Source organism: Monodon monoceros, unplaced genomic scaffold, assembly GCF_005190385.1.
Source record: "Monodon monoceros isolate NGI ecotype Baffin Bay Population unplaced genomic scaffold, NGI_Narwhal_1 Super_Scaffold_7, whole genome shotgun sequence".
Lineage (NCBI taxonomy): Eukaryota > Metazoa > Chordata > Mammalia > Artiodactyla > Monodontidae > Monodon > Monodon monoceros.
The window spans coordinates 56,941,951-57,012,364 of NW_021703784.1; the positions used below are offsets into that span (position 1 = coordinate 56,941,951).

The 70,414-nt window shown below is 52.9% G+C and overlaps 2 protein-coding genes across 6 annotated transcripts in view; both read right to left on the reverse strand.

The window, feature by feature from the left end:
- Positions 1–21,928, reverse strand: part of ARHGEF17 (Rho guanine nucleotide exchange factor 17) — a 57,934-nt gene extending 36,006 nt beyond the window's left edge. For 2 of the 3 annotated variants that reach the window (XM_029207441.1, XM_029207439.1), the window contains exon 1: positions 18,295–21,928. In XM_029207441.1, the coding sequence (XP_029063274.1) occupies positions 18,295–21,504 (3,210 nt within the window). In that variant the 5' untranslated portion in view covers positions 21,505–21,928. The remainder of the gene's footprint in view (positions 1–18,294) is intronic. The other variant, XM_029207440.1, reaches the window with a different exon arrangement.
- A 5,700-nt stretch (positions 21,929–27,628) lies between these two features.
- On the reverse strand, positions 27,629–55,623 carry P2RY6 (pyrimidinergic receptor P2Y6). 3 transcript variants are annotated; one of them, XM_029207442.1, is made up of 3 exons: positions 55,554–55,601; positions 30,912–31,099; positions 27,629–30,495 (listed from the first exon to the last, which is right to left on the reverse strand). In XM_029207442.1, the coding sequence occupies exon 3, from the start codon at positions 30,459–30,461 to the stop codon at positions 29,475–29,477; it is 987 nt and encodes a 328-aa protein (XP_029063275.1). In that variant the 5' UTR covers positions 30,462–30,495; positions 30,912–31,099; positions 55,554–55,601; the 3' UTR covers positions 27,629–29,474. The 3 variants fall into 3 exon arrangements, 2 of the variants coding, with proteins under 2 accessions (XP_029063275.1, XP_029063276.1); XM_029207443.1 differs by lacking the exon at positions 30,912–31,099 and having other exon boundaries at positions 55,554–55,623; XR_003791384.1 differs by lacking the exons at positions 27,629–30,495; positions 30,912–31,099 and adding an exon at positions 37,716–37,958 and having other exon boundaries at positions 55,554–55,623.
- Between the last annotated feature and the right edge of the window lie 14,791 nt (positions 55,624–70,414).

Consider the following 70,414-nt stretch of genomic DNA (forward strand, 5'->3'; position numbering starts at 1 on the left):
ACCCATGTCCCCTGCATCGGCAGGCGGACTCTCAACCACTGCGCCACCAGGGAAGCCCTGCAGTGGGTATTTTTAAATGGGTGCCTGCCCCTCTCCGCCTTCCCGCCTGACCACTCCAGGAACACAGTGAATTCTGCTGCCAGCCCCACTCCCTTTCAGCCAAGCCTGAGTAGGGGCTAGATCCATGGCCATCCTCTGTGTCCCTGCCTTCAGACAGCCCTCTCTTGCTGCCTCCTTCCTCACAGTCAATCCTGGGATCAGGGTGATCTCCAGGGCCCCTTCAGCCATGATAGTTTAGGCCCAGAGAGGGATGGGACTTGTCCAAAGTCACACAGCACAGATGAGGATTTGGGAATGCTATGCCACCAGCCTGTGCCCCACCTCTAACTGTCCATCAAGTTATACTGGTGCTGCCCCAAGGCTTCCTCACCCTCACCTCTCTGACATTGATCCTCAACAGCCACAGCCTTGCTCCCCCAGGGGGTCCTCACACCTACCTCAGAAAGATGCTCCCATTCTGACCAAGTCACTCCTGAGCTTAAAATGCCAGCCGTCTGGGAGAAAAATAGAGTTGGAACCGTAACTCACACTGCACACCAGGGTAAATTCCAACTGGAGCGAAGATTTAAATGTAAAACAAAACAAGAAAACATAAAATACCAGAAGAAAGCATGGGAAAATTGCTTTATAAGCTTGGAGAGGGATAGGCCTTCCTAACCATGACTCCCAATCCAGAAGCCATAAAATAGAAACTTGATAAATTAGACCACATAAAAATAAAAACTTCTGCATGGCAAAAATACACTATAAACAAAGTCAAAAGTCAAGTGACAAGTCAGGAAAAAATATTTGCAATTCATAACCCAGACAAAGAACTAACCTCCTTACTATTTTAAATGTTCTTAGAAATTGGTAAAACAAAAGGCCAACAACCCAACAGGAAAATGGGCAAAGGATGCAAACAGTTCACAGAAAAGAGAATCCAAATGTCTCTTGGATAAGATGCTCAGCCTTACTCATTATAAAATAAATGCAAATTAAATACACTGAGATACCATTTCACCCATCAGATTGGGAAAACACCCAAAGGTCTGACTTGGTAAGGCTGTGAGGAAGAGGTCTCTTTCTCAGGTGGTGGACCCCCATGGAGAGCATCAAAATTAGAATCACACATACCCTCTGTCCCAGCAATTCCATTACCAAGAAACTGCCCTAAACGTACACCAGCCCCCATACAAAATAACCTATGAAAAAGCTCATTCACTGCAGCACTATTTGTAACAGCAAAAGACTGAAAATGACCGAAATGTCTTTTAAAATGTGGTTAAATACAGTTCGGTAATCTGTGCCATGAGACACCACGCAGTACAAGAAGGAATATGGAAGCTCTCAGGACACTGAAAAGGCAGATCTGCAAGCAATACTCAGCGGAGAGCAGTGTGGACCGTGTGCCATCATCTGTGTGGCAAGTGGGGAAAGATGGTGCATTTGCTGGTGTTTGCACATAAAAGGATTCACAAGAACTAATAACCGAGTGTCCCGAGGTACGCCAGGGTGGCTACTGGCGGGAAGGAGACTTTTTACCCGTTCTAATTTTTCCTAACCATGTGAATAAATTATCTATTCAAAATTTTATATATATAGACTGAATTTTTTAAAAACTTCACCTCACAGTCTGGCCTTTAAGCTTGCTCCAGGCTCACATCTCAGCTGTGAACAGCCTTTGCAGCCCTCATCCTCCTTCTCTCCCATCAAAGGCTTTGCTGCAGCCTCTTCCTCATGAACCATCCCTTCTTTATGCCCCCTCCTGGGTAGGAACCCTCTGGGCTCCCCCGGCCACCGTGCATCTCTGTCCCAGCCCTGATCACCCCTGGGATCCCTGTCTGTTTATGTGTCTGCACACTGCCCTGTGTTCCTGCCTATATACAGGACCGAGTCCTGAGGGGCTCTGGGTGAATGAAGACCGAATGGAAGAACGGGGGCTGCTCTGGAACACTGAGTTTAAAGCCTTTGTTTCTGCTTTCTCTCTCCATTCTAACTGGTCTCCTCTTGGACAATTCCAGTCCCATCTGTGAGCTCCTCCAAGACGCTCTCCCTGCCCACCCTGCAGTCATAGAAGGGCTCGGCACTCCAGCCCTTTCTGCAGAGAATTGCTAAAGTCCTCCTTCACAGGCCACCTCCCCACCCACCCACTCCTTAGGTTGAGCGACCTCAGGGCTGGGCTTTGACTCAACCAGAGTGTGGACATGAGTCCCCAGCCTTGAAGGCCCAGAGGCTAGAACTCACTGGGCAACCCTGGCAATCCTGCTCCTCTCTGGGCCACAGATACCGTCTGTAAAGTGAGGTGGGCAACAGGCAGCTTTACAGCAGGGTGAGGATTTCTGCCAGTGAGAATCCAGCAGAGCCCCAAGCCCACAGAATCCCACCCCATATCTGTGTATCCCCTTAGCTCTGTTCCTAGGGCAGTTGCCTGGTGGGGCGGGGAGAATTTTGAGCCTCCCCTGGGAAACTCAGCTTATCCCTCCTCCCACAAAGATGACTATCTAGACTATTCTTGGTAATTCCATCCACTCTCTCCACCCCTGGGACCCCACCTCAGCCAGGCCAGGCCACCACCCTCCCTTCTACTTCCAACTTGCTGTATGATTTCCCACTGATCCCCACTGGTCAGTGGTCCAGCCCAGCTACCAGAGGCATTATCATGTTTGATTTTCACCAAAACCCTATAATAGGTGCCATCACAATTATCCCCATTTTACAGGTGCATAAACTGAGCCACAGAAGGACTAAGTACTTGCTCATGGTCACACAGCTAAGAGGAAGAGCAGGATTTGAACCTCAGCCACCTGGGTCCAATCTGTTCTAATCATTACACCGACACAGCTGGATACAGGATCAAGTGCAAGCACTCAGGCTGACCCCGACACCCTGGGTGACCTGGCCCTTGCTGACCCACCAGTATCAAATTTCCCCACCTGTATCATACTCTGGCTGCATCGTGCTCTGGCCACAGTAGTTCCTCCAACCCATCACACACTTTTTTTTTTTTTTTTTTTTTTTGCAGTATGTGGGCCTCTCGCTGTTGTGGCCTCAAGGAAGCCCCCATCACACTCTCTTACACCCTAGGCTTTGGCACATTGCTGGTCTCTGCCAGGTGCACCCTCCACTATCTTTATGCTCGGCAACTTCCTACTCATCCCACTTTTTTTAACATCTTTATTGGAGTATAATCGCTTTACAAATGGTGTGTTAGTTTCTGCTTTATAACAAAGTGAAACAGCTATACATATACATATATCCCCATCATCCCATGTTTTTGGTGGCCAAAGAAGTGGGAGCGTAGGCTGCGTGGTGGGCCAGGTTAGGCTAGTGCCCAAGGTGGGCAAAGCCTGGTTCCTGAGGCCTTGGACTTACCAGGCTCAGAGCTCAGGCTTTCTCCTGCCAACACCTGTTCACACTTCCTTTTACTCACTCTCAATTCTGGGCAAGTCTTCCTGATTCTAACCTAAATTGCCTCACCCCAGAGGAGCCAGTGGGTCTCCTGGACCTCTAGAGAATTTGCCTCCACCTGTCTCCAGGTGACTGAGTGAGCTGCGCCGGACAGCATGCCCTCTGGGAGCATGCCTGGCTACTAGCTCCTACCTTCCACAAAGGGCCTGCACTTGCCCAGGCAGCAGCACTTGGCAATCAGGGTCTTCCCACCATTCTGACAGGTCATCCTCCTAGTCACGTGGGGCCCAGCCCAGCGCTGGAGGCCCCTGGTGGGGACACTGCTTGCTCATAGGAGCCCCAAGGTAGGGTGCTCCATCAGCCTGGCTCCCTCTGGAGACCTGGTCCCCAACAGAGTCTGTCCCTGCCCAGGGAGGCTGGCTGGGCTGAACTTTTTTTTTCTTTTTTGGCTGAACTTCTGAGCCTGCAGAGAAACTGAAGGGAGAGGCTTATCCAGCTCTAAATCCTCCACCAGAGCCCCTCTGCCCCAAACAGAAATTCTCTGCCTGAGTCTCAGGTGGCTTCATGGAAGTACATGGTGGGGAGATGTGGTCAAGGGGGCAGACACGCTCCCCCACCTTCACTTAAATCAACGAGGTTCCAAGTTGACCTAGTTTATAGCTCAATGTCAAGATTCCTCTACAAGAAAGGGTTCTACTATTTTTAAAAGCTTGGAAATTACTGCCCTGGGATCAAATCCAGACTTTCAGTGCTGGCCTTCCAGACTCCCCAGGAACCATCCAACTTCTTCAGAACCAGGGAGCTTTCATGGTAACCTAGACGCACCAGAGCTTTTCCGTCATAGGCCTCTGCCTTCCTGGTTCTTTCTGCCTGAAGGCCCTTGGCCCCATTTCTGTCTGCCAGGGCCTTGCTCGTTCTCCAAGGCTCTAGCCACTGCCCCACATTAGCCTCCCTCACCCTCCTTCTGATTCTCAGTTCTCAGATGGGGCTTCCTAGGGCAGGAACTCCTTCCTGTTTCTCCTATAGCCCATGTGCTCACCCTGCACGTACAGGCACTAGCGGATGGCAGTGGAATTGAATTTTATAGGTTACCCTGAGCTCTCCAAATGCATTACCAGGCTGATCCCAGAGTTAATTACCCAGGGCTAACTATAAAAGCTAGAGGCAGCTGTGCAGTCAGCTCAGTTATTCCACCAGCGACAATGAGCACCCCGGCCCTCAGACAAATTGCCAGGCTTCCCCCTGGCAGTGAGGTCCTGCTCCAGGCAGAAAGCAGGCTGAGGCCCTCTCCCCCGTCACCTGGTTCTGGTGTCCGCTGCCCAGCCCAGCCCCATGTTGGACACGCAGGGGTTTCAGCAGCGAGGAACTGCTCTGTTCACATCTCCCCAGATGGAAAACGCCACTTATATCACCTGTTGACATCTGGCCGCCCATATCTACTACCACTTCACTGTCATCAAACCTTGCTCCAGGCCAGGTATGAGGGGGTTCTCAGGCTAGGTCCTCACTTTTGATTATCTGCCCAGATGTCTTCGTCAGTATAGAAGTCTGCTGGGTAGTGTGTGCGTGTGTGTGTGTGCGCGCGCGTGTGCGCGCACGCCTACCTGTTGTGGACCTCAGGCATTGCTCTTGTGGGGGTGTATGGGAGTCTGCAGGCTCTGCCAGGGCTCCTGTGCATCTCCAGCTGGAGCTCAGAGACCAGCACTGGCTGTTTCTTCCTCAGCGCCCACGGCCCAGGTCTGGCCACACAGACGGTGACCTGATGACTGAGGGGAGGGGGCCACAGTGCTGCCTGATGACCAAGAATTAAGCTCGTGCAACAGGGCTCGGGGCTAGGGGCCCAGAAGGAGACAGGGCAGGAGGCCGGGGATGGGGGAGGCAGTCTGGGCTGGCTGTGGGTCCGGGCCTCTCTGGGCTCTTTGTCCAAATATGGAAGGATTTTTTGTCTCCATTTGAGTCACGCCGGCCATGGCCCAAGAGATCTGCTTTCCAGATACTGCAGGCGGGACTGCGCCAGCACTGCCTGGCCTGCACCCCCGCCCCCAACCCTCCTTTTCCTGCCTGTGGCTCAGCTCAGCACCCTTCCAACCTCCTGGGCCAGAGCTTTCTCCACCGGCCGAGAGCCCAGCACCTACCTCAGCAGCTCTCCAGCACCAAGAGAAAGGTCCCTGGGTCCACAACGGGAGGAAACATTCCCTCTGTCTGCTCACCACCTACTCTCACTCCCCAAGGGCACCTCCTATTCAACTGAGCCACTCAACTAATATTTACTGAGCAACTACTATGTGCTAGTTCCAGGGACTAGGACTGTGGACTGTGAATCCTGCGGGCTCCCCATGTCCACTCTCTCCTCCTACGTGCCCACCTTGGTGATGGCACCACCCCTCACCCCGGCAGTCCTGAAATCCAGGAGCCTGAGTAACATTCATGGATTCTGGAACCAGACCGTCTGGACTTGGATTCCAACTCTTGGTTACCCTTCCTAACCTGTGCAAACTACTTCACCATGCTGTGCCTCGGGTTCCTCATCTGTGAAACAGGGAAACAGTCCCTCCCCAAGGCTGGTTGCGAGGATTAAATGAGTGAACATGTGCATAGGGCTCAGACTAATGCCAGGCACACAGGAAGGGCTTTACAAGCTTTGCTACCGTGACTGGTGACTCTCCACCCGCTGCACTATATTCACGCAGGTGCTGTGGACTTTCCATCAGCTCCCTCCCTGTTCTCTCTGCATTAGACAAGGTTCTCTCCTGCAACCCTGGAGGGAGGCCGGCCTCGGTTCCAATACCACCTCACTCCTGAGCTCAGTTGTCTGAGCTTGGCACCTCACCCTCTCTGGGCCTCAGTGTCTAGGTCCCACCCCCACCCTCAATTGCTACTGGCTTGGAAAGTACCCTTTGCTCATCTGCCTGGTTGCTCGGGCCTGTGATTGCCCAGGGCAGAGCCCGCAAAGGGCTGGGCACGGGTGGTGGGAAGAGCTCAGAGTAGCCTGGGAACTCCCCAGGGCCACTGCCCGTGTGCCAGGAACAAGAGGGCTTGGCACAGGTGACGTCACCTGACCAGAACCAAGCACTGGGTCACAGGGTTAGCTGCAGGACACACCCACATCTCCACAGCCCAGACTTCTTGAGGTCTGTCCACCTCCACAAGCAGAGAGGAGCTGAAATAGCTGTTGAGTCCTGCGTAGCGGAGGGGTCCTGACACTCAGGCGAGGATGCTGAGGAGACACCGCCCTATGCAGGGCCCTCTTCCTGAGGCCTGGTTCTGGCCAGGGGCCTCCGTCTGCCTCTGTAGGAGGCCGAAAGATACAGGGGGTCAGAGGAGACAAGAGACAGAAGGAGCAAGACAGGGAGGAGCACAGGGTGAACAACAGAGGAAGGAGGAGAAAAGAAAGCAAGGCGCCCCCAGTGATGGAAAGGTCTGCTATGAGTAGAGGAAAGAGGTGGAGGAGGGAGGAGGCCCTCCCAGCCCAGGCCCAGGGTCCAGGTGACGAGGTGGGGCAGGCAGAGGAACAGCTCACCCTGCCCTCCTGCCCTCCTCCTCTTCCAACCGCTGGGCCAGGCCAGGCCCAGGACTATTTTTAGCCGGGGCTGAATTTAGCTGTTCCCTCGGAAATTCCTCACCCGCCCCAGGCAACGCCCCCGCTGGCCTTGGGGAGAAGCCTGGAAGCTCTGGTCCAGGCAGGAGGGGAGAGGAGGGCCCAGAAGCAGCAAGAAGCTAGAAGGATACTTAGGCCTCTGACGAGAAAACCAAAGCTCAGGAGCAGGCCCCAAATCTGAATCACTCCTCTCCCTACAGCCTCTGCCCTACTCTCCTCCAGGAAGGCCTCCAAGATTGCAGGGCCACACAACAGCACTTGTCTTGGGGTCTATGGTACAAATATTATGAGGATACTTTGTGTTCAATTACAAACTACTCTGAGCACTGCTAGCAAGGCTGCCTGCCTGTCCACCTACCACTCTTCCCCCAATTCCTGAGAACCTGCAGAATCCAGAGCTCTCCTGGGCTCTGCCACATCTGGGACTCCCACTGTACAGATGTGGAAACTGAGGCCAAGTGCCGTGCCTTGGGTCATAGCCAGCCAGGCAGCATGGGCCTGCTCCTTCTCTCTCCCACATGCTCCCTACCCAGGCTGGTCCCAGAAGGGCTGGATTGGGGGTGCAGCCTGGAGCTCTGCTGTTCTCTGGTGACCCCTGACCCCACTGAGAAGCAGGGCACTTCCGCTGGAGCAGAAGGAAATGGAAGTTAGACAAAAAGCATATGGGGCACAGAGGCAGGGTCCTGAGCTGGCTGAGAGGTCCCTCATCCTTCCAGAAATGCAGAGGAAAGTTCTGCCCGGAGGCAGGGGGATGACTCAGATGACCCTGCATCTTGTCCACTGCCTCATTCTCTAACTCCAATAAGAGAGGTCAGCCCTACTCCCCCTACCCCCGTTTTGAATAGGGCCTCTGAGCCTAAATTTTACCTACAAATTATCTCCCTAGGAAGTTCTTTTCCCTCCATCCCTCCATCACGTGGCTCCCCTAAGCTCAGGCTTCTTCTCTCCCTGCTCCCTCCAGTCCAATCATCCCCCCTGACCAGAGAATGCTTTTTCATGTGCCCACCGCGCACTATTCCTCCTCAGCTCTTTACCTTCCACGGCTCCCCACAGCACAAAGCCTCGGCAGTTTAACTAGGACTTGAGCCAGTTTAACCTGGCTCCTGTACACACAGCCCCTCCCTGTGTTGTCTGGTCCAACAAGAGACCTCCTGTCCTCTTGGCCCCAGACATACATCGAGGCTTCTCTTTCCTGGCTGGCTCAGCCCAGTTCTCTAAAATGCCGAGTGACCCATGTCCCCTCTCCTCTCAAGAACTCCCAGTGGCCCCTTAAACCCGGCTCTGAGGTGCACGGGCAGATTGCTGGGCCTGGTCCACTACTGCGCGGCCTCGGGCTAGACCTCTTCCCTCCCTGGGCCTTCATTTCCCCTCTGAATAATGAAGGGGTGAGGGGTGGTTAGAAGACACACTGGTTTCTAAGGGTCTTTTCGGGTGGACCATCCCGGCATTCAAGGCCCTGCCCCTCTTCTTCCTTCTCCTGCCTCCTGGCCTGCCAAGAAGTTGGACGTCTCACCACCAGGACCCACCCCAGGGAGACAAGGAGAGACAGAGGTGGGCAGTGAGGAACCAGGAGCAAGACTTCAGTGACACAGGCAGCCAAGAAAGATGGAGCCAGTAGGATTTTTTGGGGGGGAGGGGGGTCCCTTCCCATCCTTCTGCCCCTTCCCTTCACATCTGCTCCTTGACCTCCAATGCCCTGTCCTGGGAAAGGACTGGATGTTTGTCCAAGGGGGCTTGGGGGAGGGGTCTCAGCAGTCCCAGGAGGCCAGGCTATGGGGCTGGCTGGCAGCCAGGACCCCAGTCCTCCCTCCCTCTGCTCCATGCTGCTCGGGAGCAGAGCCTGCTCACCCCCTGGGAACCAATAAACAGGAAACAGACACCAACCTGGTGCTTGCTCCCTCCGCCTGGCCCCCACCATCACAGTCCCCCAACTGCCCTCCCATTGGCCCAGGACCTGCCCCGCCTCTCCCCAGCCCCAGAATCTCAGAACCAAGAAGTAATAATCTCAAGTGAACGAACAAAATCAAGTTAAGAGGAAGCCTTCTGGAAAAAAACTCAGACTCCTTCATCTTGAAGCCACGAGATTCTACATCTGAACTGGTAATCTCAAAAGCGCACACTTTAAAGTGGCCACAATTCTGAGAGCTTCCAGACCTGGGGTCATGGGCTGAGGGTTCCGTAAGTATTCTCTTCGGCCCTCACGGTAACTCCATATCATCCTCACTTTGCAGAGCAGGAAACTGAGGCTCAGAGCTGAGATGCAATGACTTGTCAGATACCACCCAGCTGTGAGTTAGTCAGGTCAGAGAGGTCAACCCTTATCAGTCTGACCCCAAAGCCCAGGGCACACAGACCGCAGACTCCCTGCCTTAGAGGGGCTCTCAGCCCAGAATGGTAAGCAGAGGGGGCTGAGACCCACTTCACAGGCTGGTTCCAGAGGGTCTGGGGCTTTGACTCTGCTCTGCTCGCAGGATGGGGCTGGTGGTAACAAAATGGGAGGGAGAGCTGGAGAGAGGAACAAGGTCAGTGGGCATTTGGCTCCACTTCACTGCCCAGTCCCTCTCCCTCCGCCCACCTCCAAAGGCCCAGGCTGCTGGGTCACTAACCCTACAGATGTAGCCAGGACCCTACCAGCCCTCCTGTCCAGAGGTTTGTCCTGCTTCATGGCTGGAAAGAGATAACGAGAATCTGAGCAACTTGGAATCAATTTCTCTTAGAATCTTAGAATCCTAACATCTTAGCATCTTTTTTTTTTTTTTTTTGGCGGTACGCGGGCCTCTCACTGTTGTGGCCTCTCCCGTTGCGGAGCACAGGCTCCGGACGCGCAGGCTCAGCGGCCATGGTTCACGGGGCCCAGCCGCTCCCAGGCACGTGGGATCCTCCCAGACCGGGGCACGAACCCGCGTCCCCTGCATCAGCAGGCGCACCCCCAACCACTGCGCCACCAGGGGAGCCCACATCTTAGCATCTTAGTCATGGGGGAGGAACTAACATTTTTTGAGGAAACCCTCTTGGCATTATTTCATTTAATCTTGATAGTAATCCTTGGCGGAGTAAAGGGGTAATGCACCCATTTTATGGATTCAGAGGGGTCCGTAAATGGTTGCCCTGGGTCTCAAAGCCAGCCTGAGAAGAGAAGGGACGCGGACCATGCTCCTTACCCTTCACGCGCCATCCTTCAGGTGCCACTTCCTGGGCAGCACCTCGGCCCCTCAGGGCGTGAAGGGACCTGACAGGCCCTCTGGTCCAACCCAGCACTAGGGTCGCCGATCCCCAACATGGAGCTCCCAGCACATGGGAATAGGGAGTTCCTCGCCATCTGCCCCGAGTCAGCCCGGGCCAGCCCAGCAGAGATGTGATTCCCACCCCCATCCTAGATCCCCCTCTTTTCTCTTTGCCCTGGCTCTAAACTCTCCTGCCAACTGCTCTTCTTGGGAGCTGCTTTATCCCAATTTTTAGCCAGCCACCCTAGAAGCCAAGCCCATCCACAGGGGACCCATTGGCTCTTCTGTTCCTCTCCCACCAGAGCAGGGCTCGGCCACCCTCTGGACCCCACCCACATCAGAGGGCTAAGACCCTTGCTGAGAACTCCTGACAAGCAGGGATGATGTCCAAGCTTTCCCTGTGTGTCCTTACTGCCCATCAAGGGGCTCAACAATTGCTGAATGAATGAAAAAATGACAAATGATCAGGGAAAGAAATGAATGCAGGATAAAAGCAGTGGGCCTGCGTCCACCAGCTCTACCCTGTGCCAGCATCTACCCTGGGCTCTGGCTTCCAGGAGCCGACAGCCCGACGCCTCTGCTCACCTGTCACAGGCAGAATAATGGCCCCCAAAGACGTCCACATCCTAATACACCTGTGAATATGTTATCCTACGTGGCAAAAAGGACTTTGCAGATGTGAGTAAAGATTTTGAGATGGGAAGATTATCCTGGATGATTCAAGTGGGCCTAGAGTAATCACAAGGGTCCTTATAAAAGGGAGGCAGGAGGTTTGGTTTAGAGTGAGAGAGAGATCTGAAGATGCTATACTGCCGGCTTTGAGAATGGAGGAAGGGGCCAGGGGCCAAGAAGTGCCGGCAGCCACCAGACCTGGAAAAGGCAAGGAAACGGGTTTTCCCCTAAAACCTCCAGAAGGAACGCAGCCCTGCTAACACCTTAATTTTATCCCAGTGAAACCCATTTTTTCTGACCTCCAGCACTGTAAGGTGGCATTTGTATTAAGTCACTAAGCATTACAATTTGCTACAGCAGCAATAGGAAACTAATACACCACCTATCTGCCAGCCTAGACCCTGGTATTAGCTTGTGTGCCTCCCACCTCAGGTACCTCTGGAGACTCTCCTCTCCCTCTCTCCCTGCCCAGGGAGTGTCTCAGAGCCCTGTGACTTCCCCAAGCCCCAGAGGAAGTGTTAACATCCCAGCAGCGGCAGCATCAACACTTCTGTGCACAGGCTCCAGAGTGAGCCCCACAGCTCACAAGTGCGGGGAGAGGCCCCCCTCTATGTGTGTGGAGGGGTGCAGAGCAGCAGCTGGTCGTAGGGAAAAGGGCCCTGGGGGCCAGGCCTGGGTGAGTCCCAGCCCCACTCTGAGCCTCAGTCTCCTCAGTGGCCTAAGGGGGCTGTGAGCCCCACACCGGCACTTCAGTCTACAAGTTGGGATCCTACTAAGGACAGCTGTTGCCTCTCCTAGCAGGAGAGGAGGTTTTTCCTGGTGCCCAAGAACATGGAGGAATCCATGGCTCTGAGAGGGGAAGGGTCTTACTTAAGGCCACACAGCAGGAAAATGGTGAGGCTAAGGCTGGAACCGACATCTCCTGACCCCTAGTGCAGACCTCCACGTGTCATACCAAGTCATCCCTTGTGAGCCCCATAGCTACTGGAGCGGGGCTCAGGTATCCTGGCTGGGGCCCTAGGCCCCTGCATGTCATGGGCTGGGGCCCACTTACAGCTCAGAGTGTGGCAGCCTGGCAGTCTTCCTCTGCCTCTGTCCACCCCTGGAATGCCTCAGAGGCCTGGGGGTGGGTCATGGCGGGGGAGTTGCATGAAGTATCAACTCCCATGGTGGGGGGGCATGTCTCTAATAAGCTCCTGCTTCCCAAGGGACCCAGGGCCCCCATTTCAGGGCCTGCCAGCAAGGCGCCAGGCTGCCTGGGCACATTTCCCAATAAGTACGCCAGAGCTGTGAGCCTTTCTGGGAAACATAGGCTCCCCCTTCCCCCGCCCTACTACCAGCATCCCTGCCAACTCTGCTCAGTGGGAACTCTGCAGGGACAATGTATGGCCTAGGAGTCAGGACACCTTGAGCCAAATTCCATACTTGAGACATAGGGCCTTGGGTAAGCCTCTGTCCTCTGGGCCGGCTTCATCCGTATACCGGGATGCCCACCTAGCTAGAGGACCAGATGGGAGGGACAGGGCTGCCTTTGGGTGGTGTGAGCTCCCTGTCTCAGGTAACGTGCAAGCTGCAGCTGACAGGTGTCATAGTGGCTGTGGAGGAGACACCAGTGGGATAAGGCACTGTCACTTGCCTCACTGGGGCCCTGGGAACCTCCATCCTCCTAGCCTTTGAGTCACACCAACAGAGGTCTACAGGGGGCAGCTAGCGCAGCGTAAAGCTCCAGTCCACCCTGGGGGGTTTGTCAATCTCCCCTCCTCACTCTCAGTGACCCATCACACACTGCCCAGGCATAGGAGCTGGAGGAGCTCTTTGTTCACCTTGAATGCTGGAGTCCAGGCCCTCACAAAGCCCTCTGGGCTGCAGCAGAAACCCACCACCCTACTGCCTCTGCCCCAGCCCAAGCCACCATCATCTCTCGTCCAGATTATTCCAGTGGCCTCCTGATCAGCCTCCCTGATCCACCCGCCGCCCCCCCCCCCCACGGCCTCTGCAATCTACCCCCACAGAGTAGCCCGAGCAGACTTGTGAAAGCCTAAGTCAGATTAGGTCACTGCTCTACTCGTAACCGGGCAACAGTGCCTGCCCCAACTCACCTCAAGTAAACACGGAAGACCTCCTATTGGTCTACGAAATCTACCTCATCTGGCCCCAACCCACTTCCACCCTCCCTTAATTCTGACCTCAGCGCCTACTTAACTCCATCCACAGAGTCCTCTTGACTTCTACCTCAAGGCCTTTGCACTTGCTGTTCCTCTCTTCACCTCACGGGTAGCCACCTGTCTTGCTCCCTCCAGGCCTCTGGTCCAATCTCACGTCCTCAGAGAGACTTTCTCATATCTCTTAATCTAACAGAGTACCCCTCCCTGTCATTCTCTAGTCCCTTATCCTGGTTTCTTTTGTTCCCCAGCCCCCATCTCTCCCTGTAGCACAATGTATCCATTTACAGATAGGTCTCCTCACTAGTCTGGAAGCTCCATGAGCTCAGGCCTTTGTTTCGCTTGCTGTTGTATCCCAGGGTCTCGGAGAGTGCCTGACTGTCTAGGGGTTCAGTAAGTATTTGCTAAATGGACGAATGCATTGCCTTATCAAGGCTCACCCAAGTCTCTGAAACAAACTCTTAGGGCACACAACTTAACATATTCTTTCCCACCTACCAGCCTCTGCCCATGCTATGCCCTCCTCCTAGAACCCCTCCCTCTCTTCTCTGGATGTTCAAATTCTCCCAGTTTTCAAAGCCAAGCTCCAGACAGAGGCTCCTTCAGGAAGCCTCTCCTGCCAGCCCCCAGGCCACTCCCTCAACATCCTACAGCCCCTTCCAGGCTGCTACTAGATCCTGAATTCTCTTGAGTGTTTCGGCTCCCCAGGCAGCCTGGGGATGCCTCCACCCCACTGCTGGGCAGCATGTGTAGCCTGAAAGATCACAGATGGGCGGGAAGGAAGCAGGAGGGGCAAGTTCCTACACTGGGAGCCCCCTGGGGACAGGATTAGCAGCAGCCTCCCAAACCCAGCTGGTCCTGGAAATGTGGGGCTGGAAAATGTCAGACTCAACTCTGGTCCATCCCCCAACTCTTCCCTGTGGTGAGGGGAGGACAACCCATTCCTGGGCCACACTCCCCCAGTAGCCCAGGGCGCTTAGGAAGGAGTGGGTGGGGGCAGGGAATAAACAGAGGAAAGGGACAGCCCTGTGCCTGTCCTCCCCCTCCCACCCTCCTCCTGCTGGGTGACAAGACATTTAATTATAGATATTTGGTACCACTCATAATTCCAAATGTCCTAATCGCCTCCTCTCCCAGAACCAGTTTCCATGGAAAAATCATAGCAAAGAGCCAAGGAGGGAAAGGAGAGAATCCCCACCCCTGTGGGTTCCCTGCCAAGGAGACAGAGTGAAGAAAGGTGACAAAGAGCTGCAGCCTGGCGTTCCTCTGCAAGGCAGGGAGCTGGCTGGGCAAGCTGGGGATGGGAGCCATGTCTGCTGGGGGCAGGGGGCGGGGGCAAGGTCAGGGTGGTGCATGGACCTCGCTGTGCCCTGCCATACTATGGGACCTTAAAGTCGGCATTCTCCTTTCTGAGTCTTGAAGTTCTTCCCACCGCAAACATGGGCTCCAGTGAATTAAATAACTACCATGAAAGTGTTCAGACAGGGGTGTGCAGGTGATGCCCCCAATGCCCCCTGACCCTGCCCCATTACTCATATGGTAGGCCAATTCCACCAAGAAACAGGGACCCTTCGGACCTCTTCGACTCTAAGACAATGACATTCTAGGATTCAGTGGGAATCTGAGTCTGCAGTTCTAAGAATTCAGCCTTGTGAGATTCTCACAGCTCTCTTTTTTTTTTTGCAGTACACAGGCCTCTCACTGTTGTGGCCTCTCCTGTTGCAGAGCACAGGCTCTGGACGCGCAGGCTCAGCGGCCATGGCTCACAGGCCTAGCCGCTCCGCGGCATGTGGGATCTTCCCGGACCGGGGCACGAACCCGTGTCCCCTGCATCGGCAGGCGGACTCTCAACCACTGCGCCATCAGGGAAGCCCACAGCTTTCATTTTTGAAGAATGAAACATTCAGAGTGTCTGGCACATAGTAAGCACTTAATAAATGTTAGCCACTCTTACTGCTATTTCAATATGCTAAAGTTCTCTGAGTCCATCCATCTGATTCTGAGACTTAAGTCACTTCCTATTTCTGGACTAGAGTTGTCACTTCTGTCAAACGGGTATCAGGTACCTGAGGGCAGAAGGTTAGATCATGAGACTGTACTTTAGGGCAGGATGGGAAGCCTTGGGATGAAGAGTCGCTGATCATCCAGGCCACCGTGGGTCTAAGTGGAAATGACAACGGCTGTGGGAGGGAGCAGGGCAGAGAGGCTCCACAACTGGGCCTCCTCCCCCTAGCACATCCGTTCATGGAAAGCGACCATGAGTGATATCCCTCATTCCCTGGGCTCCTAGGTTCTTACAGCTGATGCACAGAGCTGCCTTTCTCTCCCTTCCGGCCACACCCCGACTCCTCCTGTTTCCCTTGACCACCCTGCAGGCTGAGTCTCTGCTACAGAGCTTCAATGACCAGGCAAAGACCACCCACTGTACAGATGGGAAAACCGAGGCCCAAGATGACTCTGTCCAGATCTCAGGGCAAGTCAGAGGCTAAGCCAGGTCTGGAACCAGGCTTCCTGCTCCCAACAGAGAGGCAGCACCATACAGAGCACAAATACAGATTTTGGGGTGGGAGAGACCTGACTTTGAGGGACTTCCTGCAGCCCAGGGGTGGGTCAGGGACCCCCTCTGTCCCGGGGGCCTTTCCTGTCAGCCCCCTAGCTGGGCTCACACTGGCTTCTGCGTCATCAGCAAAGCGTGACAGACTCTTCCCTTCTTATCCTGGAGCCCACACCACACCATCTTCACCCACAGGCCAGGGAGCGCGACTGGAGCCCTGGGCCCGAAACAAGGGAACACTGTCTCCTCCGTGAAGGCCAGAAGGAGGGCTGGACAGCTGCTCCCCATCCTCCTGGAGCCAGAAAGAAAGGGACAGACAGCAGGAGGGATTCAGGCTAGCAGAAGGAAGAACTTCCAGGCTTTATGAGTGGGTGGGGAATTAGGGGATGGTGAATCTCTTCTGAGCTGACTGAAGTCCACCAGGTTATACCGAGGTCCAGAATGCCCAGCCCTGTGCTCAGAAATCAGTAGGTGGCAGGGAGGAGGGGCCAAGGCTGCTCCCTGAGAAGCAGCTGAGGCAGTGGACCCTGTTTTTTTCCCTCTCCTGCCCCCAGGGAGGGCATGATCACACCACCCACTCACAGTACACAAGCCTGCCAGGCAGAGACCATTAACCCCATTTTACAGAAGGGGAAGGTGAGGCATAAAGCAGGGATGTGACTGATCCTAGGCCACACAAGGATCTGGAGCCAGGGCTCAAACCCTGTTCTTCCAATGACAGACTCACCAGTTCTCTCCCCTAAGGGGTAAGAGGGGATAGCGAGCTGGGCCTGGATAGGGGGACTGGAGTGAGCAAAGGCTTGGAGGCTGGAGAGAGCCTCCACTGACGGCAGGGAGAAACCTGTGTTATGGGCAGGTATGTCCCCTCTCACAACCCCTAGGGGCAGCTGGGGTGGCAGGGCTGAGATCCCTGTCCCACATGATCCCTGAGGATCACATGGGACACAGAGACAATGTGATGAGAGTAGACCAGGAGCCAATTCTGCAAAAACTCCCACCTCTCTGGGTCTCAACGCCTCTTCTTAGGAACAGTCCCCCTCCCCCCAGTCTCCCTGAGTCCCTTGGTTCACCCCTGCTCACTCTCAGAGGAGATAATTATAAGGGAAAAGCACCTGGGGATGGGGTCCCTGGCAGGAGCTGCCCCTGCTGTCACCCTCCCCCACCCCCACATTCCAAAGACAACTGGCACTGGAGTTAGGGGCACCTGAGCCGCCCTACCAGGCTCTCAGAAAGAAGGACAGGTCCAAAATGTCCCCTCTCCCCACTCCCTGCCTACTGACTCTGCAGCCTCTGTTAGAGACACCAGAGCCAGGACCGGGGAACTAGAGACAGCAGAAAGAAACAAAGAGAGAGAGAGTTTAGAGGGGCCGTGAGGGCACTGAGAACCGGCAGTAACCAAAGTAGTCCAGGGTTTAGGGTTTCCAGGCACCTCACTCTGGCAGGGAACACAGTGGGAGCACAGGCCACGGCTGAAATAACCCCAGGCCATCTCCACTCTAAGCCCCAAATCCAGAGCCTCGAATCTAGCTTCCAGCTGGGATGCCACGTTACCACACTGCCGAGAACCCATCTGAACCCACAGCCCAAACTCCAGGGACAGCTGAAGCCAGAAGGAAGAAGGGGAGGCCGAGAGCCTCTCCCCGAGAGCGAGTCCCCCGGGGCCTGGGGTCTGACAGGGGAAGGAGGAAGCATCTCAGAGTCACCAGGAAGGGGGTGGGGTGGGGAGAAGATGCAAGCCGGCAGGATGGGGGACCAGCGCCCCCATCCTGACCCAGAGAGGCAGCCCTGCCTGTGGGGGCCAGAACCACTCCCAACCTCTCTCAAGGCCCCTCTCTGCTGAACTTCAGCAGCTCCTCCCTGACCCTGCCCTCCCTCAGAGGTACCCATTCTAACTGGAGGAGGCTTTAGCAGATTTCAGGCCCAAAGAGTGTCCCAATTCCAACCCATGGACTCCCCACAAATCTGTACAGCACAGCTGGAAGGAGATATAGGCACCACCTTGTCCACAACCCCTCTGATTTTACAGATGGGGAGATTGAGTCACATAGAATAGCCAGGGCTGCCAATGTACTTTATGGAGCCCTCTCCACTACTGCATAAAGCAATGCCTTGTACCTCTCCAATTCTCCCAGGCCCAGGTTCAGACCCAGATTTTGATCTGACATGGGAAAGCCACATGAGTAATGGCAAACCCGTGTCAACTGTGGGCCCCTGAGCCAAACATCCTACAAGGGGTTTGGCCAATAAGGCAGCAAGGTTTTTGAGAAAGTTCCATCACCCTCACATCTCCTTATGTATTGATAACAAAGAACCAGATAGGAATCTTTAAAACCAGTCCCTGAAAAACATCTAAAGGACCTGATTAGAACCCTTTGTAATTATCACCCAGAATACCTTAGAGCAGATAAGAACCTCTGACATTAGTACCAGCAGAAGCCTGAAGCCTCTGGAGCCTGAGAAGACAGGAGCCTTGTGTCAGTAACACTCTTAAAACTGCCTGGGCACTTCCAGAACCAGAGAATCTCCCTCAGACCTGGGCACCTGCCCAGTGAGCACACTCAAGAGACTCCTGCATAAGTCACTGTCCCTGGCCCTCCTTCGTCCCCACCCCGAAGGCCCCCCACAAAGACTCACCACTTGTGGCTTGCTGCAGCACTTGCTGGCTGGAGCAGGCTCATCTGGAGCCCGGACTGTCTCAGGGGGCTTGGCCTCGGCAGAGGGCGGTGCAATCGGAGTCAAGCAGGGCATATCCACTGGCACTGGGGCAGGGACCTCACTGGAGTGGAGGGTCAGCACGTACTGCTTAGTGACGTCCTCAAGAGACGGTGCCTGCAACGTGGGGTGGGCTTGGGCAGGGAAGCCCATGGGCTCTGGTACGGCCACAGGGGGGCCAACGGAAGTCGGTGGCTCAGGCACCATGATAGGCGTGAAGGTGGAGGGCACACTGGCATGACGAACGTGTTTGGAGGAGGGTCGGGCCCGGGACAGGCTGCCAGCCTGGTCCTGAATGCCCTCCTCTCTCGGTAGCTCCTGATGACTGCTCCGAGCTGGGCGTTTCTTGGAACCACGGCGGATGAGCCGTGGGGACAGAACATCAGCCAGTTTTGGGTCAAGGTGGAAGTCACGGTGGACAGTGGAGGAAGCAGGCAGGGCCTCAGGTAGGGCCCTCTCAGACTGTGCCCGGCCCCTGGCAGGACTGGGCTCTTCTGGTTCTGCCCGCCGCTCTGTGAGGATGGGCTCACTGCTGGACGGAGGCAGCATGGGCTCGACCTCTCTGATGGGCTCCCCTCCAGGGCCCTCGAATCCAGGCCCAGCCAGCTCCCCACGGCGGCTGGGGTCACTCAGAGATTTCTTCTTGGGGGCTTTGCCAGCAACCCTGTCATCAACCACACACCCTAAGGCACCAGGGCCCTGAACAATGCTCTGAATAACCTCTTGGTATCCCTTGCTCTCTTCACTGCCCACAGACCAGTCACTGTGGCCGCTGGTCAAGCCCTCGTCCACAGCTGGGGCTGCCGGAAGCCCTGTCTTGGGGCTCAGCGAGCCCAGGAGGTTGCTATCCACGGAGAACCCAGAGGGCTCCTCAGAGGTGGCAGCCCGGTGGCGCTGTGGAATTGGGTCACTCAGAGATCGGTAGGCCTCACCCGCCTCCCCATTGCTCAGTTCAGTCCCACCAGGGCCTGAAGGCGGGGCTTTGCGTCTCCTGCGGAGGGCACCTGGTGTGGGAGGGGTATCAGAGGACACCAGGGCCCACCCTCCCAGACTGTCTTCAGCCCCAGGGCCATGGTGGTTGGTCTGGGCTGAGGATGAGGAAAGGGGTCGCCACACCCCTGCGGTATCCAGGCTGCAAAATGCTGAAACAAGAGGCTCAGGGTCTGCCCCAATGCCCTCATCTGTCAGACTAGACTCAGGGCCGGAGAGCTCTTCCTGGGACCGCTGCCCTCGGATCACGTCTCCTGCCCAGTCAGGACTTCCAGGGAGGACATCACTTCCATCATCCTCCTGGGCACCCATGCGCTGGATCTTCTCAAAAACCTGACGGGCCTCTTGAACATACTGATCCTGGACGACGAGGGGCAGTGGATCCTCCTCGGCACCTGGGCCTGCCAGCAGGAGTTCAGATGAGCTGGGCTTCAGGGCACTGGTGCGGAGTAGGCGGCGGGCCATGGGCTTCTCAGAGCAGGTAAATGACTTTGCCCTTCGAAGGGTGGCCGTCAAGTCCTTCAGTGTGGGGCGGGTGCCAGATGATGCTGGGGCTGGGGAGGGCATGGGCTCAAGTTGCCCCACAGAGCCACCTGCTGATGGCGAATCTCTGCCATCTAAAGGGCTGCTCCCAAGGTCCTCATGTCGCCCACCAGGCTTTCGGACCCTCAGCTCTGAAAGGTCTGAACGCAGGAAACTGAGTAGTGTCAGGGTCTCTGAGGCAATATCTGGATTCGACAAGGACTTCCGTTGCCGGCTCTTGTCCAGCTCCAATCCTCCATCCCTCAACGCTCTCGTGGTGCCCACAGGTCCCTTGGTGCGGGTTCGAGCCTGGGGCCTTAGAAGCCCTTCCCCAGCTCCAGAGCTAGGGGAGCGATACACGCCCCAGCTCCCAGAGCTCCGGCTAGCCCACAGGTCCTCTTCTTTGAGAGTCTCTGTGCTGGAATAACGGCTGCTACCACGGGAGCCTGCTGGGCTGGCCAGGTACGTGGGAAAGCTCACCTTGGCCACGCGGAAAGTTCCCCCCACAGTGTCTGACAAGGGCCGAAGTCCTTCTTGGGGACCTGGTCCACAAGGAGGAGAGCCAGTACCCCACTCCTGGGGTCCTTCCTCCCTAGGGGCTCTTGGAGATGTTGGGGGGTCGGGGCTCCTGGCTCCCCTTGCCGAGTCCATGCTGCCCAGATTTAACCCATAACTGTCCGGCCTACAGTCCTTATCCAAGAGGGAGCTTCTAGGCCTGGGCCCCGGCCTCCCTCCCCAGCAGTGGCCGCCCTCACCGTCTTGGTCCTCGTCACTACCTGAGGAGTGGCCGCCGTGGTAGGCCGGACTCTGCGCCCCGGGCTGCGGCGGCGGCGGGCCCTCCTCTTCCTCCTCGCTGGAGCTGGCAGTCCGACTGCTGCTGACAGGATAGGAGGAAACGATGGAGGAGGAGGAGGAGCGGGAGGCCCGGGCCCAGGCCTGCGGTTGGGAGAAGCTATGCCAAGAATGTAAACCATCCGCCGGACGCTGCGCTCGCTCCTGTTGCTGCTGCTGCTGCTGCTGCTGCCGCCGCCTCCTCCCCTCGGTCCCTGGGCCCGGCAGCGGCCGCGCCGAACGCAGGCCCGCCAGGGGGAAGCACGTCCGAGGAGGTGGCGTCGGTGGCTGCCGGGGTTCCCGGGTCGTGGGCTCCCACGCGGCACCGTCGGGGCTGGGCGTCCCCGAAGCCTCAGAGTCGGCACTGGGCCGCCTGGATCCAGGGCCACCAAAGAGCTTGCGCATCTCGGTGACGCTGGGCCAGGCCCCGCGCGCGGCTCCCTCCGCCGCTTCTTCCGCGGCCCCGGGGGAAACGCCCCCGTCTCGGGCCCCAGTGGCGTTGTCGTCCAGATGCTGCGCGTCGAAGCGCCTGGAGAGCTGGCGCACCGACGGCGAGAGGCTACGGAGCGGGCGCGGCTGCGCGGGGGCGGCCGGGGGCCCAGACGCCAGCTTGGACACGCGCCGGGAGGGCTGGCCCGCGACGTCCGAGACCGGCCGGCACGAGGCGCGGCGCCGCAGCCCGGAGGCGTCCGTTGCCTCCTCCCTCGGCCCTGGCCCGCCGCTCCAGCGCTCCAGCAGCTTGAACGAGACGCTGCGATAAAGCTGGGGCCGGGGCGCCCCGTCCGCCATAGTGGCGGCACTCACTCTGGGGGGGCTGGCCTCGGGGAGCCGCGGCCAACCCCCCCTACGCCCCCGCCCCAAAGGAGCGCAGCGGCCGGCGTCCGAAGGCCTGGGTCCCGCAGCCGCAGTGCGAGGCGGTTAGCGGGGAAAGGGTGCAGGAACCGGAGCACAGGTTTATCTGCTGCGGCTCAAGTTTCTGCGCCCGCGGGCCGCATCGGCTCCATCCCGCGCGACCCCTCCCGCCTCAGAGTCGACTCCCGGGCCTAGCCCCCGCCTCGCCCGGTGCGACCCGGAGCATCGCGGCCCGACCCGGTACTGGCTGGATCCCAGCGCTCCGTTCCTCGGCTCTGCGCCCGCCCGCCAGCCGGCCTGCCTGCCTCCCCTCGCGCTCCCGCTCCGGCTCCCGCTTCCTCCCTCTAGGCTGCCTGCTCCTCGCTCCCTTTTGTTGCAAATAAACTTTGTGGCGAAGGAAAGGGGGTGGGGGGCGGGGCCTCGCGCCCAAAAGAGGGGGTGGGCTCCCGGCGCGCTCTAGTCTGGGAATCGGGAGTGAGGGGGAGGGGAAGGAATCGGGGAGGAGCGGAAGGAGAAATAAGACTGCTTGAGCACAGGCTGACTGAAGCGACCCTCCAGATGAGCCCCTCGGGAGCTCAGCGGGCAGAGCTGACCCCCATCCCCCCAGCACTCGCTGCAACACGCAAACTCTGAGTGTGGTCCGCTCCACAGGCGTACAGTCGGGGTGGCGCACCCTCTGCATTCGGGCGGAAACGCCTCCTGCCCAAGGGACCCCAACATGGCAACCTCGGACCCACAAACTCTCATACACAACACCGACACTCAGGGAAAAGCAGAAACACTCTCCCAGCCGGGAGACTCGCCTCCAGGGGGAGCGGTGCGCGCCGCAGACCAACCCAGGCGCTTGCAGCTCTCTGTCCCGCCCCTTCACCCCGCCCAGGCCACGCCTCCTACTAGGTCCTTCGCTGCGAATCCCGCTGTAACTGCGACCGGGTCCAGCCCCTGGCGCCCCCAAACGCCCCGCCCCTCCCACCTCTGTGGCCAGTCCAGCTCTGACTGTCCCCCCACCCTCCCCAAGCCGCTCCAGGGGCCCCCACCCTTTGTGACCACGCCCCCACGTTTCCAGCCGCGCGCCTTGTACCCCGCCCCCTCCTTCTCCAGCTCTCTGGGGTACGCGGCTCTAGCGCCGTCTACCGGCCGGATTCGCCCACCCCCGTGGAGCCTTGGACGACTAAAGCTGCACCCGCCACAAAAAAAAAACAAAAAAAAAACCCCGGAGAGTTGGGAAGACTTGACTTCCTTTACTTCCTTCTAGTCGTTAACTAGTCCCTTCAGGAGCCGTTTCAAACCTATTCCCTTCGCAAAGTGCACTGCCCTTCCTTCGACTTCACACACAAAAGGCGCTTTGACGGGAACGTACTCGATTTACCACTGCCGAACCTACACTCCTACCTGACTCCCATCCGCCCTCCTGTCAGGCAAGGTGTGGGTGGCTTCTACTGCTTCACACCACCCTTGGAGGTAGATCTTATTGCCCCTTCTCTGTGGGTCATGAAGAAGAACTTTGACCAGTGTCAAAGTCAGGAAATGGCAGCTCCTGGTATGATTCAAATTCAGATTTCAGGAGCTTCAAACACCGTGCTTCTCCAGACAGCCTGTGCTGGTTCCATATCCCTGATGAGCCCCCAGCAGTTTCCTCCTCCTCCCTGGGCCTGGGATCAGCCTCCCCAGGAACAGCGGACACTCATGTTACCCTTAGCCCAAGAGGACTGTGGCTGAGCCCCATTAGCTAGGAGGCCCTGGAAGCAGGAGGCCCCGATCCTGATGAACAGGCAGGGCTGGGCGTAGGGCAGGAAGGTAGACACTCAGGCATTGCCTGACTACCGCATGAGACATGGAGGACTCAGCGAGAACCCCAGGGCCCTGCTTGCTGCTTCCCTTGGGTTGTGGGAAGTAACTGTAGGGAGAAAGCTCTTCCTCTTTGAGTTGAGACCAGCCTCCAATAAGTCCCTCAACTCAACCTTACCTCCTCTCTGTCTCAAAGGGGCCAGAGTATCGCTCACTCTTCAATGGGAAATTGATAGCAAGGAAGAAAGCTCTGTCTGGCCTATTGTCTCTCTGCCCTTTCCTTGCTGTGTGACCTTGGGTAAATACCTGCACTTCCCTGGGCCTCAGCTGCCTCATCTGAAAAGTATGGAGTGGGTTTAAGTTTCCCCAAGGGTGCCTCTCTCTGACTCTATTTGAAATCAGACTCTTGTCTCTTCTAGGTTGTTTTGGTATGGTGGGGGGGACCCTCATCCTGGAAGTCACTGCTCCCCTCCAATAATAATGATGGCCCTTGCCATCTGAAATTGGTAATTTTCCAAGCTCTGTCACACCTGGTCATTTTCTGTCTTCAGGTCACTTCTGGGATAGAGGATAGAGGTTTTTATTCCCAAATCACAGATGGGGAAGCTGGTGGAGAGGAGCAGAGACTCAGGTCACAGGCTCCCAGCGCCCTGCAGCTTGGCCTTGAGGTGGGCTCCTTGGGGCCTTTGGACCAGGAATCCCCTTGGTGGGGAGGGAGGGTGTTTAAGGAGCTACGCTGGGCCTCCACCCAATGGGAAGCTCACCCAATCAGAGATCGGCTTGGCTGCTCCCCGCACCAGCCCCTTCTGATTCAGGATGAGACAAAGTCATCTTCCAGGCACAGAGAGGGCCTGGGTGTTTTTAACCCTCAGAATATTCATCTAGAAGGGGTCTGGAAGCACTGGGTGCCAGGGCGGACAGCAACACTAAGCCGGGCCCAGTGCAGGCACCCTCACAGATGTGACAGGTGGTCCTCAGCATGTTGCTCTTTCCCTTTGGGCCTCAGGCTCCTCACCTGTGAAAGGGGAATGAAAACAATAACCCATCTACCCAGTGAGTTGTGGTGACCCAGCAATATCAGGGCTGTAGAATCCCTTGGGGAAATGAAGATAGGAAGATTGTGATGGTCACAGTCAAGGCCAATGATGGGCCTCAGGCACTTACGAGGGAGAAAGATGAGGAGTGAGGGGACTCCAAGAAGCAATGAGCTCTGGACAGGAGCTGTCTTAGGGGGAGTCTGGCTCCTAACTCCGTTCCAAAGTCAAATAGAATTGACCCGAGATGGTCCCCTTTCCTGTATAATTAGGCCTCAAGTGCACAGAATTGGATTATTTGTAACCTTTTGTTCATGACACATTCTTACCAGTTATTTAATTGATTCCCATCAAAAAACAAAACAACTAGGGCCTTTACAATGTTCTATATCTCATTATATAGTTCTCCCACCACTCATTCTCCTGCTGCTATCCCGCCACCCACGGTTACCATCACCTCCTGTGTTCAGCATTCCCTTGCTTTCCTTTTTATATAGTTTTAGTGCATCTGTGTATTCCTTCAAAGTATATATTTTCATTCTAGTTATTTAAAACTTTATAAAAAGGGCATCTTGCTGTGTATAATTTTTTGGGATTTCTTTGTACTTAATATACTGCTAAGATTTATCCACTTTGCGTGTCGGTATAGTACATTCTGGCTGTGTGTTAACATTCCAATGTGTGAACATAGCACAGTGCATTCACCCACTCTCTCATGGACGGGCATTTGGGCGGTTCCAGCTGTTTGTGCTTGTGAACAGTGCAGCTCAGTGTTGTGCATGACTTCACGTGCACATGCGCAGAAGTGCTGGAGCAACAGCTATGCTGTTGTTCAACGTTGGAGAGGCATTGTCAAGCTGGGGTCGAATACCTCTTCTATGTTTTTTGATGGTGTGTTTCCTTTTCTGTGAAGTGCCTGTTTGTGTCTCCTGCCCATTCTTCTCTTGGGTTATAATACTCTTTTGTACTTTATGAAAATTATGCCCTAACTTTTCCACACTCCATACCTCTGGGGGCATAGGGAGGGCTGGTAGTATTAACATCATTTTACAGGTAAGGAAACAGAGGCTCAGAGAAGTGAAGGGGGCTTGTTCAAAGTCAGAGTCAGAAACAGCCCTTCTGCACTGAGGCCCAAAGACCTCAGCTAAGAAACCTTCTCTTCACCTCAAGCTGGGTCAAGGCTCCCCTGGTCCTCAGCCTCTATTGGTCCCTGACCATTCCAGGAGCTTTTTGTCTCCTTAGTGACACCTTCCTTGTCCCCTGGCCCTCTTTATGTTCTTCTGAGCTCTCCTGCCTGGTTGTAATGATCCAGATATGTATGTGTTTATTTCATTATTGCCATCTTCCATCAGACTAGGAGCTCACTGAGGGCAGGGACCCAATGCTCAGCATGATGCTTGGCATACAGTAGGTGCTCAATAAATGTTGTTTGCTGGATGAACTGTTTCCTTGTCTGCACCCCCAGCCCTTGGATTCTTTCTGAGGGTTGGGCTGGGTCTGAGCTGGAGGGAGGAACCAGCAGCATCCTCGCTAGGACAGATCCAGTACCCCTGGGCTTTTCCTGCTTGGCATGGAAGTCTCCTGAGACAAACCCTGGTTCCTGACTCTCTGGCTCCCCCATCTTGGCCCTGCCCCTCTGACTCCCTGTCGTCAACTTCCAGCAGCCAACACTCACGGGTTTCCTGTCTTGGAAGCTCCTTCCCTGGGCCTGGCCTCCTTTGGAATCTTCCTCTCTCTCTTCTTCCCCACCCAGCATCTCCACTTCCTCCCCTCCAGCTGCTCCTTGACTCACCTACCTCCACTGTGCCATCATGCCACCATCATTCCAAAACCCCAGGCTTTGACCCTCTACCTCTCCGGCTCCTCCTCCTTCCCAGCGCCCTGATGCTAGAGTTCCCAGGACTCTATCCAGGCCCTCTCTTACTCTCTTCCTCAGGAAGCCCATCCACTCCCTCAGCTTCAAGCCAAAAGTGGGATGAGCAGTCCCCAGGCTTTGCCACTCTTCTAAGAAGCCTTCCTGGTGTCTCCAGACCCTGTTGACTCCTAGCTCCTACTTAGGTGGAGGCCTCAGCCCTCCACACCAGGCTGGACCTTGTCCCCCTTCCAGTCCATGACACTGCCTGGCCTCCACCGAGGTCCACCATCTCAGTAGGCATACTGAGTAAAGGGATTAGTTCTGGCTGTGGGTAACAAAGGCCTGAAAAACTGGTGGCTTAAAAAAGGTAGACATTTATTTCTCTCTCATGCAAAAGTCTGGATTTAGGTGACCCCAAACTGGAATGGTCAGAAACGCAAGCTGCTTTTCATGTTCCAAGATGGTGCTCCAGCTGTGATGTCACAATGTAAGCAACAAGAAGGGAAGGGAGGCCAGACACCACCTGTCTCTTAAAGACATTCCCTCCTCCCATATTAAACTGCCTTAGGGCATTTGGCTTATATCCCATGGACCAGGAGTAATTTATCTGGCCATACCTAGCTGCAAGAGAGGCTAGGAAATGAAGTTTTCATCCTAGGAGACTCTGCCTAACTAAAAGAGAATTGACAATGTGGTTGGCACAACTTCCTAGGGGTCCCCAGTTACTAGGACTGGGTGAGGCAGGTGGGCACTTGGAAGTCAGGTGAAGAAAGGAAAGGGGAGGGAAGGGAGGGTGAAGCAGGGGAGGATCTAGTATTTGGGTTAGAGAAAGGCTGTGTGACCTTGGTAAGTCAGTTCCCACATCCTGGTCTCAGCTTCCCCATTATAAGGTATTATAAGGATTAAATGAGAAAATGAGTATACCACACGTTGCATGGTTCCCAGAATGCACAGAGCCCGGCCTATGGCCACTACTGTCCTTGTGGCTCCCCAGTGCTTCCCTGGCCGGCAGCCTTTTCCTCTCTAGCCCTGCTAACCCTCCAGCTTTATATCAGGCCACAGCCCCGCCTATCCTTCCTCCGGCAGCCTCCATGCCTTTGTTTGTGCTGTTCCCTGCACCAGGGAACACCCTTACCCTTTTTTCTTCAGTGTAATTACATCTATCCTTTAAGACCCAGCTGCACCGCTCCTTCCCCCAGGAAGTCTTCCGCAACCCCTTTGGTCCCTCCTGCCCCTCACTGCACTCCACCCCTGTCTGTGTCGTCTCTGTCCCCATGCCAGCAAGCAGACCTTCCCAGAGTAAGCCCCCCACCCCTGCCCTGCCCCTCCATCACTGAGAGTGCTCTGGGTTAAAGTGAGAAGGGAGAAGGGCGGTGGGGAAGAGGAAAAGAACAAAAGGAGGAGGAAGGGAAGGAGGAATTCAAGCCCCCCCAAATGGTGCTTGGAATCCCTCCCTGGTCCTGGCATGTAATAAATGATTTTTTCCTTCTTATAGGAACAGATGGGGCTCATGGATTATGGCTCTTATTCTCAAAAAAGTGTGCTGAATTTTTTTTTCTTAAAAGACTAGCTGCCTCCTAGCTAAAGGAGGAAGAAAAACCCTTGCAATCTCCCCTGCTTAAAGCTCCTTGTTTAGAAACCTCCTATGCCTATTCCTAGAGACAGACCCTAGAGGAACTTGTGTGAGCAAAAGGTGAAACCATTATAACAGTAACATTCATTGCATGCCTACTATATTCCAGGCGTTGTTCTAAGTGCTTTGCACATATTAGTTAATTTAATCCTCACAACAACTTTACAAAATAGGTACCATTATTACTCCCACTTTACAGTTACGGAAGTTAAGGTATGAAGAGGTTAAATAACTTCCCCAGAGTAACACAGCTAGAAATGATAGACCCAGGATACACACCCAGGTGAACTGGCTCTGGGGTCTGAACCCTTTATGCTCTTCTGCCTTGCAAGGGAAGCTGGGAATGGAATTTACCTGCGGCCCACAATTTCCACTCTTGGAAAAGTAACCAAGGGGTCACAGTTCTTGGCATCCTGCTGGGACAGTCATCTGGGACTTGCTGCCGCGCTCAGCCTGGGCTGTTGGCGGAGGCCCTCTGCCTTCTGCTCCCCCATCTCTTACTCCCCCGTGACAGGCAGCTGAAAAGCCTGGTCTCGGATGCAAGATGGGTAACACCTGGACTGCTTGGCACAGCATTGCACTATATGGGAACTAAGAACTAGTCTGTCTTCTGATGTCCCCACACATCTACCTCACTGTGACCCAAAGAATCAAACCGCCTTCTGTCCAAATTGTCAGCCCCTCCAGCAAGGACACTTTCAATGGATTCCCAAGATGGGCTGGGGCCTGGTTTTCCCCCTTCCTCTACCAGCTGCAAGCACACCTCAGACATTACTGTGGAGTTTAACTCCTGCAGAGCCCTCCTCTAAAGGTCCCCTTGGCTGAAGAGCCTTGGAGATTAGGCAGGGCTAAAAGAAGAATGCTGAAGAAGTTGTACAGTCCTTCCCCTCCCTGCCTTGTCCCTCTGCCCTTTCCTCTCTCCGCTCTAACCTTCTAAGGTGGAAGACTCCCTTTGCCATGGCTGGTTCTGCCAGTACTGGGTCTGTGTGGCATACTAGCAGCCATGGGCTGGTCACATTGTTCCACAGGAGGAAAACTGAGATCTGGGAGGAGGGAATAAGGAATGGAGGAGTAGTGAGCGGGGGTGGGGCGGGAGTGTGTGGAGATGAGGACAAGGAGCAGAGAGGACCAAATGAATGAATGGAACACAGCACATCCCCCAGAGATCTCATATTCATCCCTCAAAACCCAGCTCAAATGGCCCTTCCCAGAAGCTCTCACTTACCCCTCCCATCTTCTCTTACTCCCTTTATTGGTGACTCCAAAGTATGCAGCATACTCCTCAGTTACAGTACATGTCATACTATATTTTTGTGAGCAGCTTAACTCTCTCCCCAACTCTCCATGGCTTCTTGAGACCTTCTGGAGAACCAGCCCCAGGCTTGTCTCTCTCTGTATCCACAGGGCCTGGTTCAGAAAAAGGGCTTAATAAATAGTTGCTGGTGAAGTTTTGGGGTCGGGGGGGGTCTCACTCTATGCCCAGCTGAGCTAAGCTCTAATTCTCTGCATGGTTTGGGGCTGGTGGAGCTTTTGATGCCCCAGCCACAGTGGCAAACACAATGGTTGCCCAGACCCCACGTGTCCTGCCCCAGTGGACTCAGCGACCCTGTCGCTGCCACTTGGCTGTGAGTTTCTGTAGCAGCTCCTGTGGCCGCCGGCGGAACTTCTTCTGGGTAAAGTAGAAGAGGATGGGGTCCAGCACACTGTTGGCACTGGCGAAGGGCCGTGTGCCCTTGTAGGCGGCCGCGAAGGCCTCCAGCACAGGGCAGGGGAGGCCGGGCGTAGAGCGCACCGCCAGGTAGGCTGTCTTGGTGATGTGGAAAGGCAGGAAGCTGATGGCAAAGGCAGCTGCCACCACCACAGCCATGCGGGCTGCCTTGCTACGCCGCTCCTGGGCCACAGGCCCTGCTGGGCCGTCCTGGCGGCACAGACGACGGGCCAGGCAGCAGTAGCAGGCCAGCAGGGCAACAAAGGGCAGCAGGAAGCCAATGACTGTGAGGGCCATGCCATAGGGCATGTAGTGGGTGGCCAGGGCAGGTGGGCTCAGGTCATAGCAGACCGTGCGGTTACGCTGGATGCCTGTGGCAGCAAAGAGGGCTGTGGGCAGGCACTGGGTCGTCACGGCCAGCCATACAGCCCCACACACTAGCCAGGCAGCCCGGCGGCCCCCACGCTTGTGCCAGGGGGCCAGAGGGTGGCAGATGCCTAGGTAACGCTGGAAGCTGATGCAGGTAAGAAAGAGGATGCTGCCGTGTAGGTTGGCGTAGAAGAGGAAGCGGACCAGGCGGCAGGCGAGGTCTCCGAAGGGCCAGTGGTCACCTTGGGCATAGTTGTAGATGAGCAGGGGCAGGGAGCAGGCATACAGTAGGTCCGCCAGGGCCAAGTTCAGGGTGTACACGGCCGTGCGGGTCAGGGCCCGGTGGGATGTGCAAATCTGGGCAATGACGCAGGCGTTCAGTGGCAGGCCGGCTGCCAGCACCACCGAGTACACGGGCGGCAGCAGTAGCCGCTTGAAGTTCTCTTGGTAGACGCAGGTGGTGGGTGGCAAGCCCAGGGCCCGGCCTGTGTCATTGTCCCATTCCATGGCTGTTCAACTGGACTTCCTACATTCAGAGATGCTGGGGAAGCAACATACAATCTGTCAGTGGCCACACTCATTGACCACCCAGTAGGCCCCTGTCCCTCTCTGGGCCTTGATCTCCCCACGTGAACCATCTCTGATACTCACCACCCCACGGAAGCCCTCCACAGCCCTCACTTTAAGGAAACCTGGAATACGATAAAGCTCAAGCTTGGGAGAAATCCAATCCACTTTCTTGCTGTAATATTCACTTCCTACCAACCTTCTTGGTGAATTTCTATTCATCCTTCAAAACCCTAGTCAAATGTCTCCTCTGTAAGTGAAGATTGACAGACTTTGGTTTGAATCCCAACTCTGCTACTTACTAGCTGTGTGAACTTGAGCGAGTGATATGATGTACCTTATCTGAGTCTCAGTTTTCCCATCTGAAAAATGGGGGATTGATGTACCCACCTGTCAGGATGCCATGAGGTTAGAGGCACTAAATCGTGCTATGCAGGGCTTCCCTGGGCTCCCTGGAGTCTGGAGATTGTGGTCATGGTGGGCCTGCTTGTCTATCTCTTCCCCCACAGACTGCGAAGCTCCTGAGGAGAAGTGCCAGGTCTGGTGCCTCTCTGTGTCTGAGAGCCCAAAATTGGGGCCTAGGGCAGGGAAGGCCCTGGTAATTAATTAATCAGCATGAGTAGAATGTCCACACTTCTGAGCTAAGGACAGTGCCCACCTCCTCAGCCCGGACTCCACCTTCCAAAGCCATGGTCATTCTTTTGGCTGCAGTCTTCCTATCTGTAGAATGGGGGAAGGAGGTGATTTAGGAGTTCCCTAAATCCTTCCACGGGACTTTTGGCTACAAAGGCGTGTCCGGCTGAGCCACTAGGGCCACAGCGCCCCCTGGTGGCAAGAGTGAAAACCGCTTCCCCCGAAGGCAAATGGCTGAGGGACCAACCAACTCCACAGCTACTTTACAGAGAGGGAAATCCAGGCACAGTGAGGGGCACTGACCGCTCAATCTTAGTGAGTTAGAAGCAGAGGCAGAACCAGAACCCAACTGACTAAGAGGAGGCAACTTAGTGTGACCCATGGACATGAAGTATAGAGGTTACAAATCTAGCTTCAGAGCTAGGCAGGCCAGGTTCAAATGCTGGCTCCCCTACTTCTACGCTGTTCTACAAAGGGGAGGTTGCTTGCCTTTTCTGGGCCTGTGTCCTTATCAGTAAAACTGTCATAGACCTGATATTCAGTAGGTGCTTAATAAATGCCATGCCATGCCATTGTATCCTACACCTTATCTGTCCACTCATCCCTTCAAGCTAGGTTTTGGGGGAGCCAGCAGCACAAATGCCTCAAGAGTTTCCCTGGTGGGATCAGTCTGACTTATTGATACTCACCTCCCAACTGGCATTTCCATATTTACTGGTGTCCAGAGAGAATTCACAACTTAAATCCAATGGTCCTGGAAGCCTTTGGGATAGTGAGTCAAATCACCCCCTCTCCCTATTTTATAGATGGGAAAAACTGAGGCCCAGAAAAAAACATGAAGTCCTGCAAATGCACTCAGAAGGTGACAGAGGGTTGAAGCCGAGTATAAGGGCTCTGGTCTAGATGCCCATGTTCAAATCCCAGCTCTGCCACATGTAAGCTGTGCGGCCTTAGGCCCGTTACCGAACCCCTATGCTCGGCTTCCACACCTATAAAAGGGGATAATATAGTACCTGCCTCATAGGGTTGTTGTGAGGATCAGTGCCTAGCACAGGGTAAGGTGAGCTATTCGTTTTTTCTTTTTTTAAATTGGAGTATAGTTGATTTACAGTGTTGTGTTAGTTTCAGGGGTACAGCAAAGCGAATCAGTTGTACATATACATATATCCACTCTTTTTTTAGATTCTATTCCCATATAGGCCATTACAGAGTATTGAGTAGAGTTCCCTGTGCTATACAGTAGGTTCTTATTAGTTATCTATTTTACATGTAGTAGTGTGTATATGTCAATCCCAATCTCCCAATTTATTCCTCCCGCACCCCTTACCCCCTGGTACAAGGTGAGCTATTCTTAATGTGAATATACCTGCTAAATAAAGTTATGAGATTTTTAAAAGTTAATTAGAGCAAAACATAACTCCTCAAACTAATTTCTCCCAACTTAAAATTTGATTTTGATGAAAATAGTTTACCCAGATTCGGGGCAACTGCAAAATGATGATGTTTGGATTCTCTAGTCTGTAACCCACATGCTACAACACCTTTAATTATCAAAGATTCTTCCTGGGGCTACAGTCCATGTGCTAGGAGTGCTGGGCACCCAGCTAAGCAGTTAAGCATGAGGTAGAGGCCAGAGGAGGAGGCACAGCAGTCCTCCCATTGTCACCAAGAAGCCAAGATTAGTATAGGCAAGAGAAAGTTCATTCATCTCTTCATTTGTTTGTTCCAGCCATTCTTTCATTCATGCATTCATTCTTTGTTTTCACACGCCAAACATTTAATGGGTACTCACTACTTGCTCATTGCATGTGGCACAGTGTACAGATGTAGATGTAGATAGATACATATACAGATATATGCATACACATACACATATTCATATACATATACATATACATATGCTAGTCTGAGGGGGGAGACCAGTGTGAGCCACGGGATGGAAGAAACTTTTCAGAGGAGGATGAAAGATGGAGCAAGTCCCTGGTGGTTGAGGAAGATTTCCATGGATGGAGAGGGGTGTGAGGCCCCCGGGGGGGGGGCGCCCAGGTGAGGAGGAAGAGGGCGCAGGCAGGGCCTGAGAGGAGAGCAGCGTGCTAGGACAGAAGGTTATGGCGAGGATGGAGAGCAGGTGGAAGGAACTGTGCTGTGCCCCCCCTCTTTGGGGAGGTCTGTCGCCCTTGGACACCACCCCGAGAGGGAGCCCTCTGCCTCAGGCGACTGCAGTTTCCAGGTGTTTTCTGCCTCGCACTCCCTGGCGAGAGTGGCCCTCTGGGAAGGAGGCAGGGGCTGCTCTAGGGGATCCAGGCAAGCCTTCAGGTCTGCTCCAGGAAAGGTCACACTGGCTTCCTGATCCACTCGCCTTCTGAGGACCTAGGAGTGGTGAGCTGTTCTCCCACTTCCCGGCAAGAGCTGCTCCCAGGGAGGGCTCGTGTCGTCCCTGCCTCTGGGCAGCAGCTGACACTCCTTCGAGTTCTCACACCTGTCACTCACTCTTGGGCCCTGTGCCCTGGACCAGCTCAGACCCCAGCCTCTTCCTGGGCTCCAGCTGCTCTGCCTGCGGTGGAGGGCTTTCTAGCAGGTGGCTCTGACTACATCCTTCCCTGTATCCCTCTGCCCTTTGAAGAAAAGCTCAAACTCTTGTCCTGACAGTCAAGCTCCCTGCCGAGCCCTCCAGCCTCATCTGAAGTACCCCAGATGAGGTACTTCACTCTGCCCCTTCCTCTCTTGCCACACTGTTCTCAAGACACACGGCCATTCATGGCCAGAGATCCAGACTTCCTTTCGGGTTTCCCCATTTTTGCTGTTCCCGTCACACAAAATGCCATTTAACCCATCTCTGTTTGTCAAAACCCCAAGTGTCCATCAAGCTCCAGATCTAATCTTACTTCTGTCTTTTCTGATCCCCCAGTTGGGTGGAGTCCCTTTCTCTCTGCCCACCTCCCAAATCTGTGGACCTCCTTTAGGTCAGCGCTGGACCCAGCCTGCCTGCCCCCGTCCACCACCCACCCTGGCCCACGGCCCCCGAGATGTGCCAACACTTACATGCAGCCTCCTGTCCCTGAAGCGCCTTGGCGGCCCCAAGTGTGTTAGGTCAAGGGGAGGCCAGACATGCCCTGAGCCCAGGCTGTAACACCTCCGACAGGGCAGCTTCCTCTGTTTCCTGGCAGGGCTGTCTCCGATTGAAATAGCCCCTGCGGGGGCCTCCCCCCGCCGCATCACCCTCAACACCAAAGCCTAGCGGAAACTGAATCTAAGGAGCGAGGAGGCAGAGAAAAGATCTCCTTCCTGGAAACATCCCCACCCCAGCAGATGAAAGCGGGTGATGAAGAGGCAGACAGAGGTGGGGGAGGACCAGAGGCTGCTGCTCTAAGGCCAGCCCCACAGACCCAGCAGCTTCCTTTCTCCTCAGCCCTCTCTCAGTCTATCCATCTATCAGATGGGTAGTTTGGTGATTAAAGAACTGTTGGTCTCTCTTTAGCTATAATACCCAGAGCCGTTTTCCTAGTCATTCCTCCATCCATCCCTCCTTTCTTCATCCACTCAGTAGCTCATTCACCGACCCATCCATTCTTCTCTGTGGCAATCCACTTATGCACTCACTTATTCAGCCACCTTCTCCCTCCCTCCTTCTCTCTCTCCTTTTTTCCACAAGCGTGATCTTCCCACATTTCCCCACTTAGCAGTCACTGTTTCCTTGGACACTAGAGGCCCAGAGCTCCCTGGGAGTGAGGGGCGTGGGTTGTGGGGATAGAGGTGATGCCTGAGAACTCATCTGGGTGCATTCTCCCTGCCTGTGCCAAGTCCTTCCCAGGCCCCTCCGCACCACCGCACCAGGACTCGGAGCTGTTAGGACAACCAGAGGAGGAGATGTGGCTCCTTGCTGTCCCAAGGGGGGCAGCTCCAGTGGTGGAGATAGTACTCAGGGGCTGACCTGGAGGAGGTGGGCTTTCATTTGGAGTAGCTGAGGCAAATAGGGACAGAATGGTACAGGAAAAGATCACTGCCCAGGGAGTTTGAGGCCCAGGTTCTTGTTCTACCTTGGTACCTACTCACTTTGTGACTCTGGACAAGCCCCTCCCCCTCTCTGACCCCCCTCAGTACAATGTGGTCATACTGGCCACCAGTATGTTGTGAGGGTGACCTGCCAAAGGGAGGGAGGACTCTTTTTACCTTGTAAGGTATAAGCACCGATCTCACCCCCAAACCCATTTTACAGGCAAGGGGATTGAGGAACCGAGGTGGGGCCAAAAGTTTGGAACAAACTGAGAAAATTCAGGTTTGAACTGCTGGTAAGCGCTTGGTCAGTTGTGCATGGATTGGTCACCTACTGCTTATTCAAGTCTGTGCTAGGAGGTCGCTTGTGCCTGCTGAGAGTGTGGACCTCCTGGTCTGATTTGCGCTGTGCTAGGGCTCAGGACGGCAAGGAGGCCTGGCCTTCATCCCAGCAGCCAGTTCTCTGCTGGGTTCCCAGGACAACCTCCTGTGGTCACCCCCACCGGGGTGTCTGTCCCAAGAATGGGAGCAGGTCCGAGGACTTGCTGAAGAGGTCAGCCCCAGCGTAGGGCTTGGGTCTCAGTTCCTGCCATCTGGATGGGGCCCTGAAGGGAGAGCTCAGGTCTTAGGGGTCATGGGTACACCTGGAAGGGCTCCTGGAGAAGGCATGTCTGCTGCTGGGCTTTAAAGGGCTGGGGTGACTTGGACACATAAAAAGAATGAGGAGGGCATCCGAGGCAGGAAGCACAGAGGTAGGGAATGAGTCTACCCTGTGCGAGAAATGAAGAATAAATATTGCAGCCAGAGCATGGGATGAGTTGTGCGAAGAGGGGACAAGATGGGAAGCCTGACGGGGGTGGCCTGTCATAAAACCTCAAGCAGAGCCCAGGTGCCACTGCTTTGCTCCCAAGCCTGCCAGGGCTCCCAGCCCAGCCTCAGCCTTCCCCACCAGGCTTTCCAGCCCTTGGACCTATCACATGCTGTTTCCTCTGCCTGGGATGCTCTCACTCACCTTCTCTAAATAATCTCACTTATCCTTCCTTGTAGTTTTCTAATCTGTAAAATGAGAGTGATCATTGGTACCCTACCACATAGGCTGTTGTAAGAATTAACTGAAACCATGTATGTGAGCGGCCCTGGTACACAATAAATACTCAATAAATGGTTTTTTGGTTTTTGGGTTTTGGTTTTTGCCGCACCGCGCGGCTTGCGGGATCAGGGATTGAACCTGGGCCCTTAGGCAGTGAAAGTGCAGAGTCTTAACCACTAGACAACCAGGGAATTCCCAGACATTTGTTAACTGAATGAATCAATTCCAGGCCCAGCTTTGGGCTCCCTCAGTCCACCCCAGCCTCCACTGATTTCTGAGTCCTCAGCACCAGGTGTCATTCACTTAAGTACCTTCCCTGTGCCCGATGTTTTATCTGCAGTTCTGGGCTGGTAGTGGGTGAGATTATTCTCTCCATTTTATCGAGGAAGGAAGGCTAGTGAGTTTCCCAAGGTGTGCAAGACTGGTGGCATTTCAACAAGGTCCTCCTCACTCTACAGCCACCTTCCCCATTGTTGCCCCAAAGTCCATGCTTAGATGGTCAAGCCAGAGAACTCCCCTGGGAGTATCTTCCCTGCACTCAGGGCCTTTGGCCATGAGATGGCGCCAGGAGATTGCCCAGGATGGCCAGCCTCGTGCCTTCAGACGCAGCCCTAAGATGAGGGCTGGGGGCAGGTCTCCAGACCGCAGGGTCCTCCCCTCTGTGGCTGGCACTGAGCAACCTCAGGGACGGGTTTCCAACCTCAGTTTCTCCTGACCCACTCCCCAGCCTTTCTCCCATTTATGCCTGGATAAGCTCAAGCCTTGTTCTCAGATCCCTCACCTGGGCTCTCAGGAGCCACTGGGGACATTGGTAGGGCGTAGGGCCAGTGCTGAGCCCTATCTGGCTGAGGGAGAGGCCTGGGGAGTGTCTCCCTGACACCAAGCTTTCACCGTCCATCTCCACTCCAGGCACACCTTCAGCGGAAACACTGAAATCCCTCACAACACAGAGAGGACAACCTCTGCCATTTCCTTTTTTCAATTCAGGCAACAGCGCATAGGGTTGGTTTCTGCCTATAGCAGAAGCAATTAAGTTTAGACATAAGGAAGAACTGATAGGGGTTGAAGCTCCTTGGGCTGCTTGGATCCTGTGGTCTCAGGATACCCCTTTAGATGACTTGGCAGCCTCACTCCATCCCAAATCCCGCCCCAAGGCCCTCTTATTTGGAAGGGATGAAGAGGCCTGACTACCAGAGGCAGCAGCTGGAAGTCTGAGCCATCGCCTGCCAGCTGGCCAGGAACCAGCTCAGACCCGGCTGGACATGGGAAGAGACCTCCTAACCTTGGCCTGACTGCCTTCTGGGTAACAAGACCTGGAAACCCCCTTGTCTGCCCCTTGCTTCTAAGCTTAGCAGCAAGGGCACAGGATGACAGAGATCAAGACCAGGCTTCCTTCCTCTGAGGAGTCAGACAGGCTAGGATGCATCACCAACTTGCTGTGTGACCCAGGGTGAGCCACCTACCCTCTCTGTGCCTGAGGTGCCACCAGATAAACGGCTAGATTCCTGAGACCAGTGCCTCCCAGGCACCCAGGGAACAGGGTGCCCCAAGGAGGCACCCAGGGAACTGCTGGAGGAGTTTTGGTCTCACCTGTGGTGTCAGGCTGGCCACTAAAGCAGGCAAACTTGGCAGTAGGAGGGCACAGGGAGACTTGATTTCTCTTTTCTTTTTCCACTTCCCCTTCTTGCCTCCTGCTCAACAGGAAGGAGTTCAAGCTGGAACTGAAACAGTCATTTTGAGTACAAGGAAGGGGAAGCTGCAGGCTTGGGGAATTTGGGGGTTGAGGCTGCAGAGCCTCCAGCCTCCAAGCCTACACACCATCACTCCCTTTTTTTTAAAACTTTTTGGCCATGCTGCATGGCATATGGGATCTTAGTTCCCCGACCTGACCAGGGGTCGAACCTGCCAGTTTTTCTCTGGCCTCCACAGGTTGAGCAAAGAGGAAACTTGCATCTCCTGCGGCTCTACTATGCACAGGCCCCAGTTGCCCATCCGTGAGCTCATGTAATCCCCATCACAATCTGGACAGATGTTTTTATTGTGCAAAAATACTTCATATGGGGACTTCCCTGGTGGCGCAGTGGTTAAGCATCCACCTGCCAATGCAGGGGACACGGGTTCGAGCCCTGGTCCGGGAAGATCCCACATGCCGCGGAGCAACTAAGCCCGTGCACCACAACAACTGAGCCTGCGCTCTAGAGCCCGCGAGCCACAACTACTAAGTCCACATGCCACAACTACTGAAGCCCGCATGCCTAGAGCCCACGCTCTGCAACATGAGAAGCAACCACAATGAGAAGCCCGCGCACCGTAATGAAGAGCAGCCCCCACTTGCTGCAACTAGAGAAAGCCCGCGCACAGCGACAAAGACCCAGTGCAGCCAAAAATAAAAACAAAAAATAAATTTATTAAAAAAATATACTTCATATGCCATATCTCATTTACTCTTCACAGTTACAATTCCCACTTTGCAGATGAGGAAGCTGAGGCCTGGCAAAGTTAGCAAGAGGTTCTCTCTTAGGCATGTGTATAAGGAGGTCTGAGATCACGGTGACCTGGTGGGCACAGGGCTGAGAAGTCACAGGTCAGCCTCGGGGTGAGGAACTGTGGGACAGAGCACAGGGTCCTGGAGAACAGCTGTGACAGGGCAGCCCCTGTCAGCAGGAGAGTCCATAATGGCCAGCTTTCCAAGTCCATGCCCATGGGGCTGTAGCAGCTCCCACCCAGCGTCCTGGGAGATCCCAGGATCTTTCAATAAACCCCCTTCCCTGGAGCTAGTGTGAGAGGATTCCTTGCCTGGATCCCCAGGCTGTCCCATTTTTTAAATCTCCCCATGGAGGTGTGCCATTTGGATCCCCCTTCAAGAAAGACCCTGCTGTTTAGCTGCAAGGAGTACAGTTGGCTGACAGCCTCCATTGGTGCCTTCAAAACCCGGCCATCCTCCCAGATAAACAGGCTCCAGTCCGCTGGGGAAGAGATGGCCTGGGTCCAGTTGTCTGTCCTGCAGGCCATCATTGTTCCTCTGTCATTTCTCCCACCCAATTCCCAGACCCCCTTCATGATGATGGCCTCCCTTCCTTCCTCTCCTGGAGTCTTTTTTTTTTTTTTTTTAACTTTTTGGCCATGCTGCATGGCATATGGGATCTTAGTTCCCTGACCCGACCAGGGGTCGAACCTTCTCCCCCTGCAGTGGAAGCACGGAGTCTTAACCACCTGACCGCCAGGGAAGTTCCTCTCCTGGAGTCTTGAGGATCTGGGAGAGGTAGGCCTGTGGTGACCTAGGTCTGCCAATGAGACAAGAGTGGGCTCCTCAGGCCCTGTAACTAGCTCAGGGGTGGATGGGCAACCTTCACTGGGCGCCTCAAATTCTGGAGCTTTTGTTGGAACACTGGGAAGCAGACAGGTTTCCCACTGAGTTTGCAAAGCTGGTAGGATGTAAGTCTGGAGCTGCTGCAGCCATGCTGACTGTCCTACGAACTGAAGATACTACCACCAGGGAGGAGACTGTCCAAAATAAAGCCAAGGGATGGCAGAGTTGAGAGGTGGGAACACGCAGGTTCCTGAGAACACCATTGAGCACCTGCTTCCGGCTGTACCTGAAGCTTTACCTTTCACTGGACTTTTTGAAGGTATGAGCTAACAAATTCCCTTTTGCCTCAATCTGTTTGGCCTAGGATTGTCACTTGAAATCAGGAGTCCTGCCTATAGTCCTGTGCCCCCATTCCTCCCCTTTCCTCTTTCAACAGCCCATCTTTACAGCTTTGGCCTCAGAACCCTAATATCCATGCAGTGGAGGCTAGAACTGGCAATGAACCTGGAGGTCACCAGCAGAGGGGCAGGTAGGGACTGAGGGACTGTCAGGTCAAGCCTGGCTCCCATGGGGCAGCCAGGGAAGCTCCCCAATTCACTTTCCATGGGGAGAGCCCCTCTTCCATCAGCTTCCAGGGTAACCACTGTGTCATCCCAGTAGCTCCTGAGAAGGAAACTAGAAAGCTAGAAATCCAGGGTCTAGTCCTAGATCCATCACCCACTTGCTGTGTGATCCTGGGGCAGTCATTTCACCTCCACAAGCCTCATTTTTTCTGAACAACTTCACTGCTACAGTTTCTTGGCTACCCAGCAAGTGCCATCCACTGAGTTAAATGCTTTTGCAGCAGGATCTCTTTCACTCCTAGCCCTGTGTGGTGGCCTGTTTATCCCCATTTTACAGACAAGGAAATGGGCTTCGAGAAGGCTGGTGTCTTGCCCAAGGTGACACAGTGAGTCAGTGGTGAGCCAGGACTAAGACACGGCTCTGAATAATGATAAAGTTCATGCTCAGGAAGAGAGATGACATTTCCCTACAGAAAAATTGAGGCCAGAGAGATCAGGAGCTTCCCCAAAGTACACAGTAAATCCACCATGCCACCCTGTGTCTCGGGAACACAGTGTCCTGAGACAGGACAAAGGAATGGGGACTGGGCGTCAGGGCAGAAAAGAACAGCCCAAGGGGCGATGTCAGCCAGACTCCCTCCCTTCTCTTTGTCAGGAATTTGGGACAAGGTCTGCTTTCCCTTTGTGGTCCCAGAGACCAGCACAGGCTCCAGCTCCCAAGAGACACTGGGAAATGTTGAATGAGTAGACCCCGTCTGTAAAGATGAGCCTCAGGGCTCTGTCCTTGGCGCTGCCTGGCAAAATAAAATAAAATAAAGCAAATCAAATTTTTGGCTTGGCTGATGACATAGAATACCTGTCAGGGGGAATGAAGGTCATGGCTACAGGAATAGCACCTCTGAGACTTCTTGTGTCCCCCAGCCCCTGACCCTCAGGAAGGGCAGGCCACCAACACTGCCTGAGTGTTTACTGTGGATCATGGTCCTACCCATTTCACAGACAGACACTGAAGCCCCAAAGGTAGGCAACCATGTCCACAGCTCTCACAGGCAAGGTTTAGGTACAGAGAAAATCTCAGAAGACCCCTCACTGCCCACAGAAGGCAGCCCTCTGCCTTCACCCTGCTCTGACCGTCTCTGGTAGCTGAGCCCACCTGGCAGACACAAGAGACTCAACTGGACCCCAGAGCCCCGGGTCAATGACAAGGCTCTGAGATCTGGATCCTCGGGCCAGAGAGGCCTTAAGAGCATCTGACCCAGAGCTCTCCACAACCTCTCAGAGAAGGGAGGCTCCCTGAAGCCTCTTCGATAGGCTTGTCTGGCCCCTGCTCACGTATTTCCCATGACAGGGAGCTCACCCCTTCTCTCCCAGGCCACTGAATTCCACCTTGAGAAAGCTCAGTGAGACATATGCTTTGCCATACCAAGCCCTGAGAGCTGCCCCATCACTGCTTCTGTTCTGTAGTCCAACCTGCCTCTGGGGCCCCAGAACTTGGCTGCCCTCAACCCCCTAGGACATCCTGCAGAGACTGTCCCATTCATCAGCTGGTCTTCATTCCCATGAGCAAGTCCAGTAATGTCCAGGCCCAGGGAACCTAGTAGCGGAGCCCAGAAACCAGGCATGAGGCCAGGAGGCCATAACCATTTCCAAACCTGAGGACAAAGCCCTTTTCCTCCGTCCTGTCTCATTCCCTGCCTGGGGGCTGTGAGGGGGGCATGGCCTCTTCCCTCACCTTCAGATGTCAGCCATGTGGCACTGGGGCCCCCATGTGTGGCCAGCCCAGTGTGGGAGGAGCAGCACTTTGTGGGCATCTGAGAGGTGGCCTGGGGGGAATAGATCAAAGTCAGGGCAGCTGCCAGGCTCAGGGTGTCATGTGGAGGGGTCAGCGGGTGGCACAGGGGGTCCTGCCACAGAGCACGTTTTTGTGTGTGGAGTGTGTATGAAAAACACAGGACAGACCTCATCCCCTTCAGGTGGTCACTCAAACAACATCTTCAGGGTGAGGCCCTCCCCCTCCACTCTAGTGAAAATTGCAACCTCCCAGTAGCACACACACGCCTCCGCCTCTGCTGTATTTTTATCCTTAGCATGTATCATCTTTTTCTTTTCTTTCTTTCTTTTTTTTTTTGAGACATCAATGGTTTATTGGACAGGGAAGCATGTACCATATTTAAATGTATTATTTTATTTGTTTGCTTATTGTCTGCCTCCTCCCACCAGAACATAAACTCCACCAGGGCAGGGGTTTTCATGTTTTCTTCACTACTGCAACCCCAATGCCTAGGAATGGTGCCTGACACATAGTAGGTACTCTATAAAGTATTTGTTGGATGGATGGATGGATGGATAGATGGATAGATGGATAGATGGATGGATGGATGGATGGATGGATGGATGGATAGATGAATTTCTAGGGGTAGCTCGAGAACAGAGAAGATATAGGGACAGAAATCTGACTGGGGACATAGGGGACTTGGCTCAAGGCTGTGTTTTATCACAAGCTGCAGTTGGTACTTGCAACATGTGTTTATTGGAGATTAGGGGCCGATAGAGACCTGTGGGGCTGCTTCTAACTGGCTGTGTGTGTGAGATTCAGGCTGTGAGCAGTCCCATCTGAGAAGGGTGAACAGGACATGGCCTGGTGGGCCTGGACTGCCTGCCTCTCCCTCCTGCCCTGTCCAAGGTCTCCATCTCCCCAAACCCCTACACTGGCCCTGCTTTCCCCCAAGAGCCTCCAGCCTCCAAGCCTGCACACCATCACTCCCTTTGCACCAGGGCCTCTGATTTGGAGGCCTCCAGCACCCTGGGCCAGCATCTTCTTGGCCCCTCTCCCTTCCTTTGCCAGCCTGGACCTCTACCCCAGGACCCCAGACTCCTGAGAACACAGCTCATCCATTTGTATCCCTCATTCCTGGTACCAGCAGCCTGCTCAGCCCTGCACTACAGAGCTGAGCGTGGATGGAGGAATGTGACTCAGCCCAGGGCCCTGAGGCCCCACAAACTGGTTGCCACCCCACTTGGCTGGGCTCCCAAACTTTCACCTGTCCCAGAGTGGCCTCTCTCCCTTCTTGTCCAAGACTTTGCCCTATCTTTCTTGTCAGGCCTACCCTCAATCCCAATAGCCCTCAACTCATACTTCAGAGCAAAGGAAGGCCTTTCCGAGGGGCCCCCCTTCAACTTCCTGGCCATCTAAATAAATCCAAGCCTGCTTCCCTCTCTCCTCATTCCTCCTATGCCTCAGGCCACCTCCTCCTGTGTGGATGCCCACCCCCTGCCAGCTCCACCCCTCAGCCCGCAACACTTTCCATCCTCACCTCTCACCTTAGCAGCACCTCTTCCTTGACCCTGTGCCTCTCCAGCTGTGTCTTCTTCCTCCCTTCACAATCAAGCTTCTGAAAGAGTCCTTGCTGCTCTGCCTCTACTTCCTCCCTCCTTGCCCCCATTTCTCACACCCCTACCCGAGGGCAGGGTAGAGCAGGGAGTCTTTGGGCCCAGCTCAGGGGAGAGCGTTGGGCACCCTGTCCTTCTAGGTGAGGCTGGGAACCTGTGACTGTCTGAGCTCCATCATAAGCAAATCTCAATCTCAGAAGTGACCTTGACGCAATAGACTTTTGGAAAAAAACAAGCCACTTCTGTTTGACGTCGCCCCTGCTGAGGCTGGTGCAGGACTGGGGGAGGGGAGCCACCTCTTTGGCTTCCAGAAAAAGGCCTGGACTCCGCTGAGAATTTGGGGTGGAGCTCGGGATAGGCATGGCACCTCCGGAACATCTGTTTAGGTGGGAACTGGGTGATTCTGGAGGGGGTAGGTGAGAGGACTGATACCTCTGCATAGCTCATGATATTGGTTTGAGAAAACATCAATTGTCTGTATCACAGAATAGGATGGGCTGTCGATCATGGGGCAGGTGTGGGTGGGAGGCACAAAGCTCGCCCAACTATCCCCCGGCATCACTCCTGATCATACAAAATATGAGGATCCACTCCCGAACGGGTCTCTCCTCAGAGCTCCCTGGAAAACCCAGAATTCTTCAAGCCCATTAATTCTAATTCTCCAAGTCAGTCCCATACACTCTCTGCAACCTACCCCTACCCCTGGGTGGGGTCCAGGTCAGTGAGAGCCAAATGTCCATTCCTGGCATCCGCACCCCTCTGCCACCCATCACTGCTCCCTCTGCAGATCTTGGTACTTGGCAGACCTGGTTTCCACCCTGGCTCTGCAGCTTATAAACAGTGACTCTAGCTCTCTGAGCTTTAGTGTCCTTAATTATAAAATAGAGATAACCATACCCATCTCACAGTACTGTTGGGGCTCAAATGCAGGAATGATCTAGAACGCCCAGCCCAGAATCTGGTGCAAGCAGGTATTCACTCAGTGGGGCTTTTATTATCACTCATAATTTTATCACAGACCAGCTTAGAAATGGCCTCACTTTCAGTCTTTGCTTATTTACCCACTCACTCACTCACTTATTCACTCATTCATTCATTTCCCATGCATTTGCAGGGAGCCTTAAAATGTGCAGGGACTTCACTGGGCTTTGGACCTTGTCCTTGAAAAGCCTCAGCTGGTGGGAAAGACAGATGAGGGGGTCTCTGGGAAGACAAAGGAGGCCCCTATTCTTGCCTGGATTATCAAGGAAGGCTCCCTGGAGGAAGTGATTCTTTGATGGACTGTGGACGAAGAAGCGGAGGGTGTTGTTCCCCACAGAGAGACCTGCTAGAGATATGAGGGCACGGGTATCTGCAAGTGTTCGTGTTTGCAGGAGGTGAGGCAGAGAGGTCAACAGAGCTAGGTCCCAACAGGCCTCACTCAAATGCCAGGCTACAGATTTGGCCTCTGCATGGTGGGCGTCAGCCAAGGAGCCCTCGATGGTTTGTAAAGCAGGGCAGAGGGGTGAGCAGAGTTGAGATTTAGGAGGTTCCTTGTGCTGCTGGATGGAGGATGGATTGGATGTGGTTAGAGTTCAGGTCAGAGACAGTAGCCTGAAGTGGCTGGGACAGGGAGGCTGCAGGGCCAGCTGGTGGTAGGGCCAAATCAGGGGCCTCGAATGCCTGGCTCACAGCAGCCTCTCACCCCTCCTCTGCACACCCCTCCACCAGCCTTGACAGCCATCATGCTAGAAAGACAGATTGGAGGGGTCAGGTTCTCAGAACACAGATGAAAATCCAAGGCCCAGAGCAGCTGAAAGGCTGGTCTACAGCCTTGTAGAGTCTACAGGGGTCTTCTACCCCTGAACCTGTTCCCAAGCCTGCTGCATTAGTCTGACCCTCCTCTCCAGGGGAAGCAAGGGTGTGGCTTTGGTAGATGGAGACTCAGAGGAGTCTGGAAGGATGACTTGTTCCAACTGCCTGGGCTGCATAGGCCCTCCCGTCTCAGACTGGGGAGGGGGGCCTTAGAGCTTCCCGAGTTCTCTCCTCTCCTCCTTCACACCCATTTAGCAGCTGAGGAAACTGAGGCCCAGAGAAGAGAGGCATCCGGCTCCCAAGATAAACACAGCTTTCTGGGTCTTGGGATGGATGTCAGGTGTGGGAGACAGAATCCTTGGGTCCTAGCCTCAGGCCTGCTGCTGCGCAACTGGATTCATGATTCCTAAGGACACTCAGCTGGTGAGAGTGGAATGCCTGCGGCACCAGCATCTGGCCCTGGGCCTGCCCTTGTGCCCAGCACCGTTCCCAAGGCGCTTCTCTTCCATTCCAGCCGCTGGAAGGCATGGCTGAGGAGGACAAAACAGGGAGGAACCATCTGTTCCCAGGAACTGAGGGTCTGGGCTGGTCCCTCCTTTGCCAGAGGAGCCCAGGCCCCACCCTGCCTGAGGGGACAAATGATCCCATCAGCACAGCTCAGTCGAGCTGTGCCTCAGCCCCACAAGCTCTCCCAGAGTGGGCTTGGTAAGGATGCACAGCTCTGGTCCCTGGCGCTTGCAGACTTGACCAAGCCCCCTCAGCGTCTGGCCTTGCACTTGACCTGGACCCTACCCAGGGGAGGGGATGGACTGTGGGGAGGGTATGGGATTGCACGACAGAGACGGGGTTACTAACTGGTTAAAATGGTCAGTGCTCATCGCATTTCCCCAATGGGAAACCTGAGGCCCCACTTCAAATTAATTACCAAGCCCTGTTTGCTCTCCATCTTTACACCTGTCAGACTGTCCCCTCCTCTCATCCTGTGGTCCCTGCCTCAACCCAGTCAGCAGCCACTTCATGCTCTGTGTCTTCTATGCAGGCAATGCATCCCCTTTCTGCAGTTAGAGAGGTCCTTGCTCAGCAAAAATCTAACTTCTTCACTCCCCTGCCTAAGCATTTTATGGCTTAGGGCAAGCCGGGGCCCTGACGACCCCTCTGTTCTCAGCACTAAGGCCTGCCCCTCACACACAACCCACTAGGCCCTGAGCTACTTTTACTTCCTGAGACCAGCTGTGCTCTCCTTTGCAGCCCAGTCAGTGCTGTTTTTGCCCCTGGATTGCCCTCTCCCCACACTGCAGCTGGCAGGCTCCTGCTGGGAACTCAATGGCACAGGAGACCCAGGTCCTGCCCTCAGGAGCTCAGCCTAGACAAGGGACATGTATCTGAAGACCCACAATCTGAGGCAGACATCCTGCTCCAGAGCCCTGTGGGAGCCTAGACAGGGAGCGATGGTTCTGCAGGCAGGAAAGGCTCGGTAGAGGAGGTAGCAATGAAATGGCCAAGTGTGCACAGAGGCAAAGGTCATTTCAGGCAGAGAAAACAGCAAAGGCAGAGGCTGGATGAGGCACACTGAAGGATGGTGAACACAGCTGGAGCAGCCAGTATACCAGCAAATGTGGTCAGAAAAGAGGCTCAAACTTATAATAATAATGATACAAGCACTGAACCCTTACTGGGTGCCAGATATACAATACTCCATTTAATCCTCATAATGACCCTGTGAGATTAGACTGGTATTATCTTCATTTTATACCTCAAGTGGGGAAACCAAGGCACAGAGAGGTTAGCTGACTTGCCTGAGGTAGCACAGGTAGAAGGAATGGCTACTGGGCTATGAACCCAGGCAGTGTGGCTACAGAGTCTATATTCTTAGCTCCTACAGTAAGGGCTGGGGTAGGGAGGTTCTCAGGTGGCAGGGAAATCCAGCCCCTCCATTGCTCTGCTCAACCTGCCTGGGACCCAGCTTGCTTAGGCTCACCTGCTCACTAATCACAGGGTCCCATAAACATTGCCTCCTCCAGGAAGTCTTCAGGAACCAACTAAAAGGATTCTCTCTACTTCCAGTAGCCCCCATGGGAAATCTGAGATGAGGTATGTCCTTTCAAACACAGCCTCCCAACCCCAGCTGTCTATCAGATTCCTAGACCCCTTCTGGGGAGGAGTTCGCCTGTCAAGCATCTCTGCCTATAGGGAGCCCTGTCCTCCATTCCATGGTAATCTTGTTCATTCAAGGTGGACACCTGAGCCAGAGCTGATCAATCAGAGCATCCATCCAGACCCCTTACCAGTGACTGGTTCAGGGGGAACCAATTAGAGTCTACCCCAGGATTTTGGTGGAACCAGCATGAAAGTTTCTCTCCCAGGATTATTAGCCATGAGGGCCATGGAAGCCTGGTGCTTCTGGAAAGAACTTGGATGAGAATGTAGGAAGCCAGTAGAAAATCAGGAGAAATGATACAAAAAGAGAGACTGCTGATGGCATCACTGTAATTGCTGAATCTAACCATGTCTGATCTAGGTCTACTTTTGAATTTTCCTTTACATTCACTAACACCGTTCTTGCCCAAATTAGTTGCATTTGTTGTGTGCAATCAAAACAGACCTGACCAATATGACACCAAAAGCACAGGCAACAAAAGAAAAAATAAATTGGATTCCATCAAAACTAAAAACTTTTGAGTATCAAAGGACACCATCAACAGAGTAAAAAGGCAACCCACAGAATGGGAGAAAAATATTTGTAAATCACACATCTGATATGGGATTAATATCCAGAATATATAAAGAACTCTTACAACTCAACAACAACAAAGAAACCAATTCAAAAATTGGCAAAAGACTTGAATAGACACTCTCCAAAGAATATATCCAAATGGCTAATAGGCACAGGAAAAGATGCTCAACATCACTAATCGGTAGGGAAATGCAAACCAAAACTATCATGAGATACCACCTCACACTCATCGGGATGGCTATTATAAGAAAAAACATTAACAAGTGTTGGTAAGGATGTGGAGATATTGGAACCCTTGCGCGTTGCTGCTGGGAATGTAAAATGGTGCAGTTGCTATGAAAAACAGTATGGCAGTTCCTCACAAACAAAACAAACATAGAAATACTAAAAGATCCAGCAGCTTCACTTCTAGGTGAAAAGAATTGAAAGCAGAGACTCAAACAGATATTTATATAAATGCCAATGTTCCTAACTGCATTATTTACAATAGCTTAAAGGCAGAAACAACCTAAGTGTCCACGGATGGAAGAATGGATAAACAAATGGTGGTATATATATACAATGGAATATTATTCAGCCTCAAAAAAGGAAGGAAATTCTGACACATGCTATAACATGGATGAACCTTGAAAACATTATGCTAAGTGAAATAAGCCAGATACAGAAGGACAAATATTGTATGATGCCACTTATATGAGGTACCTGAAATAGTCAAATTCATAGAGACAGAAAGCAGAATAGTGGTTACCTGGGGTTGGGGAGAGAGAAATGGGGAGTTATTGTTTAATGGGTACAGTGTTTCATATGGAGATAAAATAGTTCTGGATTTGGATAGTGGTGATGGTTATACAAAAATGTGAATGTGCTTAATGCCACTGAATTGTACATTCAAAAAAGGTTAAAATGTTTTATGTATGGCATAAGAAATATGTATTTTATCTTTGCCCCTGGTTCCTCACACAGAGCTCCTAAATCCCTTGGAATTTCCTGAGTGACAGGAGCAACTTTTGTTAACAAGTTGACTCTTGGCAGGCACCTAGAGAACAGAGAACTTCAGGATGGGGGCTGGTTGCCAGAAAGAACAAACCTTGATTAGAAGCTTAGAACTTTCATCTCCACCCTCTAACCTCCAGGGAGGGGGGAGGGACTAGAGATTGCATTCAATCACCAATGGCCAATGATATAATCAATCATGCCTCCAAAATGAAGCCTCCATTAAAAATATACCCTAAACAACAGTGTTCTGAGAGCTTCTAGGCTGGTGAACACATCAAGGTGCTGGGAGGATGACCCACCCAGAGAGGGATGGATGTTTCTCGCCTCTTACCTTGCCCTATGCATCTCTTCCATTGGCTGCTCCTGAGTTGTATCCTTTATAATAATCTCGTTATAGTTAAAGTGCTTTCCTGGGTCCTGTGGGCCATTCTAGTGGACTATGGAACCTTAGGAGGGGGTCATGGGAGCTCCTGATTTATAGCCCATCAGAAGTACAGGAGGCCTGGGACGTGTGACTGACATCTGAATTGGGGCAGGGGGTGGGGGAGACAACTGAGCCCTTAACCTAAGGGGTCCAGGCTTACTCTCAGAGTTGGTGTCAGAATTGGTTGGTGTTACTAATACTACATATAAAATAGATAACTAATAAGGACCTACTGTATAACACAGGGAACTCTACTCAATACTCTGTAATGACCTATATGGGAAAAAAATCTAAAAAAGAGTAGATATATGTATATGTATAACTGATTCACTTTGCTGTACAGCAGAAACTAACACAACACTGTAAATCAACTATACTTCAATTAAAAAAAAAGAATTGGTTGGTGTTAGGAGGAGAAAACTGCACACATTTGGTGTCAGAGGTGTTGTGAGTAAAAACAGTTCATTTTATGTTATATATATTTTCCCACTAAAAAATGATTAAAGGGACTTCCCTGGTGGCACAGTGGTTAAGAATCCGCCTGCCAGTGCAGGGGACGTGGGTTCGAGCCCTTGTCCTGGAAGATCCCATATGCCACGGAGCAACTAAGCCTGTGCGCCACAACTACCGAGCCTGCTCTCTAGAGCCCGCAAACCACAACTACTGAGCCCACGTGCCACAACTACTGAAGCCCGCGCGCCTAGAGCCCATGCTCTGCAGCAAAGAGAAGCCCGCGCACCCCAACGAAGAGTAGCTCCAGCTCGCGGCAACTAGAGAAAGCCCGCAAGCAGCGACGAAGACCCGACACAGCCAAAAATAAATGAATAAATGAAAATAAGTAAATAAATAAATAAAATGATTAAAAGGGTAAATTTTATGTTATGTATATTGTACCACAATAAAACACAAACAAAAACAACCCTGACCATTACACCTCTGTGTCGGGAGATAATTCTCCATGGGTCTCTCAGATTTTGGCAAGTCTATTAAGCAGAGACAGATAGCCTTTGCTCTAGACCATCCTTTCAATGGTGTTTGCATAGCAAACAGACTTGGAAGAGAGTGACAGTGTCTCCCTTTGGAGCACAAGGCAGTTTTGCTGGCTGTCTGGTATGACAAAAATAATGTCTTCCTTTAGGGCAAAGGTCAAGCAGGCTCACTGCCCATTATAAAGGATTTGAGTTGCCTCAGGTCTAGGTTCTTCCCTTGTAATGAAAGGCAATGCATGGGCAGGTATTATCTGGCCTTTACATTACCCTGTGGGAATTGGGGCTTGAGGAACCAGTGCTAACACTGGTATTCTCCCTGCTACTACTGATGTGAGGAACAGAGTTCTTTGTCTCTAACCAGGAGTCTTAGGTCTTCTGCCAGCCTCCATGAAACTGTACTAGGCTAATTTAGTAGCCTGTAAGTGTGGTACAATCTCATGCCCTTCACAGTTCTTTATGCTATCTGCATCAGAGTCTCGGGTAGGAGATAAAGGAAATTCGTGTTTTTGACAATTCATTATGATAGCCAACTCAGGCTTGTGGGAATCTTGCCCTAGAGCTACACCCTGGAAGAGCTGGTTTCCCTAAGGTGCTGCACTTTCTTCCTCTTGGAGGCTGCTCCTCCCTGTTCGCTCCAGCTGCCAGGAAGCACACAGTTGAGTTTCCCTGACCTCCTACTGTAGGACCAATGTTAGTTTCAACTTCTTTTTAACTGTATATTCCTGCTCCTGTTGTTTTTTAAATTAAGATGTAATTCAACTACCATAAAATTCACCCTTTCAAAGTGTACAGTTCAGAGGTTTTTAGTATATATATGTATTTTTTTTTTTTTTTGCAGTACGCGGGCCTCTCACTGTTGTGGCCTCTCCCGTTGCGGAGCACAGGCTCCGGACGCGCAGGCTCAGTGGCCATGGCTCACGGGCCCAGCCGCTCTGCGGCATGTGGGATCCTCCCGGAACCGGGGCACGAACCCGTGTCCCCTGCGTCGGCAGGCGGACTCTCAACCACTGTGCCATCAGGGAAGCCTGGTTTTTAGTATACTTTTAAGATCGTGCAACATTAATCCCAACTATATAATTTCAGAACATTTTCATTACCACGAAAGAAATCCTGTACCCATTAGTAGTTACTCCTCATTCCTCTCTCCTTCCATCTTGTGGAAGTTACTTATCTACTTTCTGTATATATAGATTTGCCCATTCTGGATGTTTCACATAAATGAAATCATATAATAAGCGTGAGTTTGTTACTGGCTTATTTCACTTAGCATAATGTCTTCAAGGTTCATTCAGGTTGTAGCATGGCTCAGCATTTCATTTTTGTGGCTGAATAATACCCCATTGTATGGATATACCATATTTTGTTTACCCATTCATCAACTGATGAACATTTAGGTAGTTTCCAGTTTTTGGCTATTATGAATAACATGGCTATGAACATCTGCATACAAGTTTTCATGTGGATGTATGCTTTCAATTTTCTTGGGTACATACCTAAGAAAAGAACTGCTGAGTCATGTGGTCACTCTATGTTTAACTTTCTGAGGAACTGACAAAGTTTTCCAAAGTGGCTGCACTAATTTACATTCCCACCAACAACATATGAGAGTTCCAATTTCTCCAAATCCTCACCAACACTTGTTATTGTCCGTCTTTTTCCTTACTGCCATCCTAATGGGTATAAAGTGGTATCATATTGTGATTTTGATTTACATTTCCCTAATTACTCCTTTTTTATGTTGTCATTTATATTTTACCTTTTTGGTATATGTATTTCTGATTGGAGGCCTGACGTCTTTTGTGGAACAAGTACCCCATGGAGTAGGAGAGCCATGGGTGTCAGGGCCAGACTGTCCTGGTTTTGAATCCTCCCTCAGCTTCTATTAGCTGTATGACCTTGAGCAAGTTATGTAAAACTCTGAGTCTCAGTTTCCCCACTTACTAAATGTGGCTTACAGTATTAACCTTTCATGGTTGTTGCTGTTATTATAAAGATAAACCTGTAATAAAGCCACGGTGTGGGCCTGGCATAAAGTAGGTCCTCGGTGAATCTTAATAAGTCTGAGAGTCTGACAGGGAGGTTTCCAGCTTGGTCAGGAGACCTAGGCTGGGGACTGTTCAGATTTTAATCTATTATCTCTTTTATTGAAGCAACTTTCTACAGCAGAGGTATTTTAGGCTGCCTCAAACATCAGCCTCTCTGTATCTCTATTTCCCTTTTGTGACTTGAGAAATGAGGCTGTGCACCATAATGTGAATGTTGGTCAGCCTGGAGGGCTCACTGTAACCCCTTACAAGTCTCGTCTCTTGCCTCAATCATCTTACTAGCTGCTGCCTAAAGGAATATCTCCTCCCTCACGAAGGGCTCTCCAGGGTGAGGAGGGAAGTGAACTAAACCTTCCTAAGAGCCTACAAGTAATGCGCACTACCTTATTTTATCCGCTCCATGAGCTGGCCAGGTAGGTTCTAGTACCCCATTTCACAAATGGGGAAATTGAGATTCCAAGAAGTTAAATAACTTTTCTGAAATCACACAGCCAGCAAATGCTGGCGCCTGGATTCAAACCCAGCTCTGATTTCAACATCTGATTCCTTTTCCCTGTGCCCTCTACCCCCACCCTGTCCCCCAACGGAAGGCCCTCCAGGAACTTCTGAATGAATGAGTGGCTGATTCTCCTCCTCCGAGCTCGACAGAGACAATGTCATCCCTCTGAGCTGAGATCTGCCCCTCAGACGCCACAGGTAGGCTCTCTCCTGGGGCCACAGAACAACCCCCAGTCTGTTCCAGGCCACAAAAAGCAGCTCTGCCCTGGGAGTCAGGATGCCGGGCTCTGCCCCCACTACTACAGACTTAACCCACCCAGGCTTCAGTACTCTGCCCGTGAGTTCTCTAAGCGAAGGACTGGATCTACTCGCCTCTAGGTCCCTGGCATCCAGCACAGGGCTGGGCACAGATGCCACTGACCCAGCCTAGGCCATCTCCACAGACCCACAGCTGCATCTCGCACAGGCCTGCCCTCGCATGGGAGCTGTTAATGACAGGGCCGGCCCTGGGGCAGGGGGAACAGGAAGACACCTCCACATGTCCAGGCCAAGGCGCTGGCCCTCACCAGATGTGCCAACAGTCAGAAAGGAACAGTCAGAGCTGGGCCAGCAAATCCCCACCCCAGACTGAAATAGAAACCCATTTCAGAGACAAATGGGGAAATGGCCCCGGGACAAGAGGGGTGGGGTGTGGGTGTCATTGGGGAGGGCCCTGGAGACACAGTTTCCTGAGAGCCTTGACGTGTCTCTGCTGCAATGGGTGGGCACTGTCGCCAGGCTCTGCTAACTCACCCCTCCTCTAGGGAGGACAAGTTAGAATTCCGGGTCCCATCCTGGATAATATGCTTTAACCTCTCTGAACTTCATCTTCCTCAACTGCAAAATGGGGATAATGATAATCTTGGCTGCATTTGCTTTTATGTGAAGCACTTAACACATAGTAGGTGCTCAATAAGTGATAGCCATTGTTATTATCGCTTAACCTTCTCTTTCAGCTCAATATTGACTGAGTGATTTATTCATTTGTTTTTTCATTCATTTACACATTCAGCCAACCAGTCAGCACACCCTCGCTAGGTAGGCCGCAAGAGTTAAGGATAAAGATTTTGGAGTTAGGTAGGAGTTGAAACCCCAGCACTGCCCCTAGTTGGGCTGGGTAACGTTGGGAAAGCCATTTCCCCTCACTGAGATTTCACTTCCTTGCCTGTAAAATGGGATTAATAAGAGCACCCGGAGGGTGGGGGTACTGGGATGTTGTGAGGAGCCAGTGGAACAATGATGTGAGAGTGGCTGACACAGAGCCTTGGAGGGAAAAATGGGTGGCAGGTGGGCTGCGCAGGGGAGCCAAGCAAGCTGCCAGCCCTGCAGACTGGGCAGCCGGGCCTCCAGGGGCCAGATGAGGTGAGGGCGGGCTCAGAGCCTCCAGGGGCCGGATGAGGTGAGGGCTTCTGCCCTCCAGGGAGAAGAGTGGGCGGGCTCAGAGACAATTGCTAGGTTTCTGGACCACAGGTTGCTCCCTTCTGATAAACTAAGGAGCAGTGAGGAAACACGGAAAAAAGACTGGAAGAAGTTTAGAGAAGAGTCCCAGCCAAACAGGGAGCTTTGGACAGCATGGAGTTACTGCCCCAGCCAGGCCAGGGAACGTGAGCACGCACACCACGTGTACACACGCTCACAAGCTGCACATTCTCACTCATGCATACACACCCGAGGGCTTGTACACACACACACAGATGCACCATCAGAGGCACAGCACTTTATAGTTTACAAAGAGCCTTCTCTTTTATCTTCTCATTTGATACTGAGGGATGGAGACACTGTCCCTGAATTGGTGTAGGACCCATTCTAGAGCTGGCAAGAGATGTGCATCCCTGGTATCTTCCAGAGGCCAGGGCCCATACCACGGGCTGTGCTGCTCAGTTTTTCCCTTGTGGTGGTGTCGTGGGAGTTGAATGGCAACAGAAACGCCAGAAAAGTTTTAACACAGCTCCCTCAGATATACTCGTTCACCCTGCCGCACTCCCCTTTAGCAGACCGCACCAGGACTCAGGGACTCACTTTCTCCACCAGTCACGTGGAGGCAAGAGCTTTCCTAAGGGCCTCCTCTGTGGACTCCTATCTGGTCCTGATCCTTCCCAGCCTCTTCCCACCACAGGCTCCTGGGGGCACAGCCTCCTCTCTGAGGGTCACTCACCAGCACAGAACGCTTAACAGTTCTTCAAAACTCAGGGGGAGATCGTTGTTACCCCCACGTTACAAATTGAGGCCCAGAGAGGGAAAGTGACTCAAACCCAGGCCTGTGTGGCTCCCAGGCCCGCCTGCCCTGTTCCCCTCCTCTACCGTGGCCCAGCCCGGTCCCCAGGTCGCTGTCTCCTCTGCCCTCCGCGCTGCACAGGCTGCAGCTCTAGGTACAACCAGGCCAAGGAAGGGAGGAGGACCCCAAGTCCGCTCCCACTCTCTCTCCAGCTTGCAGCGAGCCAAAGTGGCTGCAAGCGGGCCATCTGTCAAGATCGCTGAGCTCTGAGGGGAGGTGGGGTCTTAGCACTCTCAGGGCACGGACCCAGAACACTCACCCAGGAGGGAATGAGCGCCACGCAGCTCTGTCAAGCGCTGGGGGAAATTCTGACTCCTGGAGCAGTCCCTATTCTAACCAGTTCTGGTGCCACAAACTGTCACATGCACATCTTAGAGTCGTCCCGGGAGACAGCCAATGAGGAAACCGAGAAATCCGAGGAGGGGAAGTAACTTGCCTCAGCCCAGAGCTGGCAAGCTGGCAAGCAAGGACTGAGATCCAAATCCAGAACATTCCAGCTCAAGTCCCTAACACCAAGGCTAACCAGCCACTTCCCAGTCACTTTGCCTTCTGAGTGTGCTCACCCCCAGAATGGGTATCATCAATTCAGCCCCAAGGGCTGTTGGGAGGATTGAGTGAGGTGGCATTGAAAGACCAGGGCTTGGGCTTCCCTGGTGGTGCAGTGGTTAAGAATCCGCCTGCCAATGCAGGGGACACGGGTTCAAGCCCTGGTCCGGGAAGATCCCACATGCCGCCGAGCAAATAAGCTTGTTTGCCACAACTACTGAGCCTGCGCTCTAGAGCCCGCAAGCCACAACTACTGAGCCCGTGTGCCACAACTACTGAAGCCCGCGCGCCTAGAGCCTGTGCTCCGCAACAAGAGAAGCCACTGCAACGAGAAGCCTGCGCACCACAACGAAGAGTAGCCCTTGCTCTCCGCAACTAGAAAAAGCCCGCGTGCAGCAACACAGCCAAAAAAAGTCCCAACGCAGCCAAAACAATAAAATTAATTTTAAAAAAAAAAAGAAAGACAGACCAGGGCTTGGCCCGGGGTCTTGGCACCCAGCGGATGACCGTTTTCTTCCTCATCTCCACCCCACCCCTCAGCCCTCTCCTGGCTTTTCTCAAGTCTGAAGAGAGTCCTGGCACTGCTCATTGCTGCTGCAGGGAATGACTAACCTGGTTTTCTCAGCAGTGCCTGGAAGGTCCATTAAAGGATGCTGAGACTCTGAGATTAATGGTTCTGTTGTCTGGCTCTTGCCCCACAGGTCCAGATGCCTTGCCTTCCGCCTGTGGACTGAGTATGGCTCCTGAGATTGAGGGTGATTTGGGGGGAAAAGTCTGAGCCCAGGCCACCATCGCCTTCCCCAGCTCCAATCCATCCTAGAGCTTGGGCTTGATGAGAAGGCAGCCAGGGTGGCTCTGCCTCTGGCCAGTGGTGGGTCTGGGCCAGCCACTCCCCATCCGTGAGATTAGTCCTCTTCCTCTTCCTCCTTTTTCTTTTTTTACAAGTACTTATTGGGCACCTACTCTGTGCAGGTAATGTTCAATGCACTTGAGAGCACAAAACTCCCTGCCCATGTAGCACCTACATTCTAGCAGGGGAGACTAGTTTATTTTAGTTCATGAGTAAATATATAGCAGGTCAGGTAGTGATAAGAACTATAGAGAAACATAAGGGAGGTTAAGGGGCAGAGATCCACAGGGCTTGGGGGCACTGTCTGGATTTTCTGGGTCCTCTTCTCACACCACCACCTCCCGCCTAGCCTGGAGGAGGCCCCAGACCCTGAGCCCCAACTCTGTGCCTGGCCCTGCCTTGGTGGGTCTCAGCAGCAGGCCAGGGGCCAAGGTGAGGGCTCCCTGGGCACAGGCCACCGCTCAGGACCACTAAGGCTGCAGTGCGGAGCATCCTGAGCCTGCCTTCCACTCGCAGCCTGCAGAAGCTTTCCCCAGGCTCGGAGAGGGAGTGCATCCTCCAACCAACCCCGATGTTTCATTGTAGAGACAGGGTGCTGGGCCCAGAGAGGGGCAGGGACTTGCCTGGATCACACAGCAAGGCAAAGGTGTCTTGTCCCCCTCCTGCCCTCTCCTCTGGCATGTCCACAATGGTGCACTAAGGGCTGAGCCTCAGCAGAGCACTGGCCTGTGAGGGACTGCCTGTGTCCTCAGCCTGCCCCATCCTCCCAGCTCTTACAGGCCAAACTCGTCTTCTCTCAGCCCCAGGAGGTTGAAGCCACTTCCCCTCAGCCCAACCTCAAGAGGTTAGAATTTTGGTCGAGTGCCTCATCTTGCTCAGATGTGATTTCAGGTGGGTCCTACCCCTCTCTGGGCCTCAGTTCCCTCATCTGCCAAATGGAGGAAATGAAGGCACCTGCATCTCGGGTCTGTCAATGAAGAATGAGCACAACACTGGCAAGAGGGCAGTTTGCAGACTTTTAGGTACCACTCCAACGACAGAGGTTGTTATATGTTCCACACTCCTGTTTATCTGAAAACCAGCCTCCTCATGCTTGTGGGGCCCTGAGGCAACCCCCAGAGCAGGGCAATAAGTGAAAATTCCACAGAACCAGTTCTACAGAAAAGACAAAAATACCCCGGCTCCCAACCAGCGGGCCAGCAGCGGACAGGAAAAGCCCTTTCTCTGTCCTTGCGGTGAGAAGGTGAGCAGGGAGACACGGAAAGGGACAGGCCTGGGAGGACTGGGAAAGCTTATTCCGGAAGAAGGTGTAAGCCTGAGGTAACTGTAAGCCTCAAGTCCCAGGCTGGGAGACGACGTACCTACACGAATGGCAGGTACATGCATGTCTACATGGCGGGGGTGGTGTCAGCTATGAGTGGTTCTGACCTGGAAGAGGCACATGTATTCATAGCAGTGCATGTGTTTGGAATTGCACCCATGTGTATACGGTACATGTGTGTGTCCGTGTGAGTGGCCCTGGAGTGTGTACATTCACACGTGTGTTTGCCTGTGCTTGTGTCTCTGCATGTAATGCACACATGGGCCCACTCCTGGGGTGCCCACAAACCCCCAGTTTAGAGGCCTTGTTTTCCCAGGCTCAGCAATCCTTGCCACAATCCCAGGCAGGCCCAGATGCCGTGGAAGATTTGTGGGGTTCCTGGTCACAGCAGGCTCTCAATTTCCCTGGGGAACAAAAGCCATTACACAAGAGGAGGAGGAAGGTTTAGAGGATTAACTTGGCCTGCTCAGCCCTGGATATAGGCTTCTCATAGTGGGGGAGGGGTGTGCCCAAGGCCGAAGCCCTCCTCCTGGGGTCCTCAGCTGCCTGTGGGCACTGACCCCTTCACAGCTATCCTCCTGCCCTCAGTCACTGGCAGTAACCCCTGTCCAGGTACAACAGTCAAGCACTTTACAGTTTACAAGGATTCTATCCACAGTCACGTCCTCACAGAGTAGACTGAAGCGTGGACTTCGCACAAAAGCTTTGGCATCCTCTGAGAGCAGGTCAGGAATGTGCCTGGAGGCCTCACCTTGACCAAGTGAATCAGATCCTTAAGGGTTTCAGGCAGACATTGACTTTTGAGAAGCACTGATATAGAAACTCCATACAGAGCCAGCTCCTCGGCCTCCAGGTTCTCCCAGGATGGCTAAGACCCATTCAAGTAATCTATACAGGCAAACACAGTGCTTACCACAGTGCTTATACTATCTCATTTAATCCTCATAAACCCACGCAAAGTAGGTACCATTATTATCCCCATATTACAGATGGGAAAGGGAGGCACACTGAGTGGTTAGGTAACTTGCCCAAGGTTCCTGTAGCTAGTAGTAGCAGAGCCAGGATTTGAACACTGCTTCATTCAGCTGCAATGTCTCCATGTCTGGGTGGGAGTCAGTCTGGTGGGAGAGGCAAGAAAAAAAAAGCGAAAAATCCAAGAAGCCAGTGGATGTTCTCATAAGAATCTAGGGAATAGCAGATTTTACTTATGGATTGCTTTAGAATTTCCAAGCCCATAAAAGGCTGGAAGCAGCTCAGACAAAAGCCACATATGCCACATGATCCCATTAGAGGCAGAGCAGTGAAACAGCAGCAGAAACCTAGACTAAGATGGTGATTGAGCTTCCTGGCAGCCAAAGTAAGAGGTGGGAGGTGGGGAGGCTGTGAGGATTCCAGAGCTGGGCCAGAGTCACAGGACTGGAGATAAGGGGACCACTAAAGAGATATTCAGGAGGCAGGTTCCGTGGGACTTGATAACTGAATGGTGGAAATGGGGAATAAGGAGAAATGAGGAAGAAGCCCAGGATACACCCAAACCCCTCCTTCCTGCCAGGGTGGCTGGAGGACAGAGAGCACACAGGCAAGAACTGGGCACAGTGCCTCACACAGCAGGTGCCTAGTGAGTGTGTGCTACCGGCCCCCCGTTTTCATTCATGCCAACACCTGCTCAGGCCTGGGCCACTCCCCCCCTCACCCTGCCTCACATGGCCTGGGGGCTCAGGACCCTTCTGGCTCTACTCTTCCACCAATCTCTTGGGGGCTCCTGCTTACCATCCCAGCCTCCAGAGCCACTGCCCTGAAGCTACAGTTCCTTCCTTCAATCATCAGCTCGGGGGCTGGGGGGTGATCATGAGGAAATAATCAGGGAGAGAGTATCGTCAATCAGCAGGCCTGCTGCCCAGGGCTCAGGGCAGGGCTGGCAGTGGAAATGCTGCAGGGCAAATGGTGACACCCAAGGAGTTCCCACCACCCAATCTCTTAAACTCTCCACCAATCCAGGTCTGTGCCAAAGGAAACTGCCCCCACCCCTCCACCCCACCCCCTAGTTCTTTAAGTTCTGAGACCAGTTTCTCAGATGTGGGCTGAGGCTGAGTGGGGAGGAGGGAAGGGGTTCATAATCATGGTGCCTTAGGCTATATTTTCACGTCTTTTCATCTGATCATTCATTTGTTCATTCCCTCCTCCCTCATTCGACTAATGTTTATAGACTTGTCCAAGGACCGGGTCTCCATGACAGTGATGATGTCCCCAGTGGTGAGAGAGAGAGGTCAGGGAGTTTTAGTCCTGTGTGCTAGATTGCCAGAGGAGGAAAGTGAGGCCTGGAAAGGGAAAGTGACTTGTCCAAAGTCACACAGCTGAAGCGGGGACTGGCCCTCAGTTCTCCAATTGCCAGCCCGTGCTGAGTTCAAACACGACTGCGCATTAATGGCGCTGTTCTTACTAACACCACAGGAATCTTTTCTACAACCTAAGGTGCTTGGAGAGTCTCTCAGACAGAATGAGGTTTGCCTTTGGGGTCTCCTCAGCCCCATTTCTTGTTCTTTCCCTTCTTCCTCTTCGTGTCCCCTCCAAGAGCCCAGTGATCCCACAATTCCTTCATCCTGTGGGGAATGATGACAACTCGGTATCTGAACCATTTCCTCTCCTGAGACGCCTTCCCCTGAACCCAGAGCTACTCCAAACACTTCCATTGCCCCGATGAGAAGGAACCTCTGGGTTCACTGTCAGCCCTCCCAGGCAGCATATGGCCATGGACCAGGGACATTCCCATAACACATAGGAGCAGCTCCAGTGCTTGTGGCTGGCTGTGGAGGGCCCTTTCCTGGGGGCTTCTCAAATAGCTGCAGAAGTGACCTCTAGTATACCTTTCCTGGTAGTTTATACACTTGAAAGTGTCAGACTGCCAGACTGGTCAAATCCTTGAACACTTGAGCTGGAATCAGGGAATGTTATAGCTGGAGAATAGAAAGTTAGAGTTTGGATTATAGACTCTTAGAATGTTTCAGTTGAGATTACAGACTCTTAGGGCTAGGGCTGTAGAATCATAAATAATTATAGCTGGAATTATGGATCAAAGGAAATCAGGGACAGAAATGATGCCAACATTACTCCATCCCCCCCTCTCTGACAGCTGAGAAGAGAGAACTGGCCTTGTCACCCAGCCAGTGGTGGCTGGGCCAGGCCTTCTGCTGCCCAACAGGGCTCTGTCCTCCAGATCTCCTGCAGAAGCATCCAGGGCCTCTGGGGCCGAAGCACTCCTTGCCTGGGGACAGTGGGGACAGTGGTCTGCCACTCCTCTAGCCCAAGCCTCACCGCCAGCCCATCACAGCACCCCACCACCAAGGCGGATATATTTAGGTGTCCTCCCTGAATATGTTTCCACAGCTCTGGACACTGCCTTCTATGTCCCCTCCTTCTCCAAGGCCTCTGGGCACTTTCTCTAAAATGACCCAATGAAGTCACCAGGAACAAGGGCTCTTACTCTGCCAATGCAAATATTTCTCCCGCAAAACGAAGCCCAGCCTGCGGGGTCTCCTGGTTCAATTTGGTCTGGAGCTCAGACCCATCTGCTCTAACTCTGATGTTGCAGCATTCCTCTAACTTCCAGGGCCTGCTTTGGCCCAAGGACCACACATCCCTAATCCTACTCTTCTTAACTTTCCTCATTCCAGGCAGAGGGCACTCCTGCCCCTGCCCCTGCCAGTCCCCAAACACACACACACACACACAAACACACGTGTACACACTCGAGGGCACAGGCCAGCATTTTTCTGTTCCTCCCATGTTTGTCAGGAAAGAGGCCTCCATCCAAGCTCCATGCCTGCACTGGCAGCTCTCCCTTCAGCCTCTCTCCCACGCCCCATCCCAGACCTTGCCAGAGACTCAACATCTTCCCCTTTCAGACTGTATCTTCCCAGGAGCCAGAGAGTCTCTGAGAGTTCAACAGCGATAGAGGTTGGGGACAGGAAGGGATCCTTCAGACATACTTAAGTGGGAGACTCTCAGATTCCCACCTGCCCAGCTCATGGGAAATCACTGGCTCTGTGGAAACGGAGAGTTCTTAGAGCAGGAAGGGACCACTTATATGGCAGCTCCATCACTGTCATTATAGTTTTACAACCTGTTAAGGGTTGTTATATGCCAAGCACTTTATAGCCAGGAACTCAGTCAGTCCTCACAATAACCCTACAAGGCAAATACTATTAATGTCTCCATTTTACAAAGGAAGAAACTGAGGCACAGAAAGGTTTTGCCCTAAGTCCTACACGTAGAGAGTGCCAGAGGTGGGATTTAAACCAGGCTTGGATAACATAACCACCTTGACAGTCCCAGGTGGTGGCTTGCTATAGGAACCCCCTTCACCTTGGTCCCCTGGGGTCCTGCAGCCTCTTCCTGCCCAGTCAGTGCAGAAAAGGTGAGAACCTCATTGATGGTCACAGCTCCTCCTGAGAAGCCCAGCTTCCCTGCCCCTGCATTAGAAATGACAGACAGACCCCACCACAGTTCCGCCATGCAGGACACATCCCCACGCCCCTGTGACCCCTTCCTTCACATACAGTGCACATGGCCATACACAACTCCAGCTTCCCACCACACAACTCGGCTGCACATCTGCACACAGCACACACCAGACATGCTGCCACACTCCCCCAGGAGGTCTAAGTCCTGCTATCTCAGTTTGGAGGACAGGCAGCGGAGTCCTCCTACTTTACAGGTGCCGAAGGGCCCCCAGCAGGATAAACCCAGCTCATCACCAAGCCTTGAGTCAACTCACTGGATGGGAACTTACCAGAACAATATTTTTACATTAAAACAAATGCAAAAATATTACAGAGAGGAATGCAAAATCCACATGAATTTTGAAGATTAAACAATGAGACTTCAAAGAATCTTCGTGTGTGTGTGCCTGTGTGCACACCCACGCGTGCCTGTGGGAGGGTGAGCATGGGACTAGCTGTACTTCCTCCACCCAGGTCCGGGGTGAGCTTTCACTCTCCCAAGCCGTTAGGGGCGCTGGGTGGAAAAGTCAGAACCACCCTAGGGAACACTTCATGGAAAATGTTCTGTCAAAGTAAGAGCTGCACAAATGCTTCTTGTCTTCCATTACTTGGCTCAGCACACTACACAGAGCCATGGATGTGCCACACACAGAACACATATCTCACAACAGGCACCACATGCATGCATGCGCCATCGTGTGATTGCTCCCACCACACAGTGGGCACACACCCTGGGCACACACGTGGAACCCCCAGGTTACCCTGGCACAGTCAGTCATGGCTATAGGTAGGTACCACACTTCTTGCACGCAGACAACACCACAATTCATTGGTCACACTCGACACACCTAGCACACACCACACACTAACTGCATACAACCCAGTACACACACATTGCCCACACTAATCTCTTACATACTGCCCACGACATACCCACCACACTCCTTCCCTCACGTACACACTCACTCCCCACGGGGAACCCCACCTGGGGCCCGCAACGCGAGACTGGCGTGGGCAGAGCTGCCCTCTACCCGCTCACCCCGGCACCGCCTGCCCCTCGGTCCCCCCCCCCGCCCGCCCCCACAGTCCTCATCTGGACCGCAAAGTCCCCCGGGCCGGGGACTTCATTTGCTCCGGCGCTGGCACGAGGCGAATCTGCGAACCGAAGCTCCGCACAGGCAGAAGGCAGCGGCTGCAGCTCAGACCCCGGGCGTCCCCGCTCCTCGCGCCGCAAGAGCAAAGAGGTGGGGAGGTGGTGTGGCCGGGCGGCCTCCAAGCCGGAGCTGGACTCCCGCTCCCGCCCAGGCGGGACCCGGCTGGACTGACAGTCGCTGGGGAACCCGGGGGAGGTGATAGTTCTGGAAGAGGCCGCAGGTGTCAGGAACCGGTGCTCTGGACTGGGACCCAGGAGCCCTGGACTCCAGCCCAGATTCCCTCACCTCTTCTACCTTCTCTTGGCCTCAGTTTCCCCCATTGTATTGGGGCCTGGGGTGGGGTGGGGGGCTTAAGTGGTGATTCCGACTTTCCAGCTCTGACATTCTGCAATTCTGGAATGGTGGTGGGGAGGGAGGGATAAAAATAAATGCTATTTCTTGAGCACCTACTATGTGCCAGGCATCATACTAGGTGTTTTAATACATTACCTCATTTAATCCTCATAGCAATTCCAGAAGTATTATTATCCCCATTTTACAGGTGGCAAAACCCAAGCACAGAGAGATGAAGTGACTTGTCCAAGGTCACACAGCTGGTAAGTGGCAGACCTGAGGTTTGAACTCAGACAGTCTGACTCCAGAGCTCAAGTACCCCTAAAGCATGGATTGGTGGCACTTTCTATACTGTACACTGCTCCCTGATTCTCATAACAACCCCAGGATCTTGGTGTCACAAATCCATTTTACAGATTAAGAAACTGAGGTTCAGGGGGATTATTTTACCCCAGGTCACCCAGCTAGCTGGACATCCTACTAAAGATGGGGGGTGGGGGTGGGAGTGATACTGGGATGGTATAATGAGACAGTGCCTGTCACATAATTGGTGCTCATCAGTGTCAGCATTCCTCCTGTCACTCCTCTTCCTTCTCTTCTTTTATCTCCTAAGCTCTCTTATGGACAGTGGCCTCTAATTCCCTCATCTCTGAAACCTCCCCTGACCAGTAGCCCTCAGACAAGCCAGCCCTTCCTCTTGGCTACCGCTGCAGCTTTTAATGAACAGTTGTTGAGTTCCTGTTCTGTGGCAGGTTCTGTGCTAGGACTGCAGATCCAAGTCAATAGGACAGTGCAGATAGCGCTGGCCTCATGGAGTTTATAATCTGGTGGAGGCCCCAGATGTTAAATAAATAGTCACATAAATTAACACAGAATTACACATTGTGGTAAGCGCTAAGAAGGAAAAGTGAAGGGTTAGAGGAGAGATTATAATGGGGGTGGGAGGGGGAAGGAATCTAGTCTAAATTGTAAGATTTGGGAGAATTCCCTGGCGGTCCAGTGGTTAGGACTCCATGCTTCCACTGCAGGGGGCACGGGTTCAATCCTCAGTCGAGGAACTAGGATCCTGCATGCCGCGTGGCTCAGCCAAATAAATAAATAAATAGTAAGATTTGGGAAGATTTCCCAGAGGAAGTGCCCTTTAAGCTGAGACCAGAGTGAGGAGTTGGCCTCAGCCAGGTGATGGTGAGGGAGAAGAGAGTCCCAGGCAGGGGAAACTTGAAGAGGGTGAGACAGGAAAGGGCTTGGCATGTTCTGGGAAATGAAGCACAGCCAGAGTGGGAGGTGCCCCACGAGCCAGGAGGCATGGTGGGAGATGGGCCTGAAGGAGCGGCAGCAGCCAGCCCAGACAGCCCAAAGTCAGGACCTTGGCTTTTGTCCAAAGAGCCGTGGGAGTCACCAAAACATTTAGAGCAGCGGAGTGACATAATCAAATATCTTTTTTTAAAATTGGGGTATATGGGGCTTCCCTGGTGGCGCAGTGGTTGAGAGTCCGCCTGCCGATGCAGGGGACGCGGGTTCGTGCCCCGGTCCGGGAAGATCCCACATGCTGCAGAGCAGCTGGGCCCGTGAGCCATGGTCACTGAGCCTGCGCTTCCGGAGCCTGTGCTCCGCAATGGGAGAGGCCACAACAGTGACAGGCCCGCGTACCGCAAAAAAAAAAATTAATTAATAAAATAAAATAAAACAAAATTGGGGTATAGTTGACATATAATGTTATATCAGTTTCGGGTATACAGCATAATGATTCGATATTTGTATATCAAATGTCATTTTAATCAATCTCTCCAGCTGCTGGATGGAGAATAAGGAATGGGTAGGAGGGGCAAGGTAGCAGCAGGTGCCCAGCTAGGAGGCTGTTCTACAGTCTGGGAAAAGATGATGGCCGCTGGCCCAGGGAGGATGTGGGAGGTAGAGACTGGAGGACAGAGCCAGGGACATGTGGTGTCATGGGCTGTTGTCATACCCACTTCGCCTGACCCAAGGGGCCTTGAGGCCTTGGCTGGCTCAAGGGGAAATGGTTGCTGCCAGTCCTTTGAGGGGAGAAGGTGTTTGCCTGTGACTCAACGGATCTGGGCCCCTAGAAACCCTCACCTAGGGAAGCTCTTCTCTCCCTTCATGGTAGCTCTTCCAAATCTTCCCTCTCCACAAGCTCTAACTCACTGACACCGCAGCCCCACCTGCTACCTGACTGACCAAGAAAATTCACTCACCAAATGCTCACTGGTTCTTACCTGTGCTAGGTAGACATTAGGACTGAGGCCAGGCTCAGTGGAGGGGGCTCACTTAAGTTCCTGCCCCCGACCTCTCTGCTCAGCAGCCCCCTCCCCAAGTGGTCTCCACCCCTGCTGGCCTGTGAACATGCTCCAGTGTCTTCTTAAGCCTTGGAGCGCCCCTCTCCAGGCACTGCCCCCTCTCTTCCCTTCACTGCCGGTGGTCTCAGAAAAGTTGCCTCCTCTGCAGTCCTCAGCCCATTTATCTAGTCTCTGCTCCCAGAGCATCCCCAAAATGGCTCCTCTAAGGACCCAGTGACCTCCGTGCCCCTGAAGGACTGCCCAGGAAGTCACTCGATGGATACTGTCAAGAACTCCCTGTGTGACCTCCATAGCACCCTTCTCCTCCTGCTTCCCAGACTCCTCTCAGGGCTCTGTCCCACCCTTGTCTTCTCTGATCACTCAGCACATTCTCCCTGGGGGAGGGCAGTGGCTCTCCTTAAATTACCCCTGTGTGCTGGACACTCACAGTTCCCACCTCCAGCCCAGCCTTTCTCCTGCACCTCAGATCTATTGCTCCCTGGACTTCTCCTCTCTGATGACTGAAGTGCCCTCTTCTCTACAGTAATCCCCCCCATGCCCTCATCTTCACGACAACACCGTCAGCCCCTGTCACCTTAGCCCAACACCTGCAACACTCAGACAACCAGCCTCTCCTTTCAGCTCCCATTGCAGCTTGTATTCAACAATCATTTATTGAATTCCTACTATGTGCCAGGATTAAGGAGGCTTTCTTAAACAAAAACGTAAACAACAACAAAAAAGAAAACATCATAAAGGAAAAAAAGTGATAAACTCAAGTATAATAAAAATTTTAAAGTTCTATTAATCCAAAATACTAAAAGGGACTTCCCTGGTGGTCCAGTGGCTAAGACTCCATGCTCCCAATGCAGGGGGCCCAGGTTCGATCCTTGGTCAGGGAACTAGATTCCACATGCATGTTGCAACTAAGAGTTCACATGCCGCAACTGAAAGATCCCACATGCCTCAATGAAGATCCTTCACACGGCAACGAAGATCCCGCATGCCTCAACTAAGACCCTGTGCAGCCTAAATAGATATTTAAAAACAAAAAACAAAATACTAAAAAAAAAGACCACAAACTGAGAGGAGGTATTACAACATGTTAACAGACAAGGATTATTATTCAGCATATATAAATAACTCCTATATAGCAATAAGAAAAAAACCAAACAACCTAATAGAAAAATGAGCAAAAAACGTGAGTAGGCATTTCACAGAAGAGAAAGCAAGCACGGCCAATACACATATGAAAATATGTTCAACCTCACAATCAATCAGGGAAATTTCAAGTAAACCCACACATTTCAAGTAAATACAATTTCACACACATCGGATTAGCAAAAATTAAAGAGTTTGATAACACCAACTTTGTTGAGGGTGTGGAGAGATGGGAACTTTTATGCACTGTGGGTGGGACTCGAAATTGAACATACCAAGTTGAAGAACAATTTGTCAGTATCTAGTAGTTGAAGATGCACATCATCTGAAAGAGTTATTCCACCCCAACATAAATAACCCGGATAAACTTTAGCAGGTGTAGAAAAATGTACATCACAGCATTTTCTCTAAAGCAAAACATTGGGGACAATCTAAATATCCATCAGTAAGAGAATGGAAAAATACATTTGCATTCAGGTGTCCCTTTCTATCTGAACGCTCACTCTCCCGATAATCGTTACAATGACTTTCAAAACTTTTTACTAGTAGAAAACCTGACTTAACAAACCTGCACGTGCTCCCCAGCACAAGTCTGGGTGAGAGGATGTGGGGTAAGCTGTGGTGGTAACTCCTCTGTTCTCCCAATAGGATAGGCTCGCACCTCATGCTTGTGTTCCTTAAACTTATTTGGTACGTAATTGTTACCATCTTCCCCTCATTGTTAAGCAAAAATGTCTTCTAAGAAAGTGGGAAAACCTGAGCCTGAGAGGCTTAAGAAAGCCCACGCATTAGAAGAAAATGTGGAAGTAATAAAGCTCATTGAGAGGGCTGGACGCGTGAAAGATGTAAGCTTAGCCAGGCATGTATCCTCCTCCATCACACACAGGAACTGTCCTACGTGTGAGAAAACAAACAAACAAACAAAAACAGCCCATTCAGGAGACTTCCCTGGTGGTACAGTGGATAAGACTCCGAGCTCCCAATGCAGGGGGCCCGGGTTTGATCCCTAGTCAGGGAAATAGATCCCACGTGCATGCCGCAACTAAGGAGCCCACAAGCTGCAACTAAGGAGCCCACAAGCTGCAACTAAGCAGCCCACAAGCTGCAACTAAGACCTGGTGCAACCAAATAAATAAATATTAAAAAATATTTTTTAAAAAAGAGCTCATTCAGTGTTAGATAATGAAGCAATCAGTGTTTTAAATGCTTTAGAGCTTTATGCAATGATGGAAATATCCTATATCTGCTGTCCAATGTGATATGATAGCCTTCAGCCGTATGTGTCTACTGAGCAACTGAAATGCGTCTAGAGCAACTGAGGACCTGAAATTTTTAACTTCAAATTCATTTACGTTTAAACTTAAATAGCCTCGTGTGGCTAGTAGATACCATATTGGACAACACAGCTTTATACTGTGCAGAAATCCTTGGTGATCATTAATAGTTTTAAAGAATTTCAATGATATTGGGGTGAAATTAGTGGAAGTTTTTGGATGAGCTGGCAACATATTATTATTTTTCCCAGATAAAATTCTGTAATATGAGCTTTTACTATCTACAGATTTACTATCAGGAATGGGCTATGTTAAGGGATGACTGTATAAGCATGTAATGGAATACTATACAACGGACAAAAATGAATGAACTAGAGCAGCACATGGACAAAGCTAAATCTCACAACTATAATGGAACTGAATAAAGAAGTATATGGGAGGATACACACAGTATGATACTATGAACATAACGTTTTAAAACATGCAAAGTAATACTATACTTATGTATAAAGACATGAATGGGAATGACCAACTGCGTAAAGGTCAGCTTTGATGGGAAGGAGGAGGTGAGATTATAGGGGACACAGTAATAGACCCTGCTTCTCCCCTGACTCCCCAGCCCCCCACATGCTTTGCAAAGACAAAGGGTGATCAGGGCCAGCACAGAGAGGAGGCACCTCCTCTCAGAAGCCTTCTCTGTCCCCCTCCCCATCAGACAGTGCCCAGGGCCTCCTCGGGGCTCCCAAGGCCCCAGTGTTGGCCTCTGATGCACCGGATCACTCTGGCCTGATGTAGTCTCTCTCCACATCGCTCCCTCACCAGCAGAGGTGAGACACTGTTCCAGAACAGTGTCTGGAACACTGCCTACGAACACAGGCACTGTGTCTGTGGTTCACCAGCCCTGTTTTCTCCACACTTGGCACAGGGCTCTATAATAACTAAATGAAGGAATGAATATAGGTCTCTTTGGGAATTTAGAGTCATCATTATCATTCATCTCTTCTCTGACCCTCTCTATGTGCCCAAGCATGGTCAGGGCACCGGGGATACAAAGATGAATTGTCCACGGCTAGTGCCCTCAAGAAGTGTCTGGCTCGGAGAGGGGATAAGCCAGGATGTTGTGGGCAGAGGGATGCAGTGATGTGCACTGAGGCATAGGAACCCAGAGGGGCCCCTGGCCCAGCCTGGAGACATGGGTACAGGGGAAGTCAGGGTACAAGTCCTAAGCTGGTGTTTAAGAACAACTAGGGTCATCTGGGTGAAATCAGGGGAGGGGGCAGCATGCAAAGACCTGGAAGTGAGAGAGAACGTGGCAAATTCTGGGAACCTTATGTGTCTCAGTTCAGTTGGAGAGTCCAGTGGAAGGGAGTTGTGGGACAGACAAGGCTGAAGAGGTGGGAGGGACCAGGTCTTGCAGGGCCTTGAATGTCAGGCTGGGAAGCTTAGTTTATCCTCAGGGCGATGGGAGCCATGGAAGGGTATAAGCAGGGGAGGGGCATAATCAGAGTAATGTCTTAGAAAGCTTGCTCGTCCCAGCTGCTGTGCGGACAGGCAGAAGAGGAGGCAGGGGACCAGTGAGGGCCAGTAGTCCAGGCAGGGGCCAAGCTGGTAGGGATGGAGGAGGGGTGATAAGTGAGGAACTGATTAGAAGGGGGATTGTGGGGACTTTTTAGGAAGTAGAATCAGCA

Coding starts and splice junctions, on each gene's coding strand:
- P2RY6 (XM_029207443.1), bottom strand. CDS start 30,461: ATGGAATGGGACAATGACACAGGCCGGGCCCTGGGCTTGCCACCCACC.